We start from the raw sequence: 72,089 nt of genomic DNA on the forward strand, positions 1-72,089 counted from the left end.
TTTGGGCATGAATTTTGAGAAATGAAACAATAGATAGCTCAGTTGATAGAAATAGTTAAAGGTGGTGGTGAGGTTACGTTTGTTGTTCCTCAAGGGTCATTATAATTTTTGATTCAATCATATCATGATCAACTAGTTCTTGTTAGGTTAGCACTTTTCTCGAGCATATTAATATTAGGTGATTCGAATAGTGATCAAAGTTTAGGCAAGTTCAAGAAAGGAATGGATGAATTGGCTATAGAAATGACTGAACTTAAAAGTTTGATTTCCAAGATAAAGGCATCAAGTTTTAAACAACCCTCCCCAAATCCCAAATCCATACCTACACTCAAAATCCTTTCATGACTGCTTTTAACCTCATTTTCAAGCATCCAAGATTAGACACCCCGAATTCTATAAAACCTATGAGAATTCCACACCTGAACTCATAGACTCCACCTTACATTCCCCAACCACTTGTTCAAACTGTAACTCCCTAACCACTTATTCAACTAATGTTTGTTCCCCAAGCACTTGCTTATATATCCAACCTAATTATTAAATCCACTAAAAACCAGTTACTTAGCTTGGCCAAAAGATAAATGATTCAAAAAGACTAAGAAATAAGCAAGCGAGAGGTCATATTAAATTGATTCCCATGACTTAGAGTAAACTGCTACCCTAACTAATCTAAAGAAACTTTTTAAAACCTATTAAACTAGAACCTCCGAAGCATCTTCATCTAAGATGGTATGATATCTATGCACGTTGCAATTATCATAGTGGCAATCAAGGACATTTAACAAAAGGATAACCTTAAACTAAAACACAAAGTTAGAGATTTAATCAAAGCTAGATTATTAGACTTTGGGGTGAAGAAAGAGTTAGATGAAGAATCTATATGACTTGATGAGGTCCAATAGGGTTTAAGACTCATTCTATCTGGGAATTTGAAGAAATGATTGGCTTTTAGGTTAAAAAATGGGTGACATGTAGTTTGGGAGTAATTTGTAGCCTTAGTTTGAAAATGTGAACTCTAGTTTGGTTTGAATATTTTAAATGGATAAACTTTGGTGAGCCACATTACTTTTATAGATTTGTAAGCCACATTACCATTCTCAAATGGTGGTGGGAGGCATGTAAAGAAAACAAAAGAGAGGCAAAAAATAAAAGAAAAAAAGGAAAAATTTTGGTTATGACATCATGTACCTATGACATTCAAATGAATCCAAAAAAATATATATATCTCAACAAATTTATGAAAAAACCAATGAAATAAAACTAGAGAGTTTAAAAAAGAGAAACAAAAAAAAGCCTTTCTACAAACCCTTTTTTTAAAACGAATTGCTATTCGAATTTAAGTAACCTATGCTTGAGATGATAAATGGTCATCTTTCATCATCCCTTCATAAATGTAAGAAATTTATCCCTTGCTACCTCCTTTGAATCTAATAAAATTCTTTCAAAATGAACCTTAACCAAAGATCACCTTTCACACTGAGCAGTAAAAAAGAATGCATTTAAAGTTTAGGAATGGTAAAGCCTAAAAAATGGACCATGTATGCTAAAGGCAAAAGTCCTACAAAATGTTCCTAAAAGTTTTGAATCCAATCAAAAAAATGAAAAAAAGGAAAAAAAAAAAAGAGAAAGTAAGAAAAAAGAAAGAAATGAAAGAATGAGAAAAAAAATGAAAGAAAGAAGAAAGAGAAAAGAAGAAGCAAAAGAAAAAAAATGAATGATTAAGTGAAAGGCATAGAAAAATGAAAAGACAAATAACCCAAAGTGAATCCTTCAAATGAAAAAAAAGATCCTTGGTTTAATCACCCTCAAACACTTATTTTAGGCCTATCTATCCCTTTCTTTGAAAACCCTCAAACCTTTGCCAATGTTACATCCTAATAAAAGTCCATAGATGTTTAAAATTAAAAAAGCTTTTCTTTAATGAATGACCATAAAGCCAATAAACCTTTTTTGTCTCCCTTTATTACCTAACTACCCATTTAGGTCATTAGCACATTTTGGATAAGTTTGAATTCTTAAGTGTATGAAGTGATAATCAACAAAAAAAAAAAGAAAAAAGAATGAAAGAATGAAAGATAAATGTGGCTTTAAAGTAAAAATCATGTAAAATGATAGTTTAGAGCAAACTTGGAAAACCTTAAAGCTATACCTGATGTTAAGCAATATAGATGTTAACCAAAGGCAACCCAAACTCCTAATAGATTTGAAGAAGTTAATATCTTTAAAGGTTTGAAATACAAAAAAAAGGATCATTTAAAAAAAAAGGAAAAAATTTGAAGCCTTCTTTCTTTATCCCTAAATGATTGCCTAAAACTTTGAGCCCACTACAACTCACCTTGACATCTATCAAAATGTCACATTTGAATACTAAAGAAATTGTCAGACATATTTGATTTTCAAGGGATTCATGCTTTGTAAAACAATTATGTCTTATTTGCGAGCTTGCATTAAAAAGTATACACCTTTTTTTTGTCTTCTTGAGGTGGTGAAACCTTTTTTGATTGAACTAAAACCTCTACATACTAAACCATCCAACCCATTTGAAAAGATAAAATCATCACCTTTTTCATTTCTAATAAGGAATGCCAACTTTCAAGAAACTCCCAAAGCCACATTTATTCAAATATTTCATTATTCATAACTGAGAAATTTAATTAGGTGGGGTAAATTTTATTGAATATTTTGAATTTTTTAACAACTAATCACACATTTTATGGAAAATAAGGAAATCATGTTGGTAAAAGAAAATCATTGGATAAAAAACTTGTAGACCAGTTTTGTATTCAAGAAAGAAAAAGGTTTTTTTTTTGGAATAATTAATGTTGTTAAAAAAAAAAAAAAGAAAGAAAAAATGTTTTTAAGAATGATGGTGTGTCTTGTTAAGTCCAAAACACATACTGCATATTGAGTTTTGTATGTTGCATGATTGTATGAAAACTTGTTTAAAATGAAAGAAAAATCAAGAAAAACATGATGGAAAAATAAAAAAGGCAACATGAAACCACAAGGAATATGGGTGAAGGAACAAATAAAAAGACATCAAAAAATGGGAAAAAAAAGTTGAAATGCTAAAAGGAAATCAGTAGAAATGAAATTTGAAAAAAAAATGAAAAATCTTGGCACTTACATCTTTGTGTAGATATCTATATCATGTAAAAAGAGTGTACATTTCTATCATGATAAGGATTTTTGCATCTACATCATGAAAAAAGTCTTTACACACACATTATCGCAATACGTCTGCATTACTAAGACATAAATTTGCATTTGTATGGATCACTTGCATCAGGAAAAGACATTTGCATGTTCGCAAAAGACATTTATTTGCACCTTTGCATGAAGTAGAAAATTTGCAATTGCATGACCATTTCAATAGCATTTTGCATCATGGTTACATTTGCCAAATTTAAGTGTTAAAACAAGAAAGAAGAAATTTGTTCTTTGAACTCTTAAAACACTTAAGAAATGGCTTAAAGCACTTTTGGAAAAAAAAGAAGAAGCTTGTAACAAAGATGAAATATTGAGCATTTTCAAATCTAAAAAGATAAAATCTTTTGAAACAAAAGTAAAAAAACTTTTGAAAGAAAAGTGAAAATTTCAAACTCTAAAGAATATTATGATTGAAAGAATAAGTACAAAACTTTTAAGATCTCCAAGCAAAATCTTCAATTTTTACTGATTTGCAAAACTTTTGGGCAAATCATTTTCAAGGTCTCAACCCCAGCTTTTTCAAATTAAGATTTTTAAAGTTTGCTGCCTATCTTTGTAGGAGCCCTTTCAAAAAAAAAAAAAAAAAACCCTCTTCCAACATGAAAACAAACAAACAGTATAAACAAAATCCCAATAGCCCTTACTTCTGGACAAAATTTATGTTTTTGGTCTTTATATTATTTTGTTCTCTAAAATATATTAAAAGAGGCAGTTGTAGATACTTAATTTTGTTTGGACAAAAATTCTGGCTATTTGTGAAATGCTTAATCTCAACCTAATTCAAATATAACATTTTTTTAATTTTAACAAGGTTCTAAGATCAAAATTGAGATCAATTTAACCTAGATACCTTAGAGTCAACTTTAGTGAAATCTAGTCAAACTTGATCAACAAAGTCAAAGTTAGTCAAATAAAGTCAAATTTCATCCAACTTGGTAAAAACGGATAAAATCCTGGTCAACATTCAAATTTTAACCCAAATACCCTACAGTCAACTCTAGTCAAATCTGGTCAAACTTGATCAACAAAGTCAAAATTAGTCAAATAAAGTCAAAATTCATCCAACTTGGTAAAAACGAATAAAACCTTGGTCAACATTCAAATTTTATAATCAAATTGGAGTCAATATGGTTTAAAATCGAAATTTGTGATTTTTAAAACACTAAAAGTTTGATTACACTTCGAGAAGTGTAAAATTATCAAAATACCTTTAAGACTTTTTTTGTAATTTGGCTTTCTTAAAGTCAAATTTTAATGAAAATTTTTAAAGAATAATTGAATATATTTTAATGATTTTTTATGCATTGAAAACCAAGATCACACCTTGAAAGATGTAAAATTACCAAAATACCCCTTAAAGGTTTTTTTCGTAATTTGACCTTTCCAATGTTGAAATTTCACAAAATGTCCCAAATCATGGTTTGATATTATTTGATGATTTTCAGATCATGGTTTGATATTATTTGATGATTTTTAGAATTTTGAAAACCTTGATTATACCTAAGAATGTGTGAAATTATCAAAATAAGCCTTTAGAGTAATTTGTAATTTGTAATTTGATCTTCCTGATGTTGGTTTTTCACGTAACTTTTCAGATCATGATTTTATAATATTTGATGATTTTTTGTGCATTCAAAATCATAGTGCTACCTTGGGAGGTGAAAAATTATCAAAATATCCTTTAGGAGTAATTTCATAATTTAACATTTCTGAGGTCAAATTTTCATAAAAATTTTTAAATCTTAACTTCAAAATATTTCATGATTTGTGATGCTTTAAAATCATAAAAATAAGCATAAAAACATTGATTTTCAAGAAAATGGCTTAAAGATCGAAAATTTTATACTAAGAGCAAAATGTACTAAAAGCAAAATTTTATACTAAGAGTAAAAATCCAACATTTGCAATAAATAATGTGTACCATTGGATCTCATGAGGAATCATGATCCAATGGCTAAAGTTTGCTTATTGAATTAAAAACAAAAGGGAAATTTTGGCCATTTGATGAGTTTTAATCCTAAGGCCATGGTTAATCTCTCAAAGATATTTTAGGGCTTCTTCTTGGATAAGGGGGGACATTTTGCTACATGAAAAATAGAGGAAGAAAATATGAAATAGAGAAGAGAAAACCAAAGGAAAAGACAAAAAAAAAGAAGGAAAAAAATTCTTTATTGTTTGCTTGCTTGAAGATAGCCTTTCTCAACCTCTATCATTGTATTTTTTGCATTGTCATCACATTTTTCATTGTATTTTCATTTTGTTTCATCCATTTCTTTATTGATTTTCTTGAGGGTTTCTAGTTTATTTTCTTGCTTAAAGTTTGAATCAAATTTCAGCTAATTAATCAATAATTTGATTAAAGTTAGAAAATAAACAAAAAAACGCAAATCCACCATTGAAAAACTAAGTTGGCAGTTCGGCCAACATTCCCTCACATGGCCAAACCTCATCTTAGCTTTCCACCTAAATATGTTTGTTGTTTCTTTTGCTACCCATGTGTGTTTGGCTAATGGTGCACTTGTTATTTGTTAGTTTATGAGCTAGTTTTGTGGTGTATGATGATGTTTGACTTGTATTTTTGCTCATATAATTTTCTTGTTATTTTAGCAGTTTGATAGAGCTCCCTTTGAAATTATAGGTCTTTAAGTCTTGATTTTTAGGATGTTGAATGCATGCTTAACTAAAAAGAAGTGAAAATGTCATCAAAGGAATAGCATGAAGGTTCGGCCATAAAGGTGCATGTTTTGGTTGAACCAAGTTCTTCATTTTATGATGATAGTTGCTTAAATTCATGTGTTTAGTTGTGTTTTTGAATGGTTTATTAAGTTTTCTATGTTTCAATTTAATTTCCAATAAAGAAAATGTTGATTTAACGGTTGAGTGATTTTTTAAGTTGTTTGGTTAGGTTTGAAAAAAAATGAATGGTGGAACATGTTTTTTAAAGTTGGAAAAGTTTTGTGTTTGATTCATTTTGATCTTGCTTTTTCATGACTAATTCATTTGCAATTAAGTTTTTTAATTGCATAGGTTTGTTATTATTTTTCAAGATCATACTTTTGGCACATACATTCATTTATGTCATTTTTGTAATTTGCTTTTATTTCATATCCATTTCCATAAAACCTTAAATATTGAAACCCCAAACTTGAAGCCCCAAAATTAGAAACCCTAAATTCCCATGAAACCTTAAACCCTAAATTCCATGAAACCCTAAAACCCTAAACTCTAAACCAAACATAAAACCTAAACCTTAAGCCCCAAACTCCAAACCGTAAACCCTAAGCTCAAAACCCTAAATCGAAACCTTAAATTAAACCTTAAAACCTAAACACTAAACACACAACCTTAAATCCCAAACCATAAACCCTAAATCAAACCCTAACACTTACACCCTAAATCTTAAACCTTACACCTTAAATCTAGACCCCAAACTAACCTAAACCCTAAAGTTAATCATGCATTTGTATTTTATATTATCATATCATCACATGCATTTATACATTGTCATTCAAGGTATATTGTCATATATTCATCATATTTTATTATGTTCATGCATCTTATGCATCGATTTTCAAAAATATGTTTTCAAAGAAAATTGTTTTAGAATAAGATAATTTCTCAAATAAATATAATTATTGAGATTTGCCCTAACAATAAAAGGACTCTTGATGATTATTATTTCTAAGAGGTATTATCTCAGTTTTAGTGGGATAATTTAAAAACATTTAAATCAAAAATATTTTCAAAACTCTACCTAATTATAAGAGAGTAGAAAAAGTATTTTGATACTTAAAGTGTTTTCATATTGATCCAATTTTTTAAAAAAAATTGATTTTTTTATTTCCTAAAAAAAGAAAAAAAAGAAATCAATCTTAAACATTAAAAAAAAAAGGATTGTTTTAACCAAAATTAAAGGATAACATGCAACTAATTGGTATCATCTTCAAAAGCGTTGTGGGGGTGTTAGTCTTTCCTCACGTATAACTAGCTTTTGAACCTAAACTCTAATTTCGCATACTACAATTTTGTTCTTTTATAAAACTTTTAAAATGTTTTATTAAAAAGATAAAATTTTTGGCTAGCCAATCACCCCCTAAGAAAAGATTGATAGTGACTCCTTGTTTTGTTTTTATCGAAAATATTTTTAACCCTTGTTTTTTCAAATTTTCTCTATTCATTTGATTTTTGAGTCACCTGCCCTCGGGCCCCAACACATCACGATAGCTATACTGGTTGATACAATCTCGTAGAAATATAAATCATCTTTAAAAAAGCAAAATATCCATGTCTCAAGCCAGTTATTTGTACTATCAGTAAAATCAATATAATTTTCTTTCTTTCATTCATTTTATTTCATTACTAACATTTTTTCCATTAATTTTAATTTTCAATAAGAACATACATATTTAAACAACTATATACTCATTAATACTGAAAACCTTAACCCATTTTTCCTTTTTTAGTAAAGCTATCCTTATACATTTTTATGATTAACAAAATTATTGGATAAAGAAAAAGAAATACTAACTAAGTACATTACAAATAAATTTTAAAATGTAAATAAATAAATGAAATTTTAAGTTAATTAATTAATATATAAATTATAAGTTCTTAATAATTATTTAATAACAACAAAAAATAAATATTTATATAATAAAAATAAATTTGGCATGTTATAAAACTATTGTTTTATTATTTGCAAATTGAAGCACTTTTTACAAATTATTATATTAAAATTTGTTACGAACAATACACTCACTCCAAGTCATCATATTTGTTCCTTATTGAATTTTTAAGTCAAACAAACTCAATTGTTATCATTATTTTAATAAAATCATAAAGTTTTAAAAACAAGATTTTAAAATTTTAAAATTTAAATTTTTTCAAAACATATCTTTCTAAAAATTTTTAATTTAATATAATACTTAAAAAATAATGATCCAAATTGATTTTTTTTGTAAAAAAAAAAAAAAGTATTAAGAATCATGTTAATGTAAAATAGCATTTTAATATTTTTTATTTAAAATTTTTTTCAACATTATTAATGTTAAATAAAATATATTGAAATAATTTATATATTGTCAACTTAATGCCTTTTAGTCTCTTTATCTTTTCATTTTTTTTTCTTTTTGTCTTTCACCACACATTTTAATATCACCATTACAACTTTCAATCTCACTAATATATAACCAATTTCATCATCACCATTACTATTTTAAATCCCTTCATCACTATTCTAAACAAGCATTGGTGCTCAAAAACTTCAATATAATCAATTTCACATTTTTTGTCCTATTGTTTTAAGGTCTTGTGATTGGATGCTCCACTTTTAACAATTTATTTATATACTATCAATACATCATTTTTGAATTTTTTTTATTGAACATTTGTGGATTTCTTTTCTCTTTCATTGTACTTATATAAATTTTATAAATCAAATTCAATTTGAATTCAGTTTCAAAGTTATAAAACTAAGAATTTATTTTGATTATGAAAATGATAATAAACGAAATAGATTGTGAAATTCAAGACTATGATCCAAAATAAAAAATATATTTGATATTAGATATTGGGTTGTAGTAAATATCTAACACCTAACAATATATTATTTTTATTTACATACTTTTGATTGATTAACACATGTTCTATATGAGTTGTTTTTTGTTTGAGTAAAGTTTTTTTTTTTCTTACCCATCAATTTGTTTTTTAAAATAATTAAAATTTTGGTTCAAAATTTAATGAAAAATAGTTTCAACGAGAAAAAGACTAGAGGGCAAGATCATTAGCTTGGCTAAAGAAATCCCATCCTTTTGCATTCCTTATCTGTTAAATTCTATCATGGCTTTTGGCATTCTTTTAACAAATAAGGATGATCGGCATTTATTCTCAAAATAAATAAAGGTTAGTGTCAAAACTCTCTTCCAATTCCCAAAAAATCATCATCTTCTTTCTTTCCCCAAACTCAATTTGTTATTTAAAGTGTTTGCCAAAGAAAAAAACCAAAATGATCTTCTCCCCTCTTTGAACTCACCCAAAACATGTCACTTCTTCTTCACTCCCTCCAATTGAAACTATTGTCCATACATTTATAAGCAAAAAAAATTCCCTACCCTGATTGAAGCCAAAGGAGAAAAATTACCGTATTTGGAAGAAGCCATTTGAAAAACTAAAAAACCCTACACTGCCAATCAAATCAAGAAGAGGCAATTTTCTAAAAGAATTTACGTTACCTGGTTAAGTCGAATTGTTTAATACGTGTAAGTCAATTACTTTCCATTTGTTAAAAGTTTAAATTTGTTGTTTAGTTATTATTAGAAATTGATTCTTCAACTAATCTTTATTTTTTTTAAATTGAAGTAATATTCATGAGTCAAGAGATTCCAATAACATTTGATGGTGATAGGTCTATGTTACTTGAGGAATTTTTGTACCCAATTTTGCTTAATAATTGTTTCTTTTCATTATTTTAAAGATCAGATTTTTCATGTGATTTTTTTATTCTCCCACACACATGTAGCAAAGGAAATAAAAGCAAGAGAATTATAAAAACCTTTTTTCTCAATAATGATTTATGTAAAAAAATGATTTTTTAATCATATTTGGGTATCTCATTCCTTAAACATTATATGTACATTGCACCTTACTTAGGTTTTTGTATATAAGGTGTGATGACATATTTCTAACAATTCCATGAATGATTCTATTTTTACTTTCTTAATAGTCTTTTTTATTTTCTGAAATGTATATGACTGCAAAAAAATGATCACTCCATTATTTTTTATTATTGTTGGGATTTAATTATTTATGTGAAGGAAAAAAAAAGCAAAAATTTGCTCATGAGATTAATAATTTATAACCAATTGATCGATTAATATGTGCATGACCACCCATACCTCCATAGCAAATAGTTCCAAAACTATTAATCACGATAAACTTGTCATAACGTATAAGTTTATAGACCTATAGCTAGACTTGACTTTAGGAGTCGCCACCAATCTTTTTTGGTTTATGTGTGATTGGCCACCTAATTAAATCTATCTCATTTTTTAAGAACAATCCCAAGCTTAACTTAAGTATCTTTAAAAGGTAAATTCATATCTATGAAATTAGATCTAAGTTCGAGAGTATAGTTACATTTAAGAAAGGTTATAATACCCTTACAACACCCACTGAAGAATGGTACCAATTTGATTTTGTGTTATCTAAGCCTTTGAACATGTTTATGTTTTTACCAAGTAAATTTAATATTAGAAATTCATCTTAAAGTTACTGTAATCATTAAATAGTAATTTAAGATAATTTCTTCACCTCAAGAGTATTCATAGAGACTTGTATTCCATTTTGAAGAGATTCCGTCATTAGATTCATTAACATATTTTCTAAGATTTTTTTTGAAATCAATCAATAAAATCCTCCAATCTTTTAGTAAGATTTTATATCAATGCATATCCGCCAATCATTTGGTGGGATTTTTTTGTTTGAAAACCTTCTTTAAAAATAAATGTCATTAAATCCTATAATAGTTTGATAAGATTTAACAGAAATTTGAATCTTTCAATTGTTTGGTAGGATTAAAAATTTATTTTTTCAAAAATTTATTAAATGCTCCAATCGTTTGGTAGAACTTAATTTAAAATTTTTAAACCCATGAAAATCTTTTAATAGCTTGATAGAAATCATGAATTTATTATAAAAATTTATTTTTAATATGTATAAAAGAAGAAAGAGAAACAACTAAGTAACATAAATAGATATACAAATAAAAAAGGAAAAAAAATAGAAATTACCTTGTATTCTTTCTTGTTTCTGTATAAAATAACATATGGCTTTGCAAGCCTGCCTCACCTATGATGATTACCTTTTTTTCTGGTTTAAACAAAAATCAAATAGAAACCTAGAACATATATACCTAATAACCCCAAAAATTTTGCTCTAAGACTTTTTGTTGAATGCCTCTCTTTTATGCTTCTTCTCAATTCATTTCCCCAACATAGAATTCCCAAAAGAAAATCCTAATTATCTAAATCCAAAACACTAGAAAGACTATAATTAATCTTAATAGGGTTTTTTTATGGTTTTTTTTTATTTTTTACTCTTTCTCTCTTGATTTTTTTTATTGATTCTTGATTATATCTAATTGATCCTAATGATGTCATTTTATAGACCTCTAATCCAAATCATAGTAGAAGAAGGTTTTTTTGGTTTCAACTTCCTAATCAAAATTAATTTTATATTTTTAATCCAAGTCCACCTCTCAAGTCAATATTCCCTTTTTCAATTAAAACACTAGATTTCAAACCGAATCAAACTTTTCCTTTTTTCTTTTTTTTAAACCATAAATCAATTTATTAACAAAATAAATAATCCTAAACTAAAAAAAATCTTAAAATCTTAAAATTAAATTAAAAAAAACCCTAGAATAAATAAGGTGTTTATAGCTACAATTTTTTTGTGCATTTTCTGTGAGACAGGAATTGTGCAAAGATAAAAACATCCATTTTGTTTGGGCCTAGAAAAATCAGAAAATAAGATTACGAAAGTTCTTCCTCAACAGAGGCTTAACAACTTTGAAATATAAAATGGTCCTCTCATCGAGGCTCAACAACTTTGAAAAAAATAAAAATTTAAACATTCTATTCGAAGGACTTAGGATTATGCTCTCAATACCAAAACAGATTCAGTTTAAAAGACTTACGAATTTTTTCTTGAAGAACTTAGAGACTATTCTTAGAGGTCTTACAAATCTTGACATTTAAATGCTTCTCTAAATAGAGATTCCACAACTTTAAAAATATAAAACAGATTCTTATTTTAAGGAGATCAGGGGTTTATTCAAATATTTAAATCGAAGATTAAAGATTCTCACTAAAAGATTCTTGAGATTTGCAAAAATCTTCAAGATTTCCATTAAAGATTCAAAGATTCACATTTGAAAATCTTAGAGATTTGCATCAAGATTCAAAGATTCTCATTTAAAGAGTTCAAATATAAAATTTAATGTCTCAAGGATTCACAAATGAGATTCTCATCTTGTGGTAAGAAAAACTCCTCTAAACAAAGGCTATGAAACTTTAAAACAAAAAGAGTTCTTTAACCAAGATTTACCAATTCTTCTTGATGTCATTCTCTTCATTCAAAAGTTTTAAACTTCATCTTCATTATATTTTACTCATACGAGGATCAAAATCTTATCAAAAAGTCTTATTTTTTCAAATTTTAGTTTTTCTAAGATTATGCCCGAAGGTCTTAAAAATTATGTCTGAAAGTCTTACAACTTATGCCCGAGGGTCTTGAGAATTGTGCCCAAAGGCTTTACAAATTATGCTTAGAGGTCTTACAAATTATGCTTAGAGGTTTTGAAAATTATGCTTGGAGACTTTACAAATTGTGCCCGAAGGCCTTAAAAATTATGCTTAGAGGTCTTGCAAATTATGTCTAGAGGTCTTGAAAATTATGCCCAGAAGCCTTACAAATTATGCTCGAAGATCTTACAAATCATTTCTTATCTTCAAAAATACTTTGCTTTAACAAAGATTTTGAAACTTAAAAAAAAATAATTTTTTTTAAAAATAAAACATCTTATCTTGGAAAAGGTTTCACCCCTTAATCAAGGCTAAACACTTTTACAAATCTCATTTTGAAAATTTTCTTAGCCCAAAACTTATCATTTTTGTCATGAAAATTTTTCCTCGATATTGAAATCTCATACTCAAAAAATTCTCCTTAATCAAAGCTCAGAATCTCATATTTCCAAATTCGCAACCTTTCAAAATAAAAATCTAAAGTCAACTGAATATATAATGAATAAGATGAATGTCATGTATGTAATGCAAAAATCAATGTCATGAATCTTTAATTATGGTAAATAGGTCCTCAAGCCTTTTTTCATTTTTTGTCACAAAGCTTTATAACTAACTAATAAGCTACTTTTCAACAATAATCTTCCATCATTTTCTTTTAACTCAAAGCATTCCTTTTTTCAAACCATTTATCTTATCCGTGGATCTTTTTCAAACCTTTTACCTTGACCATTCTCTTTGTTCCAAAAATTTATTCTTACCATAATGATCTAAAATCAATTATCTCTTATCCACATCAATTTATGTCAATTCAAATATAATGTCTTCACAATAAATGCCTCAATGTTCATGACAACCAAAGAAATTACCCATATAACTATTCCACGATCCAAAAAAATGCATATTCTTTTGAAGACATGTGAAAAAATTTCTTAAAAATTGGTGATTATTACATAGAATGATGAAAGTGAATCTCAACTTTGTCTATTTAAGGGAATGAAATGGTTCAACACACCAAGGTCTTAAAGAAAATTTTGCCATTAGATAGGAAAAAACAAATCGGTATGTCTTCATTTAGGCTCACCATTGAAAAATTATTTTTTAAATCACAATCCACTTTTTTACTTTCTTAATTTCTTGATAGGGTAATTTAACAAATGTTAAGACTAGCTATGATAAGCTCAAAATTTTAGGAAAGAAAGACATATTCAATTTCATAACAAATCTTCAAATTGGGATTCATCTTTTTAAATTTCTCAAAGATTTTCATTTGACTCCTTCTTCTAATGACATTGCTTGAGTTGCTTTCAATATTACTCTAGACTACCCTTTTGGGTTTTCACGCTAGAGCTCTATTCAATCTTTTTTTTTTCCTCTTTTTTTTTTTTTGACTATTCCATCATGCATTTGAAAACTTAAAATTCATCCAAAATAAAAAAGTAATGGTGATTTTCTAAAGAAAAGCTTTTTAATTTAAATATTCACACTTGATCAAATAGGCTTTTCAAAAGATGTAATGTAGGCCAGGGTTTAGGGTTCTGAAAGAAATGATAAATAGGCCCAAAAATGTGTTTAAGAGTAATCAAACTAAGAAGCATTTCTTTTCTCGATGAAATTTTCCTTTTGCCTTCTTAAAACATGCATTTTCATCTTTTTTTTTTCATTTTTGTATCTTTTTTTTCATTTTTCCACATTAAGACAAATTAAACCTAAAATTTTAAAAACTTGCCTTTTGATTGTAGGCATTTTTTCCTTGCCATTAACTTTGTATCTATTGCTTTATCAAATAGATCCTCTTTTAAACTTGCTTTTAGTGTGGAGAGTGATTCTTGGTTAGGGTTCTTCCAAAAAAATTCAATAAGCTCAAAATGAGTAGCAAATGGATATTTTCTTTTCGTGAAAGAAATATGAAAGATGACAATTTATCATATCAAATATGGATACCTTCACTGAAAAGTAATTCTCTTGAGAAGATTTTTCTTTAATTTTGGAATCATTTGAATATCTCATATAGACGATGTTACAATCAATAACTTTTTTTATCTTTCTTTTTTTTGTTTTGTTTTATTTTTTTTTCAACTCAAGCTTAAGTTATTGTATTAAATAAAGTCCCAATATAACAATCTTGAATTTCACAACTCACATAAAAAGATAAAATCAATGCCATTGCGAAGAAAGGATATTAGAAAAATAGGATAATTTGACTCTTTGGTAAACTGGCCCCAAAATGTGGGGAAAAGAAAATTTTAAGATAATGAAATAAAGGGGATATAACAAATATCAAGATTTGGAACAAGGATATTAAGGGATATGGACTTTTTAGTGATTATATCGTAAGAAAGAAATTAGAGAGGTTAGGCTGCGTTTAGGCTAGCCTTGATACTTATCAAATTACTTAAAATCCATACTCTTAAAGAGAGTACCTTATGTATTGGCTTACAAAGATTTTGCAAATTTCATTATTCATAGCCTTAATGAAAATTATCATCATTGAAATCCCTTTCGATCAAGTGAAAATCAAATTTGTGATACTTGAAAAACCAGGCTTTAAAATGCTGTAATTCTCAATTGAACTAGAGTACGAATTGGTTATAATTGGTATGTTCATTTTTAACAATAATTACCAATTCCTTCAAGATTATTTTCACATGTAATGCAAGAATTTATATGCAGATAAAATTGAAAGCAAAACTTAAGCAAAAACTCATGCATATGTCAAAGCAAAACTTAGACAATAAATCTCAAATTTTTTAAATTCTCATACAAATTGTTTGATACTTCACATATCTAAAAGAAAAACTATTGTAAAACAGGTTTCCATTGCTCCGTAAGCTCTACAATCAAAGTACTATTATTGATAAGTTTTTCAATTTTCTTTTTCAATTGCCTGCATCTTTTAGTTGAGTACCTAATTACTCCCACATGATAATCATATCTACCATTTGGATCATAATTTCTTATTGATAGATTGTGGTTATTTTTAAAGGCACAAGGATGAGGAATAAGTGCTTTATTAGTAAAGGCAATATGTCAAAAATTAAGATTGAAATTCTCTATTAATTATTCTTTGACCATTTTCACTTATTTCCAAATTGGGTAACAGTTGTTTGAGGATAAGGATTTGCATGAAAGCCTAACTGCTGCATAGGTTGACAAAAATAAGAATCTTAAGAGAGGTTGTTTATAAAAGGGTAATAAGGTAGTTATATCGGATAAAGCTGACATGAGGTGAAGCCTCTAGCCTATTGCCCCTCATAAATCATAACTTGAGCATGTACTTCTTTCTTATTTGGTGTAGCATCTCTTTTTGCATCCTTTGTACCACTTCTTTTAAATTTGCCATTCTTGATTTTATTTTCTATTATCTCCCCAGAAATCACCATATTAGTAGAATTTTTAGTAGCATTTCAATCATTCTTTCATAATATGGGGCTTTGAGAGTATTGATGAATAGAACCGTGCTCTTTTGTTAGTGAGTGGTGGTTGAACTTGGGCAGCAATGTCCTTTCACCTTTGGGCATATTTCTTAAGCTTTCAATATCTTTCTTTTTCATGCTTTGTAAAAATAAATGATATGGAGCTAAATCTATTATGTGTTTGTATTGTATGATAAATGCCTTAGCTAGTTCTTTCCAACCACAGATGCATGACCTATCCAATTGAACATGCCACCTTAAAGTAGATCCAATAATGCTATCTTGAAAAATATGGATGAGCAACTTTTTATCACGTACATGTGCAGTTATTTTGTGACAGTACGTATTGACATACATTAAGGGGCATTTGGTTCCATCATACTTTTCAAATTTAGGGACTTTAAAGTTGGGTGGAATGACCACATCAAGAACCAAGCATAGTTTAATAGCATCCATTGAACCATAAAAATCCATCCCGTTAATAATTCAAAGCTTTATTTAATAAAATCCATTTTCTGTTGAGATTTAAAGCCTTTTTTTGCTTCTACTATGTTTGTCTTTAGCTTCTTTCATTTTTTTAGATCATTCAAATTAGGAACTTGAGTTGGATCAAGAATAAGAGCTAAGTGAATAAAAGCAGTAGTTGCAAGCATATCAATATGCATGTAGGGGTAGCTTACTATAAATGCATTTGATTTTAAGCCCTTTAAAATGTCTGTCTAAAATATATGCCAAAGCCAAGTAGGTATATTGGATCATCAATCTATTTATCCATTATTTTCTATTAGTTTAAATTCTTCAGCAATTCAGCCATATCTTTTAATTGTCCATTCATCTCTTCTTATGCTTTTTCCATTTTCTGGAAGTGAAAAGCTTATTCTTTTGCCATAATTTTGGCTTGTTACAAAGATTGAGTTATCATCAAACTTTATTACCACAATTAGGATGGTATGTTATTAGACGTCAAGAATTATCCTAACTTGTAAAAAAGTATTCTTCTATATGCGTGAATGGATAAATGAATGCACATATTGAATGTGACACATAACAATTCAATGATGCATGAATGGATAAATAAATGCATTCACATAACAATTTAATGATGCATAGATTGACAAATGATTGCATAAATGGATGTATAAGTTAATGTTTGCCTCATAATGATACATAAATAAACAAATGACTGCATGAATGGATGCATGAGTTAATGTTTGCCTTATAATAATGCATGAATGATGAATGCATGCATTAGATGCAAGATACATAAAAATTCAATGATGCATGGATGAATAAATATATGAATGCTGCATAACACATAAAAGAGTGAATAAAACTAAAGCTTTTTCAAGTTTATCACAAAACTCATACAAATGACATTACCAAAGTTCCTTCATGTGTTCTAACTTAAGTTACATTCTAACAATGGGTGGACATGGCTCTAATGTAGGATTGGCTTCTTAAAGTTAACTACATGTAGTTTAAGTTAAATCTAAAGATTCTTAAATTGTTTCTTACATTAGTATCCATCATAGACTAGTAAGGCAACAAAATTCTCATCCATCACAAGCTATAAATGGAAAAGGTTCAATTTCAAGTAAAAGTGTTTTGCTAGCTTGGACAAAGACATAAAATTTCATAAGATCGTATGTACTTAAGTCTTTTCTAATGGACGAAGCTCGGATGTAGAGTTCATATTATGTAGATGCAAGCGACTGACAAAATATGGTACAATTATAAATAAACAAAACATTCAAAGAAAATTCTTAATTTTAACTTAGACTTTGAATAACATAAGTTTACTAGCCTGACTCTTGACTATCTTCAATGGAGTTGTTAAACTGTTATAATGTATAAGTCCATAAACCTATAGCTAGACTTGACTTTAGAAGTTGCCATTATTTTTTTTTTTTTTTGGTTCAATTGTGATTGACCACCTAATTGAATCTATCTCACTTTAAAGAATAATCCCAAGCTTGACTTAGGTATCTTTAAAAGGTAAATTCATGTCTACAAAACCAAATTTAGGTTTGGGAGGATAGTTATATGTGAAGAAGGTTAAAGTACCCTCACAACTCCCATCAAAGAATGGTACCAATTTGATTTCGTGTTATCCAAGCCTTTGAACCTGTTTATATTTTTACCAAGCAAATTTAATATTAAAAATTAGTCTTAAAGTTACTCCAATTGTTTGGTAGTGATTTAAAATAATTTCTTCACCTCAAAAGTATTTATGGAGACTAATATTCTATTTTGAAGGGGCTTCATCATCGGATTCATTAACATATTTTCTAAGAAATTATTTTTTTGAAATCAATAAACAAAATTCTCTAATTATTTGGTAAGATTTATATCAATGCATATCCCTCAATTGTTTGGTGAGATTTTTTTTTGTTTGAAAACTTTTTTTCAAAATAAAGGTCATTAAATCCTCCAATAGTTTGGTAAGATTTAAAATTTTATTTTTTAAAAAATTTATTAAGTGTTCCAATCGTATGGTAGAACTTAATTTAAAATTTTTAAACTCATGAAAATCTTCCAATAGTTTGTTAAGAATCATGAATTTATTATAAAATTTTATTTTAAATATGCATAAAAGAAGAAAGAGCAACAACTAAATAACATAAATAGATATACAAATAAAGAAAAAAATAGAAATTAATTTGTATTCTTTCTTGTTTCTTTATAAAATAACCTATGGCTTCACTAATGTCACTTGCCTATGGGGATTACCTTTTTTTCTGTTTAAACAAAAATCAAACAGAAGCCTAAGACATATATACTTGAAACCTTCGAAAATTTTGTTATAAAACTTTTTGTTGAATGCCTCACTTTTGTGTTTCTTCTCAACTCTTTTTCCCAATATAGAACTTCTAAAAGAAAACAAAACACCAGAAAAGACTATAAAAAAACTCTTAATTTTTTTGTTTTTTGGTTTACTCTATCTCTTTTGATTTTTTTTTTTATTGATTCTTCATTATATCTAATTGATTCTAATATGGTGTTTTTATAGGCCTTTAATTCAAATCACAATAATAAAATGTTTCCTTGCTTTCAATCTCTTAATCAAAGTTAATTTTATAACTTTAATCCAAGTTTACCTCTCAAATCAACACATTCCCTTTTTTAATTAAAATATTAGACTTCAAACTGAATCAAACTTTTCTCTTTTTCTTCTTTTAAACCATAAATTAATTAATTAACAAAATAAATAATTCTAAACAAAATAAGATATTAAAATCTTAAAATTAAATTTAAAAAATCCCATACTAAATGGGTTGTCCACAAAACTAAAATGCTAAAAAAGTTCTACGACTTATTTAAATATAAATAAGAGATTAAGGGTTTTTGAGCATTTTATATAATATAATTAATTTTTTATATAATTAATATAAAAACAATTTAACTAAAAAAACTCTAGATTTTTATATTAATTATATAAAAGATGATAAAAAGATTAATTATATTAATGACTTATTTAAGTATAAATCAAAGATTTAAGGGTTTATTGAAATATAAATTAAATATTAAAAATTTATCAAATTAAATATTAATAACTTATTTAAATGTAATAAAATATACAAATTTATCTAATAATATTTTAAAGTTCCAAGGTTTTTATGTTATTTTAGCCTCACTTTTATCTTATACACTCCTTAAACAACGTCGTTTTTAAACTGGAAAGAAAACTGTACGTCTCTCGATTTTAAGCCCTGAAATGCCTGCCTCTGGCGTCGCTCCAAGTTCTACACAGACCCAATTGTAAGTTGTGGACGACTAGAAGCCTTCTCTGTTGGGATCTCTTAGAGATTGGGTAGGTTTGGATTGGAGCAGAAGATGAGAGTATTTTCCATATTCATTCTCCTTGTGTTATGCGTAGCTTCATTTGTTAGATCAGCTTCTTGTGCTCCCAAAAACCCTTTTCTTGGAATTTCTCCTCAAGGTATTTTCATCTTTCTTTAATAAACTTTTTGTTTTACTTATGCTGACAATAGCTGATATGAATGCTACCCAGATGAGAATTACTACAAGTCCTCATCAGATAGCATCAAGTGCAAAGATGGATCCAAGAAATTCTCCAAATCCCAGCTCAATGATGACTTCTGCGATTGCCCTGACGGCACCGATGAGCCTGGTCTACGCTTCCCTTGGATTTTCTTTTTGTTTTAATGGCTACACATGATATGGGGCATCTTCTTATTAACTCTCATTTCCCCTCATAGGTACATCGGCCTGCCCATCTGCAAAGTTCTACTGCCAAAATGCTGGACACGTTCCGCAATTCTTATTTTCTTCCAGGGTCAATGATGGTATCTGTGGTAAGTCCACTGCATTCATGGAAATGGCTGATATTTTTGCAACAATAAAGTCTTATCGATCCTCTCATGCTCTCTGTTTATATGCTTCCTTTCACTGCTTTCGTGTCGCCAGATTGTTGTGATGGGAGTGACGAGTACGATGATAAAGTGAAGTGCCCCAATACGTGCTGGGAGGCTGGCAAAGTGGCTAGAGATAGGCTGATAAAAAAAATCACTACTTATAAGGAGGGGACTACTCTGCGAAAGCTGGAAGTTGAACAGGCTAAAATAGATATAGCCAAAGATGAAGCAGAACTAACAAAGCTTAAAAATGAGGAGAAAATATTGAAGGGCCTTGTTCAAGAGCTTAAAGGTAACCCTTTCTTCTGAATATTCCTTGATATTCGGCCTATTATCAGTGTGATTGTGTCAATATTCTACTTAATCTAGTTTGGATTGCATGTGTATGTTTAAGTGCTTTATTTATTTTCTCGTCATGACTGGTGATTGAAAAGTTTTACATGCAGAAGGTAAATGCTTTCACATGTGGCATCACATCTGCTTACCTGAAACAAGATTTTGTTCCCAAAACTATAATTGGTGGCGTCATTGTTTTTATCATCTGTCTAGTAAGCTAAAAATCTCAAGGATGCATATATAGCATATGCCATCACAATCCTAAATCCCCACTCTTATATGGCCTTAATATGAGTGGATATGGTTTTATAATATTTGAGATCTTGGGTTTCTATTTAGTCATCAATCATGGGTTCGTAAACAGGTGGAAAAAAGGCTACCCATTTTATTTTCTAAGCCAAACAATGAATTAAAGAAAATAGCAAAGTACTTGTCCACCTTATTCTCCTTGCAGTTCCATTTTTTTACCAACTCCTTCATCACATGACTAGGTGTTCAAAATACACAAGTCCATTGTTTATATATGATTTTTTTTTTCTTCCTTCTTATTTATCTTTCAAAATGAGGTGCTATTTATAATGCATTGAAAAATAAAATTTCGAAGGTTTACCTGCTTCATTGTGATTGATTATTCATTAAGGGTGCTACATGATTGAATATTTTAAGTTAAAAGGTATTAAAAATGTTAAGTAGCAAGAAGCGGTCAAACTTTTTTATTGTCTGACAACATTATATTTATTGTACTAACTAAAATTTCTTCTATTCTTTCTTCTTCGAACCATTGCAATTACAATCTATTGTCTATCTCTTATGCATCAAACCCAATCAGAAATTTTACTGAACTTAATTGTATGCTTTATGTCAAACAATATTACAATACAAATTCTGCATTAAAGTTTTCAGTTTTTCAAATAGCACCTAAACTTTTTGTCTATCAACAGTTCAAATAATCAAATTTTCATCCATGTGCTGTTCAAATTTGACTTAAGGGTCCACAAATTGTGCCTACATTTTTCTTGATCTTATACCTGTTAATATTGAGCTGATTGAAACATAATTTGTTTGTTTGCCTCGTGTAGAACGTAAAGAACAGATTGAGAAGGCAGAGGAGAAAGAAAGGTTGCAGAAAGAGAAGGAAGAGAACGAAAAAAGAAAAGCAGAGGAAGCTTTAAGAGAAAATGGGAAAGCTGGGGAGGAAGGGAAGGTGGAAAATGAAGAAGTTGAGGAAGAAGCTAGCAATGAAGATAAACCCACAGAAAGTACACATGATACAACAATTGGTAACATGGAGGATTCTTCTTTAAATGAGGTTGGACTGGCTGTTTTCTAATATTCTCTTGATGTGTCTTTAGATGAGTGAACATCTTAATTCTTCTGTTACTTTTTTCTTTGTCTTTGTCTTTGTCTTTGTCATCCTTTTTGCAGGAAATCAAGGTAGATGACATTGTTGATGATCCAGCAACAGAAGTTGAAAATAGTGATACTTCCATAACCAAAGGAGTTCCTCTTAATAGGGTAGAAGAGGTATGTGAAGACATTATAATGGTCCATTTATTTCACATAGAACTTCCAAATGCTTGTCTACTGTAGTTCAATCTTTAGATAATGACACATTCTTACTTGTTATGTAGCATGTGTTGGAAAATAAGCATGTGTCTGCTTCACAACACCATGATGATTCTTCTGTTTCAACTGAAATAGATCATGGTGCCAGAAGCAAATTATCACCTGATGAAGACAAGAAAGCGGTAATTTTCTCTACTCCCCAGTTTTCCTTGTTCATCACAAGCTTTTATGATATTATGCTATAATTCAATAAAGAAATTGCTATCAAATTGGACTTGGGGAATAAGCCCCCTTAAGTTGCTTTTTGGAAATAAGAAATTGAAGCATGTTGTTGGAAAGTTTGATTGAATAGTTTATCTAGCCCAAGGATCATGGTTACATTGATTAAAATAAATCAACAAAAACTGTATTAGGAACAAGAGATTAAGGGTTTCGAAAATGGCTTAAAAAGGAGAAACAAAGATGAAATCATTAAAAAAGGTTTCGAAAAAGGTGTACCTAAACACGTTAAGCTGGTGTTTTCAGTTTTAATTATCAAGATTTTATCTTGCATTGGGATAAAAACTTGGTTCTTTTAATTGTCCCTATGATAGGCTTGAAGTGGAGACAGGTTAATTTCAGATACATTGTATCAGCTAATATGTTTGCTTGTGTTCTAGATATTCCTTTTTGTCTACTTTAGTAATTTTCTGTTCTGGGGTATAAAAAAGGGTCTGAGAGTGAAATGAAGGAAGGAATCCTGGGTAGGATTCTATTTTTGGTTTTCAATGTGTGTGGAACTACAGGTTCTTTTTTAGGGTTTTTACTTGTGTACAGTTTACTCCAGCAGGGTATATTTTTCAGAATAAGAAACAGCACAAGTTTCTGTCAAAAAATTGAGAGTATACAGAAAAACTTGTCTATCGAATTATACAAACACCATGGGTTTAAATGCAGCTAACTAGAGGGTAAATTAGGAAACTAAATATTCCTAAATCTAATCCCTATAATTAAGGGATTGTCTATTCTGATATTTTGTCCTTAATTCTAGAGATACAAATTCTCAATTTTAGGAATACAAACATATACAGATTACAATCAATAGGTTACAATCAGCTACACAGATTACAACCAATTGTAACTAAACGTTTTCCCACACTCTCCCTTAAGTTGGTGAATAGGTGTTTTCCGTTCCCAGCTTGGAAATAATTTCTTGAAATGTTGCACTGCTAAGACCTTTAGTCAACACATCTACAAGTTGACCCTTGGTTGATACATATGGTGTGCAAATCAACCCACTGTCTAGTTTCTCCTTTATGAAGTGTTGGTCTACTTCAATGTGTTTTGTTCTGTCATGTTGCACAGGATTGTGTGCAATGCTTATTGTAGACTTGTTATCGTAGTAAAGTCTCATTAGTCCATCCCATTTAATCTTCAAGTCTTCTAGGATAATCTTTAACCATAGTAGTTCACAAATTCTGAGCCATTTTGCTAAACTCTACTTCAGCACTTGATCTTGCCACCACATTCTATTTTTTACTCCTAGAAAAGTGTCGTACCTTGAGGTAGATTTTCTATTAATTACCGAACCTGCATAATCAACATCTGTGTATGCCTCTAGTACCAACTCTGAATTTCTTTTGAACAAGATACCTCTCTTAGGATTAGCCTTCAAAATAGTGTAGTACTAGACAGCCTGTAGGTGCACTTGTTTAGGACTATGCATAAATTGACTTATCACACTCACAAAATATGCTATGTAGGTCTAGTATGTGAGAGATAAATAAGTCTTCCAACTAATTTCTGGTACATTTCCCTATCTACAATAGCATCTTCATTAGCTTCTCCAAGTTTATGTTAGGATCTATAGGGGTACTTTTTGGTTTACATGTAAGCTTCCTAGTTTCCTTCAAAAGATCCATCATACATTTCTGTTGTGAGATAAAAATATCATGTCGTGAGTGAGCTACTTCAATTCCTAAAAAGTACTTCAATCTCTCTAGCTCTTTTATCTCAAATTCTTTGGCCAAACACTGTTTTAGAGATTTTCTCTTTTTCATCATCTTCGGATACAATTATATCATCAACAATATTAACAAAACTGTGACTTTTCCTGAATCTAAGTGTTTGATAAATAGTGTGTGATCCCCTTGACTCTAGTTGTATCCCATTGCTAACATCACCCTGGCAAATCTCCTGAACTAGGCCTTAAGAGACTGTTTAAGGCCATATAAAGCCTTTTTCAGCTTGCATACTTTGTTTGCTTCTAGATGACCTCCAAATCCCAGTGGAACTTTCATATATATTTCTTCTTCCAAATCACCATGTAAAAAGGCATTCTTTACATCAAAATTTTGAAGCTACCAACTGTAATTTGCAGCCAAGGATAACAAAATCCTAACTATATTCATCTTGGCAACTAGAGCAAAAGTTTCCTGATAATCCACTCCATAAGTTTGAGTGTAGCCCTTAGCCACTAGCTTGGCCTTATACCTTTCAACAATACCATCTGCCTTGTATTTTATAGTGAAAACCCAATTACACTCAACTAGATTTTTCCCTGTAAGAAACTCTACCAGTTCTCATGTCTTATTTTTCTCTAAAGCCTCCATTTTTATTTTCATGGCTTACTTGCATTTCTCATTGGATAATGCCTCAGATAATGTAGTTGGAATAGAAATAGTGTTTAGGCTCACAAGAAAATTTTTGTGGGTTAGTGATAGTTTTTCAAATGACACAAAATTAGAGATTGGCTATAGTGGATGTTTAGTACATTCTCTAGTTCCTTTCCTAATGGCAATAAGCAGATTATAATCACTAATTTTAGGATATTCATGCTCATTTTGAGAAATAGAGTAAGAGATTGTAATTACCTCATTTCCAAAGTTAGGATTAGGTTCTTGGATTTGCACTAGTTCAGAAGCTGGAACTTTCTTTCTTGAGTACATTTGTAATTCCTTCATAGAATCAAGAATAGTATAATCCTTAGTCACAGCTTCTATGTTTGGATAGGGTTCAGACTTAGAATTAGTGTTTGACTTGGACACTGAAGAAACGGGTTTAGACTTAGAAGAATTAATGGGTGAAACTGTTTTGGAGGAGGAAGAGGACAAGTCAAGCAAAAAGAAGTCTTTATCCTTATCTTCCATAAATGATGTCTCCCCCCAAAGATAAGGTTGAGTAAAAAATATTTTACTTTCTTTAAAAGTGACATCTGCAGACACATAGAATTTTTTGGTATGAGGATGGTAGCACTTATACCCCTTCTGAGTTGATGAATACCCCACAAAGATACACTTAATTGCTCTTGGATCCAAGTTTCCCTTATTATGATTGTGAACATGAGCAAATGATGTACAATCAAATATCCTAGGTGTGAGGTTGCTTGTGGTATTAAAGTTGGGATAGAATTGTGAGAGTAGTTCCATAGGAGTTTTAAATCCCAAAACCCTTGAAGGTAACCTATTTATAATGTGTGTGGCAGTGAGAATAGCTTCCCCCCAATGGGATTTGGGTACATTTGCTTGAAAAAGGAAGGCTTGGGTTGTGGTTAGTAAATGGTTGTTTTTCCTTTCTGTCACTCCATTTTGTTGTGGAGTATTAACACAATATGACTCATGGATAATCCCCTCTTTTTGGAAATAGGTAGATAGACTTTAGTTGAAATAGTCTTTTGCATTATCAGACCTAAATCTCTTGGTTCCCACTCCAAATTGATTTTGGATCATGTTTTCGAAGCTTAAAAACACACTATTCACATCTGATTTGGATTTAAGCAAAAAAACCAAAGAGACCTTGTTGCAATCATCTATGAATGAAACAAACCATCTTGCACCAGAAATATTAGGAACTGTAGAGGGATCCCAAATGTCACTATAAATCAAGTAAAAGGGAGTAGAACTTCTTTTATTACTATTTGGAAAAGACACACATCTATGCTTTGCAAGTTTACAAACATCACAATGAAAATTTTTGATGTTTAATCCTTTGAACAAAGAAGAAAACATGTTTCTCAAAGTTCCAAAAGAAGGATGTCCAAGACGAAAATGATAAAGCTGGATTTTATCTTTATTGGAAGATTTTTTAGAAAGAAATGACAAAGGTAAACTATTCTTAGTATTACTTGTGCTGTTGGATGTCTTAAGATAGTGTCGTCCATCCTTCTCCTTAGCAATTCCAATCCTCTTCCCCGAATCTTGGTCTTGAAATTCACAATAAGAGGGATAAAAAGTCACATTGCAGTTCATGTCTCTAGTAAGTCTTTGTATAGATATCAGATTAGTAGACAATCTAGGAACATGAAGAACATTTTTAAGAACAAATGAGGGATTAATTTGAAAATCTCCTAATCCTGCCACTGTAGTAAGTGAGCCATTTGCAACAATAATTTTCTTATTACCAAGACATAGGGTATATGTACAAAACTTCTAGAAGAATGTGTTATGTGGCCTGTGGCTTTTGAGTCAATGACTTAAGAACTCTTAATAGACTTATCCAAGACATTTAATTCATGAGAATCAGAAACTTTACTTGCTCTAGAGACCTTACCTGAGTGTGCCAAGGAACATACACCAAAAGTCTTTTCAAGAGTTCGCAATCGGCTTCTCAGTTTCTCAATCTCCTTTTTGTCCAACTCTCCTTGTTCCTGAGACTTCTTTTGGTTTAACTCCATTGCAGTCATGTGAGCTTGTCCTTGATTTCTTGGCTGTCTTCGTTTATAACCCCGTTCTTTGCTTGAAATTGAAGGTTTTCTATTTAGTTTCCAACAACAATCTTTGGTGTGCCTTGGCTTCTTGCAATAGGTGCACCAAAGATTGTCATGATTTGAGGTTTTAGCCAAATCACCTTTCCCTTTCTCTTTGACTTGTAATTGTTCTACGTTTTGGTTCTTCCCACCATTAGAGATCATAGCAGATCCTTCTACATGCAGAATGTCAAGCATCACTCCTCTTTTGCTCTCTTCTGCTCTAACCATGGAGATCACCTCATTTAAAGAAGGCAAATCCTATTTTCCCAAAATTTGGACTTTGACTTGATCAAACTCAACATTAAGTCCAGCAAGAAAATCATAGACTCGATCTTTTTCAACAAATTTCTTCAAAGTTGCTGCATCTTCACTGCACTTCATTTCTATGCACCGGTAGTGGTCCATCTCTTGCCAAAGAATTTTTAGAAGAATAGCATACTCTGACTAACTTATTCCCTTGTTTGAGAGCTGTAGTCTTGTTGATCTTTATCTCATAGACTTGAGCAGCATCCTTAACCTTGGAGTAGGTTTGCTGAATTGATTCCCAAATGTCTTTGGCTGTGGACAAAAACATACAAGTGTCACTAATATCTGGTGCCATAGAATTCCACAGCCATGACATAACCATGGAATCCTCTTCATTCCATGCCTAAAATTTTGGATCTCCTCTCTCAGGACCAGTGCCAAGAAGATGGCTCAATTTTCCTTTCCCTTTTAGAAAGGTTTGAACTAACTGAGACCATTTCAAGTAGTTCTTTCCATTCGATCTGTATGCAGCTTAGATATTTTGTAGTTCTCCTGTGGTTTGACCAGTTGTCACTTCCTCAAATCGAGTAGTAGCGATCGATTCTGCTAGTTCTGACATGGTTATCTTTCTTAGGACTAAAATGAGTCTAGGCAATGAAGGCCAAAAAAAGAAAAATAAAAGTATGAAAGACTTAACAGAATTTGGCTATGAAGCCCTCAAATAGAATTCAGCAATGCAGGCTAAAAATTTTCTTCCCAAGAAGAGCCTAAAGCTCTTATCCTATGTGGAAAAATTGAGAGTATATGGAAAAAATTGTCTATCGAATTATACAAACACCATAGGTTTAAATACAACTAACTAAAGGGTAAACTAGAAAACTAAATATTCCTAAATCTGATCCCTATAATTAAGGGATTGTCTATCCTGATATTATGACCTTAATTTTAGGGATACAAATTCTCAATTTTAGGGATACAAATACATACAGATTACAATCAGCAGATTACAATCAGTTACACTGATTACAACCAGTTGTAACTAAATGGTTTCCCATAGTTTCTCATAAATTTTGGCCTACATAAACTTGACTAGTTTCTGAGTTGCTCCATCTTTGTTTGTCTACATAATTGCTCTTTGGTGTCTGCAGGAGAGTGATGCATCTGAAATCGCGGAGGGGTTGTCAAGGGAAGAATTAGGTCGCCTTGTTGCTTCCCGTTGGACCGGGGAAAGCACTGAGAAAGAAGGTGGAATAAAACATAATGCTGATGACAGCCATGAAGAGATACCTAAGGACACACATGATGAGCAATTTGATGGCTATGTGTCTGATACCGATGAGGAAACTGGAAAATATGATGACAACGGAAAATATGATGATGATATGGATAGTGAACCAGATGAAGGTTATGAAGAGGAGAATCATGATGATACAACTTTTTACAAATCTGACTTAGATGATGAACCTGAATTGTCAGGTGTGCAATTCTTTTCTGGTCAAGATTTCATTTTAAGCTGGGCTAATGCAATCACTAAGCTTATTGTTGAATATGTTGTTAGATACAACTTACTCAAATAACCCATCTTGGTTGGAGAAGATACAACGAACAGTTAGGAATATCCTTGATGCTGTTAATTTATTCAAAACTCCAGTAAATATATCAGGTGTTTACTGAAATCCTACTGTTGTTTACTACTTAAAATTTAAGCGACTGTATGGAAATGGGTAACCCATTGTGTTTGACTTGTTCAGAGGCTGCTTATGTACGCAAGGAATATGATGAATCCAGTGCCAAGTTATCTAAAATACAATCAAGGATATCAAGTTTGACACAAAAGCTAAAACATGATTTTGGTATGTACTGAAGTGTTTCAGTGTCTAAATGGTGAAAACAAATTGTATTGCTTTGGCTTCTATAAACTGAACTTGGGTTTAATGTTACAGGACCAGAGAAGGAGTTCTATGCATTCTATGATCATTGTTTTGAGAGCAAGCAGAACAAGTTAAGAACTTCTTGTTGTAGTAGTTTGTTTAGTTATCACATACTATTATATAGATTTTTAAACAAAATTGTTGCTATAATAATTTCCATTATTTCACGTTTATGACCAAGACTTTTGGCTTCAGGTATGTTTACAAAGTCTGCCCATACAAACAAGCTACTCAAGAGGAGGGCCATTCAACAACTCGTTTGGGGTAGGTGTATTGCATTTATTTTGTTCTTTCATTGATAGAAGGAAAATTATCTCATACATTGGCGGTGGAGTTATTAGACTCCGCCAATAGGGTTAAAGGTTTGACGAGGGTCCTAATAAGGTATATTTGTGAATATTAAAAATTAATTAATTAATAAATAAACAAATGTCAATTCTTTAATCTTGCTTGTGAAGTTTAACATTTTCACTGGCATGTATGGAAAATGAACTCTCGATAGAATCCTTGCGCTTTCTATAGTGGAAAATTGAGGTGTCATTTGGGTGATGAATATGCTAGGTGAAATCTATTTGCTCTTTCTCAACCATGAGGTCAACAAATTTTTATTCTTGCCAATGGGAAATCAATGCTAGAGTTGAATCTCTTAGCTCTTTAATCAATCATTATTTGGAGAACTTTTGGTTTATTTATTCATATGCTGCATTGAATTCCTAGGATAAATTAAGGCCTCCTTTTGGATTTGTAGTTTTCCATATTGTAGCCAAAATGGCGGTATCTTATTCATGCATGTTATTTGTATGTGCCTAGCAGTTCCCTTGCCCAACACATATCTGAAAACATGGGTATTGAGGTCTAACCCTCCAAATATATGAAAAAACTTTAGAAAAAAAATTTAAATCACCACCTGTATCAGACACATACTCTTATTCATCGCTCATCCCTAGTATGAGTAGCATAGGACTAGATGCAATCATGTAATTGTGCTTGTCCCTTTGTGCATGGGTGAATGCATGTAGGTTTTTTAGCCTTTTAGCTTGTTAGTTTTCTTCAAACTGAATATTTATAGTTTTCCTATTTTCTTATTTACATGTGTTTTTTCTTGGGGGCGGGGGGTTGTGCTAGGCGTTGGGACAAATTTGAGGACTTATACAGGATGATGGTATTTTCAAATGGAGATAGGTGCTGGAATGGCCCAGATCGAAGTATGAAGGTACTGTCACATTATGCAGTTTTCATGTTCTGGTTTGTTGTTACTAGAGGGGCTCATGTCCACAAATTTTTCTTTCAAATGAATGGGCTGTTTAATTTTGAAATGGTTTTATCTTTCCAATTTTATTATGGACTATTGCATGAGTGAGAAGTGTGTAAAACAAGAATGAATTGTAAAGTTGATTATCAAGTTGATTTAGTTGTTCTAGAACTCTAAACGTGTTCTTCCTTTCAGGTGAAATTAAGATGTGGTTTGAAAAACGAGATAACTGATGTCGATGAACCAAGCCGTTGCGAGTAAGAGTCTCTCTCTCTCTCTCTCTCCCTTTCTCTTTGTGTGTTTTATGTGAGTGCATACATACACATGTCTTGCTCCTAACAGTTATTTATGTATTTATTTATTTGCCACAAGCTCCTAACATTTAGTTTGTCATGGCAGATATGTAGCTTTACTGTCCACCCCAGCTCTTTGCCTGGAGGATAAGCTGAAGGTAATTGGCAATTACTTAATAAATTCAGTGATGTAATACTCTTCTCTGCTGGTTTGAATTATCTAACTGTGATAAATCTAAACTGTGATAGGAGCTGCAACATAAATTAGATTTGATGAATAAAGAACAACCTCGGGAACATGATGAACTTTGAGGAACCTGGATAGAAATTTCATGGACACGGTAGAGGATGTTTGACTCCTTAACTAATCTATCGTAACAAAACGTATCAGTTCCATCCTCGTAATGAAGAGATGTAGAATGTGGCCTTTTTGAGCTGGCTGGTAGAATGAAGGATTTCAAGCAATGTCTGAGGTGGCCTCCTGAAAATTTTTTTGTATGGGAGTGTGCTTCATATTGCAATTACATGGATGGATTGAGGTGCAATTATATTTGTCTGGCAGAGTTTGAACTGATTTTGGTAACATTAATTGGTTGTCATGCTTATTTGGATTTCTGCATAGAATAATTATAAAGAATACTAATAGCATTAGTTTCAGTGACCTATGGTTTCTCTTGATAATTTGCTTACTGTCGAAATTTTCTTATTGGTATATGATTCAATTTTTTTGCCAACATGGGGGTTTCGAAGCACCATTAACAATAGATGTATTTGTAGCATTAGAATTCTTGAGTAGACCGGAGAATCCTGCTTACTAGTACTTTTGGCTGGCGGGAATATTGATCTGGAAAATTCTAATAAAAACGCTTGAATTCTTGAAAAATGTGTTATTTCAATCTTCTCATTGTTAGCTCTTTTTTTTTTCTTTTTATGTTTTTTTCCAGAGGAAACAAAATAGACGCATGACCTATGAGATCTCAGTCAACATGGCAAATGGCAAGTAGTTGAATTATTTTGTCCATATGGAGATTTAAGTTTGGGCTTTTCGATAGGAATCCAATCGAGCTTTTTTCCGAAGATGTCGAATACCGAATTACCGATGGCATTGGGTCTGATGGCTTTTGCCATTGAGCATCTATGGGCGAAGGTGTTCTTTTTTTCTTTGATTCTAGACCATTGTATTTGCTGTCAATTGGTTTGACTTTCTCGTTTTCTAAGAGCACGCACGAAGTCTGAGAGAGAAGGGTGGGGAGTGAGTGGTTCAAAAGTAACAGTTGCATGCTCGTGAAAAATTAAGCGTCGCTACTATCTACGGGGCTCACATTCGCATATGACAAGGCAAAGTCTAGCCACGATTGGATTGCTGAGTTGGTCGCCAAAATGTGAGTTAAAAGGGCTGAGAAAATGAAAATGGCAAACCATGTCCCTCCTAATCACACTACGTTGTAAGAGGTGAAGGGTGGCAGGCAGGCAGCAGGACAGGGCAGGCCAGCAACTGCAAACGACCAATGGCATGCAGTTAAATAGAAGTATTTCTACGGAGAACTCTGCTGAACATGAATGAACCAATTCCAGATCCACCCTTACGTGCTTTTTTTTTTTTTTTCTTTATTTCGGCTTGATATATGCAAGATATTACTGTTGGCAATTGAAATATGAAATAGTAGACAGTAGCAGTATCTATGGAAGTTTATGAGTGTGAATTCCACCAAACAAAGAATTAGACGTGAATTTCAATTTTTTGTTGTTTCATGGGTTAATAACTTTCAAATTCCGTAAAAATGGTATACACATATATTTTTATTATACCAAGTCAAAGTAAAACGTTCTAGCCAATGAATATAACAAATATGGAGTGAAAGACCAAAGTTTTAATTCATAATAAGAACTAGATTATAAAAAAAGAATAGCATTATTATTGCATTGAAAATTGTCAAATTGACAAATTGGAAAAAAAAATAAAATTTAAGAGAACCTCCCCTTTGCTTTTAAAGAAACCAAGCCCATCATGTTCTTTAGAGATTCTCAGCTTGTTACTCAAGCAACACGGAAACCAAAAAGCACTTGTTTATTTATTTTTTATTATTACTATATATTTTTTTATTGTATAAATAAATAACGTCGCCAAACAGGCTTCGCTGATTTAAAATCTTCGTCCTTTTCTTTTCCTCCTCTGAATAAAAATATTTTGACAAATCTCGTCTTCCTCTCAACACCAGGGATTGGGAGTGGGTGTCTCCTTTTCTTTTCCATTCATCTTAGAAATACTTGCTAAAAAAAAAAACGGAAATGAATAATAATCGTGAACTTGAAGGAGCAGCGAAATTGGAGAAGCAGCCGAAGACGAAGATCGTATGCACCCTGGGGCCTGCGTCGCGGTCAGTAGCTATGGTCGAGAAGCTGTTGAAGGCCGGCATGAACGTTGCTCGTTTCAACTTCTCTCATGGATCTCACGCCTACCATCAGGAAACCCTTGACAATCTCAGAGCCGCCATGCTCAACACCGGTATTCTCTGTGCTGTCATGCTCGATACCAAGGTAATTCCACAATATCTTTTCATTTTTAACTAATCTTTTTCTTTAAACGATGAATACTATTAATCTCTCGTCTCCTTGTTTGTTTTTATCCGGTTGCTTGTTTCTTATGTTTCCAACATCAATAGAATCTGATCGAAATCACAGTATTTTACGGTTATTAATGATTGCGAACAATCAAAGGTTTTTTAAGAATATGTTCCAACTCTTCATTTTCACCTGATAAGCTTCTATTTGCTGCTTTGTTTCCCACATCCAAGCCTACTTTTTTACTAGGCTAATTAGCCAATCAGGGGCTAAAGCATATGATATCTCCGTTTAAGACAAAAGTTTGATTCCTACAATCATAGCTTGTTTTTAACTGCACTAAGTAGCCAATTATGAGGAGGATGGCTGTTAATGATGATGATTATGTGTATTAGAACCAGCGATAGCTGTTGTGAAAATTTCTTTTTAAGTTGTAAGATAGGACTTGGTTTGATGCTATTTATTTTGTGAGTCACAGTTGCTATTCTTCATAAAACATCTCATAAATTGCTTGCTTTTCTTCATTAAACATTTATAGAGTGTCCGAACAGCTCTGTGTGATCACACAACCAATGTCCAGAATCTTTTCTAAAGCATTAAAATTTTTATTTATTTTAGTCTTAACTGCAACATGGTAAAGCTGATGAATCCTAACTGTTTATTCATACATAAGCTTTCAGGGTCCTGAGATTCGAACTGGTTTTCTCAAGGATGGAAAAATTCAGCTGAAACAGGGTCAAGAAATCACCATAACAACTGACTATAGCATAAAAGGTGATGAGAAACTGATAAGTATGAGTTACAAAAAGTTGGCTGAGGATGTTAAACCAGGGATGGTCATACTTTGTGCAGATGGGACAATCTCGTTTACAGTTTTATCTTGTGACAAAGAAAAGGGTTTAGTTCAATGTCGCTGTGAGAACTCTGCAGTTCTTGGTGAGAGGAAGAATGTTAATCTTCCAGGGGTCATTGTTGACCTCCCAACCTTGACTGACAAAGACAAGGAAGATATCTTGGAATGGGGAATACCCAACCAAATTGACATGATTGCTCTTTCTTTTGTCCGAAAAGGCTTGGATTTGGTGGGGGTTCGTAAGCTTCTGGGAAAGCATGCTAAGAATATTCTTATCATGTCAAAGGTATGTTTGAAGAATTTCAGATATGATTTATACACTGTTTTCCTTGCACTAAGGAACGAGAATCGATAATTTCATTTGCTTATGCCTCACATTGTTAGAAATTTATAGGCGGAAACATTTTGCTACTAACAAGAAGTTTTGAAGTAGAAAACTCATATAATAATGAAATTCAATGATGGCAATTTGTTAGGGACTAATAATACATGTTAGATAGGGAGAAAGAATTATGTCCAATTCTTATATCCATGAAGACAGGTTAATATTTTATTATGCCACTGTGATTTCCTCTGATTGTTGTTTTTTCTCAAAAAATATGTGGTAGGTTGAAAATCAAGAAGGGGTGGCAAATTTTGATGACATCCTTGCAAATTCAGATGCATTTATGGTGGCACGAGGTGACCTTGGAATGGAGATTCCAATTGAAAAGATATTTTTAGCACAGAAAGTGATGGTTTACAAGTGTAACATCCAAGGAAAACCTGTTGTCACTGCAACGCAGATGTTGGAATCCATGATAAAGTCTCCCCGACCAACAAGGGCTGAAGCCACTGATGTTGCCAATGCAGTTCTTGATGGCACAGACTGTGTGATGTTAAGTGGTGAAACTGCTGCTGGAGCTTACCCAGCACTTGCAGTCCGGACCATGGCCAAAATATGTGTTGAAGCAGAAAGCACACTTGATTACGGAGATGTCTTCAAAAGGACTATTGAACACTCACCTGTGCCAATGAGTCCATTAGAAAGCCTGGCTTCTTCAGCTGTTAAAACTGCAAATTCAGCAAAAGCAGCTCTTATATTGGTCTTAACCAGGGGAGGAAGTACTGCAAAGCTGGTGGCCAAGTACAGGCCTGGCATGCCCATTTTGTCTGTGGTTGTCCCTGAGATCAAGACTGATTATTTCGATTGGTCATGCAGTGATGAAACTCCAGCAAGGCACAGTTTAATCTTTCGTGGTTTGGTCCCGGTTTTATATGCTGGATCTGCCAGAGCTTCTCATGAAGAGACAACAGAGGAAGCATTGGAGTTTGCCATTCAGCATGCCAAGGAAAAGGGGCTCTGCCAGAATGGGGATTCTGTTGTTGCTTTGCATCGAATTGGAACTGCATCCGTGATCAAGATCTTGACTGTGAAGTGAGTTCCTCTTGATGATTTTTGCTTCACTTTTTGAATTTGTAATATATGGGAGGTTCTCTGGTAAAAGGAGTAAAACACTGCCTCTTATGTCAGCTATCAGCTGCTTTTTAGCGTTTTATTTTTGGATGCAACAAATGTGAATAAGATCACTGAATATTAAAACCTTTTGTTTTAAGTAACTATGATTTTGTTGACAAGTGATTTTGTTGACAGGTGATTTCATTTTGATTCCCTGACTGATTTATTATATGCACACTGCCTTTGGTAAGCTTGAACGTGTCTAGAGTGTTAGTAGCGTCTAGCATCTCCATTTTGTTTCATATGAAATCAATTGTATTTAATGTACCTCTGTTCGCACATCATGTTTGATGCATGCAATTACTATTTTGATGGGAGTGGGCTGCTTTTCTGGGGTTTAGCTTTTGAACTTTTTGGTTGGTGTTGCAAAGGCTCGTAGCATTAAAAAAGAGATAGGAATAAGAAATGGTAAGAGTTGAACGTTAGTAGATTATTGGTTGATCAGATCAGCATAGCCTAGCATTCACTCCATGACCCCATGAATGATAAACGTCAAGGAGAAATTGTCTAAGATCCATCAAGAAAATGCATGGCAGTTTTCTGGAAAGTTGTAGAAATATATGTCAAGCGGTATAACGTCATGTTTCATCATCCAAATATTAATTAAAATTATCAAACTTACATGCAGAGGTAAGAGCAGTTCTATGGGGCCTACAGATTGCATATGCACTGGGGATGGTTAGGGTAATTGTGGAGAGTGATTCTTTGATAATAGCTATAAAGGAGATTCATCACGCGTCGGAATCATATTGGGCAGGGAAAATATGCTTCAGGATAGTGGGCAGGGGAAATATGTTTTCAGTTTTGTTTCTTTAGGCAACAGAGGGGGTAATAGTTTAGTACATGAGGTTCAGGTTGGGGAACAGAGTTTGTGGATGGACTCTCGTCCTTCCATCCTTTTCTACTCTAGACTTTGTTACAATATGTGGGTCTGGGAAAGGACGTACGAAAATAATTAGAAAGTATTTAAAAAAAAATCAAAACCAAAGAGTTTTCACTAATTCTTGTGAGGATGAGATTAGTCACTTTAAAATTTTATTTTTTTAATAAAATATTTAAAATAATTTTAAAATTTATTAAAAGAATATTTTTGGTCTGTGAAAAATAAGATTGAGTTTGAAAGTCTATTATGGGTGAAAAAGGATTATCACCTCTACACGCTTGTTAAAAATAATACTTGTTGATTGCATGTCATCCTTGGATTTTTCTAGAAAATGAGCCTACTTTCAATGTTTACAAACCAATTCCTTTATTCATTCCAAAAATCATCTTTTTTCAAAATTTATGTCTTGAAAATACATCATTTTATTTAAAAGTAAATTTTTTTTAGATCAAGATGAAAAATCCTAAGTGTTGAAATACTTTCTTAATTTCTCTATATTTAGGTGGAGCTTCAAAAATGATTTTACCTTTAGGAGTTTTCAAAATGTTTCACAAAATTAAGATAATACTTTGCATAAATGATAACTATTGAGACTCTCCATATATTTAGGTCATATCTCAAAAGTTATTTTTATTTGAAATATTATCTTATTTTTATTATTATTTTGAAACATTTTATCTAAAAGATTTTATTTACAAAGTATGTGGATGGTAGGTATGATTACAATAATAAATGTATGTGAACAACAATTAAAAACATGAATGATAAAATGTAAATGCATTAATGAAATGACAATGCAAGGATGCATGTGACAATATATCGATCGAATACAAATGCAAGAGTATGCATCAAGGGTTGGCTTTTTGAGTTTGTGGTTAGTTTAGAATTTGGGACCTAGAATAAGATTTGGGGTTTGGTTAAGGTCTAGGGATTAGGTATGGTTTAAGGTTAGTTTGTGGGTTTAGGTTGGTTTTAGGGTTGGTGGTGATTCGATTTGGGTCATTTTTTGTCTAGCTTAGGTTGGTTTGAACTTGGTCCGATTTAGTTCAAGCATTTGAGGAGGGGCTGATTCGATTTGGATTGGTTTAGATTTTGGAGGGGTTGGTTCAGTTTGGTTTGGGTTTGGTTAGGGGAGTTAAGTTCAATTTGGACTTGGTTGGGGGTTAGGTTCGGCTTGGGTTGGTTGTGGTTCAATTTGGGTCTTAGGATTGGTCCGATTGGGTTTAGGATTTAGGGGTTTGATATGGGTTAGGTTGTTTTGAGGGGTTGGTTTGGTTTGGCTTGGGTTGGTTTAGGATTTAGTGTATGGTTTAGAGTTTAGGATTTGGTTTAAGGTTTAAGGTTTAGGGTTTTGGTTGGGATTTAGGGTTTGTGTTTGGGGTTTAGGTTTTGTTATTGCATGAGCAATCCATGTAACAAGATAACCAAGATGTCAATGTAAAAATTGTAACCTTTAATGCATGAAATAAGAATAAACATGGAAACCAAAGCTATGGTTAGAAGCTTGACCGAACGTCTGAAGCCTTTTAAACTCCCATTGTGTTAGCCAAATGTAGGAAGCAATGTATCCACCACTTCATTTCCATATTCACACATAAAAACATGTTTGAACATACTAAAGAAAGTCATTCATTCAACATTTTTATTCTTTAAAAATTTAAATCAAACACATGGAAAACATAAAGTTATAGCGAAAAACATAAACAAGTAGGCATGAAAGATAAACTTTTGGCCATGAAAGACAAGCTTGGAAGTTTCGACCAAGCAATGTGAAGTGCTAGGCCAAAAGCTTCCCATGGCTTATCCTAAAACATTCCATTATTTATTTAGCTAAGACATAAATCAAATACATAGAAAACTAACTTATGAAAACATTTTATTTTCAAAGGATTTTCTACAAACTTTTAATAAATTACTAAAAAGGAAAGCATTAGAAACATACTATCCAAACACCAAGCATAAGTCAAAAAAAGGTTAAAGTATCATGCAATTAGCAATTAACACAACTATTAACCCAACATAATACATTCATACTAGCAAGATAAACACATAAACCAAGCAAAGGGAAGTTCGGCCATAGTATGGGTGGCTTGGCCAAACCTCTTATGGTGGACAAATATTGATTTTCCTTCATTCTTCTTACTTCAATCTATATTATTGGCTTAGTTAATTGACTTTAATGGATCAAGCTTGTATTTATGGATGAAAACAACTATAAAGAGGGTTGTTCCTCTTTGAAAAATCACAAAAAAAAAAGTGAGAAACCATAAAATCTATTACGAAAATACGTGAAAAGTATGATAGAATTATACCTTTTCAAGCTTTTCTCAAAATTTTTCTTCATTTTTTTCTCCCTTCTCATGCCACCATTGTTTCCTTTTTTTTTTCTTTTCAAGCCTTAAATGATGAATATAAAGGCCATGCAAATGCATGTTAGCCCTTGATCATTTTTCCATCCAAAGGTTAATACCTTCTTATGTTTATTCACCAAACAATCACCTTTCACCCTTGGATCTAACCTATTAAAATATTGATGGTTCATAATGAATACAACATAAAAATTAGCTTTTATTGTAGTTATAACAGTGAAAAAAGACCATTTTGCCCATATTAAAAGTTTGACCTTTATGTGTGATTTTTTTTGAAACCTGTGATTTTTTTTTTTTTTGTGATTTTAATGCACTGAAAATCATAAAATAATGCTTAATCACAATTAGAAACTTTTCAGAAAAAATTAACCTAAAAAAGCTCAAATTATAAAAATATTCTTAAAAAGTTTTTTGGTAATTTCACACCTTCAAACGTATGATTGAGGTTTTTAATGCATTGAATGTCATGAAATAATATCAAAACATGATCTAAACCTTTTTGCAAAAAATCAACCTCGAAAATATCAAATTATGAAAATACCCTAAAGGGTATTTTGGTAATTTTACATCTTTCGAGATACGATCAAGATTTTTAATGCACTAAAAATCATGAAATAATATAAAAATATGATATAGAGCTTTTTGCAAACAACCAACTTTGAAAAAGTTAAATTATAAAAATACCTCTAAAGGATATTTTAGTAATTTCACATTTTTAATGTGTAATCAAAGTTTTTAATATATCAAAAATCATAATTGATGTTTAAAAATGATCTGAGAGTCTTCATGAAAATCTAATTTATGAAGATCAAATTATGAAAATATCTTTAAAGGGTTTTTTGATAATTTTACCTATACCAAAAGGCAATAAGAGTTTTTAGTGTATGAAAATCATAAATTTCAATCCCAAGCCTCATTAATCCCATTCAATTATGAAATTTAAAGATTGACCTAAGCTAGATCTAATTTGACTAATTTTGATCAAGTTTGACTTTATTTGATCAAGTTTGACTATGGGGTATTTGGGTTAAATTGATTTGAAATTTAGTTTCAAAAATTTGTCTATGTTAAAGAAATATTGGATTTGAATTGGGTTAGACTTTAAAAGTCTTACAACTAGCTAAAATTTGCCTAGATAAAATTAGGTGTCTACAGTTGTCTTTTTTAATATATTTTTTAAATAAGAAATAATGTAAAGACAAAAACATCAATTTTATTTGGGAACAAGGATTGAAAGAAATTTCTTTTTCCTTAAGAGATTTTGCAAAAATAAATTAAAAAAAATCTCATCTTTAGAAAGCTTCTCTAAATAGAGGCTATGAAACTTTAAAATCTTTTCTCTAAAAAAGCTCCTTTAAATAGAGGTTTAGCAACTTTAAAAATCTCATATTTGAAAATGCTCCTCTAAATAGAGGTTTGACAACTTTAAAAATTTTATCTCCTCTAAATAGAGACATGATAACTTTAAAATTTTCATTTTTTAAAAGCTACCTAAATAAAAGCTTGGAAACTTTAAAAATTTCATCTTTGAGAAAACTATTAGTTGTACATAAAGTCTTTACAAAAGATTATCTTTTCCCAAAAATTGTTTTCTCCCTTTTGATTTTTCTTAATAAGTATTCATTTTTCAAATGACAAATTTGATTAAAAAATTATGTTTATTTTGCATGCAATGAATGTAATGAATGCAAAAAACATTGTAGACATAGAATTTTGTCTAAAATATTTAACATTCTTAACTCGAGCTCATTTTTTAACATGGGTCAAAAACATTAATTCAGGCCCATTTTAAAAGGTCAATTATGCAATCTATTTTTAGAAGCCCATAATGACCCATAAAATGACTCATTTTCAAGCCCAATTAAGAACAAATCTAAAATGATCCAAAAGATTGAACCCAAATAATGATCCAAATAATAGAAACCTAAGCAAAACAAAGGTCTGGATTTAAAACCCGACTTGGTCCAAAAGAAAAAAATGGTGAAAACTCAAATCATAAAGACAAAAGAGCAAGACAGAATGAAACAAAACAAGGGGGAGAGGGCTATTCAATTTTTAAAAAGATTTTGTATAATTTTTATTTTCATAAGTTTTTCATTGGATAAGAGAAAAAGGGGGAGGTTCAAGTGATAAGGGAAAAGTAATAAAAAATAATAAAACAAGGCTTTAATAGCAAAGGCAAAAGAAACAAGAAAAGAGAGGCATTAGAATACAATTTTAAGAGCCTTTCATGCAAGAGGCAAAAGACTCTTAGCATGGGACAAGTTAAGGACCTGAGCACCAGTAACCTGTAAGAAACAACAAAGTTAGTGGGCAACAAAACAAATTGTAAGGGTAGGAGGATGAAAACAAACAAAGAGGAGACTTAAGGGGGAAGGCTGAGGCATATAAAAAGGGAGTTGAAATCACTTATCAAAAGAAATGGTTGGGGAAAAGAAAAAAATTTTCAAAAAAAAAAAAGAGAGCTTGGGGAGAAAACTAAAAAGAAAAGCTAAAAGAAAAAAAAAAAGAATGAAACTAGAAGAAAAAGTGTGCGCTTTGCCAAGCCAAACAAAACAAAAAAAGGCTAAAGCTAAAAAAAAGGTAGTTTTTATTTTCCTCATTTCTACTTGCATTTTCATGCAAAGTTGAAGCCTTGAATGTTTCTTGTTAAAAAAAAAAGGAAAGCATAAAAACAATGGCTGCCTTAGATTATACCATGATGGGATGTACTAGGGGCTTCATGCTCCCTCTTAGGTTTTAATGGATAACCTTAAAAAATGGATCCTATATCTGCATGAAAGTTTAAAGTTTTTTTTCTGCTGTTGCGATTGCCTCGTGCATAAGCTATTGCTTAGTGTGCTTAATTGCTTAAAGCATTAAGTCTATTCCATGTTTCTCATGGTAAACGCGGACAATATCCTGGAGAAAAAAAAAAAGAAACCATTACTAATCAATGACAGTGACGGTTTATTGTTATTAGGGACTTCATCCAGCCTTATTCTTTTTTATTAACGATAATACCCTAGTTCCAATTTGGTTATCTTTCTTTTTTCAAAAAAGTAATGGTCCTTTTGGTTTTTAAAAGAAAAAATAAGAATGGATCCCGAGCATGTTCAAACTTTAGCCAGGTCGTGGGTTCTAAGTTTTTCGTTTTATGGCTGATTTCCTATTTTAACAAAAGGGAGAAGTAGGTTGTGTTTTGAGCATTTAATAAAAAATATGCAGATCGGTTCTTCTTTTCACTTTCTTTCTTTTAGCTTTCCATGGATTTTAAAAAAGAGAAAGCTTTCTGTTCTAGAGAATAAGCAAGAGTGAAAGGGCATTTTTTTTTATGTGTTTTTCATTCTTGCATGCCGTACGACTCCAAGTTGATTCTATTGTTTTTGGGTTGCTGCAATGTTTTGGTTTATATAACTCACTTCCCGATACTTTAGTCTTGACCAAATTTATCTCTATTTTTTTTAACTACCACATCTTTTTTTGAATTGACATCCTGGAATTTGCTACTAGTATAGTCCCCTATTTGTCACTTGGATGCTTTATTGTATTGGTTGATTTCTAAAATGTTCAAATAGCATACTAATCTTTGTTGCATAATGGTTTCTTGTAAGAGCTTGGGTCTTCTCATTTTTGGTTTGTTGTTGATAATGCAGTCCCACTTAGTTCAAAATCTATTTCTTATTTTGCTCTTTTAGGATTATTTATGATGTTGCAAAGGCTTGAAAAGATGTTGAAAATTTGTTTAATTACAACAAGGCTTATTTTCATGCATGCTTTATATCAACATTCATATTACTTGCAAGTTATTACAATTTTAATTAAAGTTAAAATTCCATGTATTTTTTTTATTAATGGGTTGGTTAAATCTCTATGATTACCTTAATTTTTATGCAATTCAATTTTCATACTTTAGTTGATTTTAAATGCAAATTAGTTTTATGTACTTTTTATTCGTACAAAGTAAAATAATAATATGAATGAAATTATCTGAGGATGAGATTTTAAGAAAGTTTGAGTAGTGATTCCTTAAAATCTTTAAGTGAGGATATTTTTCTAAAAACTATTACCAAAATAATAGAGTGTTTAAAAAAATATTCAATACACAAAATTTTCATTCTTTTATGTTCCTAAAAATATATTTTTTTAGTTAAATGATTTATAGAAATAAATGGAGATGGAAGGAGTAATGAAAAGGAAAATTACTTTTTTTAACATTAAAATTAATATAACAATACATGAATGTTATTAGTTATTTTTACTTTTCAAAAAAATATTAATCATTAACAACAGAAATTAAAAAAAATTTTGGTTAAAAAATAAATAAATAAATAAGTAAGAAAGAAAGTAAATTAAATTTTCGAGGATGGGATTCTAAAGAAAATCGAATAGAGATTTCTAATAAATCTTTAGATGAGAAAATTCTTTTAAAAATACCACCAAAGTATCGAGATATCTAAAAAAATTTTCAATAAAAAGATTTTCTTTACTTTGTTCCTTTTTAAAAATTTTTAATAATAATTGTGAAGTAATTAAAGAAGATTAAAACAAAATTAAAACGAGTAACGAAAAATATAACATAAAGAAAATAAGTAAAATATATTTTTCGGTGTGCATCTTCTACTTTATTATTTTGCATTATATAATTTTAAGTGTAAATGAAATTTTTGATAATGGGACTCTGGGAAGTCCGAGTAATGTTCTAAGTGAAAAAAATCTTTTAAGAATTACTAAAATATTACAATATTTAGAAGTTTCTTTTCAATACGAAAATTTTTCATTTTATCATTATTTTCTTTAATTTGAGTAGTTTTTTTAGTAATATAAAATATGCATTTTTTTAAAAATAAATTTATATATAATTATATTATTACATGACTTTTAAATATTAATAATTATTATAAAAGCAAATGAAAAATCTTAGAGGATAAGATCCAAAAGAAATTCGAATAACGATTCTTTAAGCATCTCTAGGCAAGAAAGTTTATTTAAAATGCCGCCAATGTATTTGAGTATTTAGATTAATTCTTGATAAAGATTTCTCATTTTTTTATAAATGGCATAGAAATGAATTTTTAGAAAATATTATTTGATTTTAAATTATAAATATTACACTTTACCTTTTTTGAATATATATATTGAAAATAAATATGAGCCATTAAAGATACTATTTTTAAGAATTTCGAGTAAAGATTCTTAAAGATTCCTTAAGTGAGATTGTTTCTCTTAGTATTGCTAGAGTATTAGAATAATTTTAGGGATTTTTAAATATGTAATGTTCTTATTTATTTTTCAAGCACAAAAAAATAATAACATAATAAAAATATATTTTTTAAGAAAATTAAGGAAATTAAAATTTAAATACCAAAATTAAGATCTTTTTGTCAAAAATTTAAAAATAACGCATAATTAATTGGTATCGTTTTTCTACGAGTATTATGGGGATGCTAATCCTTCCTTACATGTAATCGACTCTCGAACTCAAATTATTTTCATAGACCCAAAAATTATCTTTTTAAGAAATTTTAATTAATTTTAAAATTTTATTAAAATGATAAGTTTTTATACGTGGTCAATCACACCTAGCCAAAAATAATTGGTGACACCTTCTTTTTTTGTTTTCAAACTCATTTAGAGGCACGAAAAACTATTACGATAGCTTGACGACTCCACTAAGGATGTCATTTTTTTTAGAGAGTCGGGCCAAAAATTAATAATGTGTTATCTTTAATTATGTTTAAATGGTATTAATTGGTATCTAACCTTAATTTTCTTAATTTTAATTTTTTTTACTACTACTACTAATAATAATAATAATAACAACAATAACAACAACAACAACAACAACAACAACAACAAAAATAATAATAAAAGGAAAATGAAAAATTGCCTTTCATTTTACCCAAGTTATTTATTCATTATTTGCTCTTTTATTTTATGTTTCGTATGTATTGTTATTGTTATTATAATGTGGTTAGAATAAGAATTGTAATACTTTGTTACCTTATTCACACATGACACATTCATATAATGTATGAGCTCCATACCTGAGTTTCAACCCTCTTAGGAGGGAGTAAAGTACCTATGCTCTCTTGAGATGATAACCTCCGCAATCGCAAGCAAAATACTCCACTCAAATTGAACCATTTCTGTTTGTAACCTATAATGGGTAAGGATCGAGGTGGCTTACTAGTCTAGATTGGACATAATGAGGAACAATTTAGGGACCTTTTAGATGTAAATCAATCCGAACCAAGCATATAATAAACCATAAGAGTTGACCTAAGGTAGAGCCATACCTACCATTTTGTAGACCGTCTCCAAAAATTAGGGCAAGTAAAGGAACATTTGTCTTGTAATACTTTTCTAAGGAGAAATATAAATGTAACAGCCATATTTGTTTTGATTTTTCAAAAAAAAATGGTAAACTCTTTGTCTTATTTCTCTTTCTTTTTGTAAAAATAATATAAAAAGAAAACTTTTCCTTTTGTTTCTTTCATTTTTTAAAAAGCTTTTATTACTATTTTCTTTTTTTTCCATATACTAACTTATTATTTTTTTCCTCTTTTTGTATTTCTTTTGCATAAATTACATTAGCATATTATAACAAAATAGTGAGGTATTTGCTTTAAGGCTTCTTTTAGCAAAGTTTCTTTTCATGGATCCTATAGTATTATAGATCTATTATTCTTCTCTAAATGCTCAATGTGAATCATATAATGAAGTGTATGAATGGGCTAAGAAAACTTAGCGAAAAGAAAGGGATTGCTTACTTGTTGGCTTTTAGTCAGGGTTGTTGAAAAAAGTGCATTTGAATCTTACACATAATAATTTAAAGGATTTGGCTACCATGTGGAATCAGATGAGCTAAAGCAAGAAAAAAGAGGTATTGTGAAAAGTATAGGCAAATTGCATCTCTTATCTTAGTAGTGATTGAGGAGCATTGATTAGAGCAACTGTCTAGTTTTGGGACTCGTCATATAGATGTTTTAAATTTAATAGGGATAATTTGACATGACCATTAGTGAATAATCAATTTTGGTGGGATTGAAATTGTAGTACCCCGATAAGATATATGTTAAAAAACCAAAATCAAGGTATCGTAAGAAGATTGCTAAATTGATGGAATAAAGATAGAGGTCATGGATACTCTAACAAAGGACAAAGGCAAATGTGCCTGCTTACCTTGTTATTTCTTTCATGATTTCATTTTGGGACACTTGAAAGATGATCAAGGCATGGCAGTGTTTGCCTTAGCAATTTATAACATGGTGATCTTTCTAAAACCTTTGAGGTACACTGAATTGGCGATAGTTGATCTATTCAAACAAATTGAAAGTTAAGTGATTAATCCCATTCTAGCCATCCTAGTCGAGATGATTAGGTCATTGAATTTTTGTCACTAAAATATGAGGCATTTCATATGAAGTGCACAACTACTATTTGTTTGAATAAACATCTATTTTAGATGCAAAAAAAAGTGCTTTTTTGAGTCTTATCTTCAAAATAAAAGCCTCGATCAAAAAGTTTTGCTAATATTAGTGGCCAACCTTGAAATCCAAAAAAGAGCGGGTAATGTTCTTTCGAAGGCTTACTAGTGATCAAGTCAAATAGATGGCACCATAGATGCCTTGTGTGCCTATGTTATATCGAAGAAGAGATGATCTATGGATATTGCTCTTGGGATTGTGGGGAGTGATAAGTTATGCTCCACAACTGGTGTTAAGGTAACTTAGTGCGAAGTAATTTGTCCCTATAACACATGGACTCGCCCAAGTAGAATTTGCTTATGGAGAAGTGGGCTCATCAAGAACAATGAAATAGTCAATTCAGGTATGGAAGAAGATTCGAAGGATAAGATTATGACCTATTCTTAACAAAGTCACTCTTGATTACTTAATTTGGAAAGTAAAGCATTTTAGAGATATTGTGCTACCTTTAGACGATTTCTCATTTCAATGAGTAAACCCGTAGGTAAAAGAACTATTGTCAAAAGTTGAGCTTGTTAGGTAAGAACTTGAAGCAAAAAAAAAAAAAAAATTGAGGACAAAGACTTGAGACTTTGAAAAAAAATGGGACAATTGAAATATGAAGCAAAAGCTCGAAAAAGTAGACTAAAAAAGGCAATACAAGATCGAGATGTGGCCAACAATGATCTGAAGGATTTACATCAAGAAAATAAAAAGATGAAAACCCAATTGAATGAAGGAAAATGTGTTAAACTTAGTGGTAGGTAGCATAGGAAGATGATTGAACTTTAAGAAGAAATGCAGCTTTTGAAGGATGAGACCAAGGAAAGTGAAGAAAAAATCATCTGGATCTCTCGAGAGCAACAAAATTGGGAGGGTTTATATTTAACATCTTCAGCAAGGTTGCTAGAATGCCAAAAGGAAAATGCTAAATTAAAAGCCCAAATAAAAGATAGAAAAAGAAAGCGCTATGAAATGCAAAAGGAAAAGGAATCACTCTGACAAGTAATTCAAGAGATGGAACAGCAATTATGAGACCATAAGGACCATATTTCCACAATCATCAAAGAATGCCAAAATAAGGAAGAAGATTGGAAATACACTTATAATCTCGAAGTGGATTCTCACATGAAGTCGAAGACAGAGATCTTGGGAAGGCAACAATACATAAAGCATCTGGCTAGTAAATTTACAAGGCAGTAAGGAAAGCAAGGGAGATGGTTGATAGAGTAGAAGCTTTGATACAAGAAATCAACCCCACTGAAAGTTATGGCCAATGTCTATTGGATTTTTTGGTTGAAGCCAAAGATCATTATGAGCAAATTAAATTTTTCTATGGTTATAATTCTAAGATGATAGACTTTCTGTAATAAAAAGATATTTAGAATCAATGAAAAGTTCTAATGTTTGAAATATCCCTTGGAGTAAAAACCTCTCAATGCATTCATGCAAATATTGTGCATGTTCATTCTCTCTTAATATTTACCTCATTAAAAAGATGTTTTTAAAATTAAAATAAAGATTCTTTTGCTTTTAAAAAAAATAATATGGCATCCTAATTTTCAATTTGTGATAATAAGGGTTTAAATATAGCTCAACCATCGAAAGTGTAGAACTAATCTACTTGCCACCTGTACAATACATGGTCATAGATCAGAATTATGGAAAAATAACAAGTCGCCAAGATAGAAAGAATGGAAAAAGCTTAGGAAGATATGCGAGAACAATGACTAAAATGTAAAAGGAGATGCGAACTCAAATGACGGAGTTAAGAGAGTTAATGGGGGGTATGGCCAAAGGGAAAGGGGTTGTTGAAGCTTTTATTGCAAGAGAAAAAAATCGACTCCAAGAAAACAATAGTGTTAGAAAATAGCCACTTTACCCACTCGGGTACATGTCACCCTATGGTCAAGCTCCTCAATGATGTATCCATCACCTATTGGTGGGTAACTTTACCCATTTGTGAATGTGAATTTATCGGCTAATCAACAACAAAATCAAGGGTAATTTGAGTAAAACCCATGATGTAATCTGGTTGATCCAATTTTTGTCTCCAATTTAAATGATCTTGAAAAGTAAGAAAAATTAATAGGCATTCAGATTCAGGAGAGAAAAAAAAATTCAACACAAGTATGACTTGCTAGAAGAGTGACTAAAAACTATGGAAAAAAAGGATATCTTTAGAAGTATTGATGCAAATGAACTTAGTTTAGTCCCTGATCCAGTAATTTTGCTAAAGTTTAAAATCCTTAATTTCGAGAAGTGATGTATCCACCCTATGCTTGACTCCTCAAGTGATGTATCCACTACCTTTGGGTGGGCAACCTTACCCATTTGTGAATGTTGAATTTACCAGCTAATCAACAACAAAATCAAGGGCAATTTGAGCAAAACCTAAGATGTAATTGTGTTGATCTAATTTTTATCAAAACAAAAAGTTAACACAAGTATGGCTTACTAGAAGATAGACTAAAAATCATCAAAAGAAAGGATATATTTGGAAGTATTGATGCAAACAAACTCAATTTAATCCCTGATCTCGTAATTTTGGTAAAGTTTAAAACTCCTGATTTCGAGAAGTATGACAAAACTAAATGCCCATCGACTCACTCACAATGTTCTGTCATAAGCTGGCAGGTCACATAATAATGATAAACTTTTGATCCATTGGGTTTATGGCTAGATGGTATGTCCAATTAGATAAGAGTCACATACAGTCTTGAAAGGATTTTGTTAGATCTTTTCTTGGTCAATACAAGTGTGTATCAGACATGGCTCCTAATAGGTTATCATTGCAAAACATGGAAAAATAGGGCCAATGAAACTTTCAAAGTGTATGCCCATAGATGGATGGATCTTGCTATTTAAGTATAGTCTCCTTTGACTAAAAGAGAAATAATAGTGCTTTTTATCAGTATTCTTAAGGCACCATACTATGACATGCTTGTAGGCAATGCAACGAAAAATTTTACTGATATGGTGATTTCTAGTGAAATGATAAAAAGTGCCATCAAGAGTAGCAAGATTGAAACAAGTGATACCTCTAAAAAGGCAATGCCATCTAAGAAGAAAGATAGAAAGGTACATGTTGTGGCCTATAAGAATCAACCACCCAAAAATTTAATCCTATATCACCTATATCCAACCAACCAAGTATTCCTAATTGGAGAAAATGTGTTGCATATTGACATGGATAGCCCATAAGTTTAGGCAGTATTGTTATACCATACTACTTGATTGATAGCAAGATTGGGCTATCTCAAGTATATCTTTGAAAAACCATCATTGTTGAGAAGGTTAGCAAAATGGCAAGTCATGTTTTTTAAATATGATATTATATATGTTACTTAAAAGGCAACAAAAGGAATTGTGATAGCTGAATTCCTTATAGAACATGGAAATGATATGTATAAGCCTATAAAGTTTGACTTTTTTATGAAGATTTTATGACCATATTCGAAGTTGAGAAAAGTGAACCAATAGAAGAGCCATGGAAAATGTTCTTTAATGGGGCTTTGAATGCTTTAGGGCATAAGATTGGAGCAGTTTGGATATGTCTTGATGGAAATCACACTCCACACACTATGACATTGGATTTTAATTGCACCAACAACGTGACAGAATATAAGGCATGTATAATCGGCTTGCAAATGGCAATTGAAAAGAAGATTGGAATGTTAAAAGCATACAGAGACTCAGCTTTGGTAATCAATCAACTATGAGGTAAATGGGAAGCAAGAGATTTAAAGTTGGTACGATACCAAAAGTATGAGGTAGATTTGATCAAACGATTTGAAAGGGTCCAATTCCAACATGTACCTCAAGAAGATAATCAAATGGCTAATGCCTTGGCTACATTGGCTGCAATGTTTAAAGCGAATGATAAAATTGAAATCCAACCTATCTAGTTGAATGTGGAAGGATCACCAATATATTGTTCAAGCATTGAAGAGGAGATTGATGGCCTACCTTGTTACTACGACATCATGCAGTATGTTAAGCACTAACAATATCCAAAACACACATCAAAATATGACAAAAGAATTATTAAAGACTAGCTATGGGATTTTTCCTCAATGAAAAAAATCTTATATAAGAGAAGTTGACATCAAATTTTATTGAGATATGTGAATGTTGTTAAACTAAGAAGATACTGGAAGAAATGCAATAAGGAAATTATGGAGCACATACAAATAGTCACATGATGGCTAGATAAATCATTAGAATAGGTTATTATTTGTTAATAATAGAGAGTGACTGCATTAATCATGCTAGGAAATGTCATAAATTCTAGATTTATATAGATAAAATTCATGCTTTTTTTATCCATCTACATGTTCTCGCACCTCCATAGCCATTCTCCATGTGAGCGATGGATATGATTGGACCCATCACCCCAAAAGCTACAAATAGGCATTGATTCATATTTATAGTAATTGATACTTCACAAAATAGGTTGAAGCATCTTCTTATGCTAATGTGACAAGGGTGATGGTGTGCAAGTTTATAAAAAAATAGATATTAGTTTTATTAACTTATTGTTAATTTTTTTAAGTTTATGAATTTTTTTAAAAATTATTATTTATATATTTAATTATTTTGATTATATTGTCAAAGTAAAAGAATAAGAAAAAAAAAACCATTAATCTTTGAATGTAATTAACAAAAAATCATAGTAAAGAAAAGATATTGGAAAGATAATTTAAAATTATTAAATTTAAAAAATAATTTATATTATATTTATTATTTTTAATTACATTAATATTTTAAAAAGTAAAATTACACTCAATTTAATTTTGAATAATTTTAGATAAGTATTTCAGATCATTTAGGTTAGGTTGACTTCGATTCAATATGAATTCAAATCAATTTTAGTTTGGGTTGAGCATGTTCAAGTTATTGACTTTTCTTATCAAATCAAATTGCTGAGTTGGGTTCATATTGATTGGACAATATTTTGAGTTTGAATCAAATTTACCAATTCTAATATTTTTAAGATTAATATTTTAATATGAAGAGTTTTATTAATGACACCTTAAAAAGCTCATTAAGATTAATTAAAATATTTATAATAATATTTTTATGTTAAATATAATAGTTAATAGTTAACATTAGCACAATCGATTTTAATACATCAAGAAAAAGATGCTACTTACTATGATAATGGTAACTATTAGTAATTAACTTAACTAGAAAGATAATACAAAATTTCAAATGGTAAAAGTGATTAATTTAATTGTAAAGATAATACAAAATTTCAAATAGCAAAAGCTGATTAAATGAGCCAATTGCATTGAAACTATTGGAAGAGACACAATTAGCTCCTCTTCAATCCACTTAGTCTTGATCCATGATTCAAATCATTGACATTTTAGGATATGTAGCAATGATGTTTTTAAACTAAAACACTATGTTTTGAGAACATTGTAAATTAATTTGCAAACACTACAAAAACAAAATCTTTTTACAGAAACCTCAACTATTTAAATCAAATTATCATACCCAAAATTCAAGTTCAAAGATATTTTCCCAAAATGCCATTAAAAATTTAAAAACCATAACTTTGCTTCCTTCTTTAACCGCTCTCTTTTTATTTCATTGACCATATTTGTTGCAACAGAAGCCAACTAGCCCAGCCTTTACCGTCAATTAAAAACTTGCCTTGACTTTCAAATCAATCCACCTTCACCATGAACCTTGAGGATACAGTGATTGTGATATTTTTGCTAAAGTATAGATCATTAAAATACTGATAGTGATCAAAATCAAAGTATTGTTCCCACTAGGTTTAGTCAAGAAATCCTATTTAAGCACCTATTATTGGCATACTCTATCTAAAGTTAATTCCATTGAATACAATAAGCATCACTAATCTAGGCAAGTGTAAAGAAAGCATAACATGTGATCCTAAGCAAAACAATAGCTAAAATGCATTAATTGAAAACAAACACTAATTGAATGTATTTATAAACTAATTAACATGCAATATAAAGCTTAAATTAAAACAAAACAGCAAGTTAAAAGCTTGAATATGAATTCCAACTATAAATTGAAACTGCCTAACAATTGAGCTTCAAATGAAAATGCATTTCAACTCTAAATGAATTCATCCGAAAATAAAATCTCAAATGTAAAAACAGTAATGAAACAAGAATTAGAATGCAATTGAATTAAAAGTTGCTCAAAAGAAAATATAAAGAAAGATAAAGAATATTTGAAAACCAAAACTAATCCTAATGCTAGAAATGTAAAATTTTTGGAATTAAATTCTAGATCTATAATCCTAGAGTGCAAATGAACTTGAATTGAGTTAAAGCAACCTAGATCTATAAGTTAACTATAAAATCAAGCAAAGAAATAAATCAAAACAATGTAGTAACAAGCTCAATCAACTTGAACAAAAAGTAAATGCTAGAAATGTAAAAAATGAGCAATTGAAAAAAAATAGCCAAACAACCTTGTAAATCAACAAATTCAACACAAGGAAATGAAATAAAGCCAATAAGCAAGTAAATTAACAAAGAGTGGACTAAATGCCAACCAATGAGAGAACACTCCACAAGTGCTATAACCACTTGTTGCCACCTCTATTGCTAGATCTCCAACCAAAAATTACAAGACCTTTAGGAAAATTTGTAGAATGGATTTAAAAATGAAACTTTCTAGATTTGAAGTACTATGAGTTGAGAGTTTGTGGAAAAAAAATTTTGGATCAAAACTTCCCAAAACTCCTAAAGATCTGAAATGCAAATTGAAAATAATGCACTGCTAAAAATAGCCAAGAGCATTGACAAAATAATGGAAAAGCTTAAAATTGTGCAAGAAAACTTAAAGAAAAGTAAATTGCATTACTTGAATCTTAAAGTGAATGAAAAGTAAATGCAGAAAATGTAAATTTTTCTAGGAAATTAAAAGAATTTTCTCCCAAATAGCCCTCTAAAGGAACACAGAGGAAATTGCTTGAGAGAAAATGAATAGGAAAAGTAAATGCAAGGAATGTAAATCCTAAAATCTATTCTCCTTTCCTTGACTGGCTACTTGACCAATTTATAGGCAAAGGATGATGTGTTCTAGTCAATCAAATTACAAAAAAATGCCAACTAGGATGACACATAAGCTAGATATTTCCATGCCATCCATTATTGCTTCATAAGCTTTATAGTTTGCTTCTTTTCAAGTTCTTTTCCTTTGATCTTGTGAGATTTAAAAATTCATAATTATGACCAATTAGGAGCCTCCAAATTGCCAGCTAAATAACTACCCATTGGCCTTCCTATTTGAATCCAAGACTTGGCATTAATCTCACTTGATCGTAAAGTGCATCCAATGGTTGGGACTTGTCCCTTGTCTTCAATTTTAGGCACCTATCATCCTTCATTTAATCTTCAATTCAAGCCAATTAGAAGCCATTTAGTTGCCAAATTAGCCTTGTAAAAATCTAGAAAGTTCTAACTCCAATGCAAGCTCTAAAACCAGACCTTTCTCCTTACATCCATTTTAGCTCATGTAAATTTTTTACAAAAGTGACAAAACACTAACAAGCTAAAAAGAATATTTAAACAAGAAAAATATGAAAATCAAAAGTTGAACTAAAATTCATTTAAGGCTTAAATAAGCAAAGGAAGAAATGAAGCAAAGGTAGGAAAACTCTCCTAAGTATGGCATTTAAGCAATGTTAACACTAGGTTTGGCCAATTATGGCTTTTTACACCAAAATGCATTCAAAATGACTCCAAAAAATTTCATATTTTTACCTACACATTGAATGTTTAAGCAATTAGGAGTATTTTTGCTATATTTTCTCAAGGATCAAACAATTATTCACCATAAAATGTCCTAAAAAGGTATGATAAATTGCTAAAATTTTAGTGCAATCATTCGATACAAACTTTAAATTCTTTGGCTAAGAGGGAAAAACACAATGAGACACATGAAAGATATTTTTCTTCAAATAATACTCTTCTTCTCAATACATAGTGCAATTGGTTGGCCTAAAATTAAGGACAAATTGGTTAGCTTGAGATGATGTTGTTGTTGTACGTGATGATGGCAAACTAAAGCAAAAAATAAGAAGAAACAAAGATTCTTTAGGCCAAGTACTTTTAAAAGGATATCTTAAGCATAATAATTTCTTTATTATGGTGCACATGAACTTTGGAATAATTATCTTTAACATATAATGTTCAAATTGAAGAAAATCATGGGTGTAATTCAAGTTTTTCTTACACTCATTTGAACTAAAACCAAAAAATAAGATTAAAGAAGAGCAATATGAGTTTAAGAGATTGAATGTAAAGTGATATAAAGTTTTATGGAAATAAATGTTAATGGAAGTATTTCTAAGCCTCAATTGGTGTTTGAAACACCTTTCCTTGAATGAGCACATCTTAAATGAGAAATCATCATTTTTTAACAAAACATCATGTTCAATAGATAGATTTTTTATTTTTTAAAAAAAACATTCAAATGCAAAATAATGGCATTTGTCTACTTTAGGCTGTTTTTCAAACAAAATGATCCTATCAAGCATTCAACTACCATCCTCTAAGCCTTCATTGCCTTAGGTAACTTTTCACATATAATGTAATTTCCATCAAGGAAGTTGACTACCCTTACCCTTCTTAAGCATTCTACTTCAGTTGATAAATTTTCAAACAAAATGTATGAATGACGAGGGCAATCAATTGCCACCGAAAGAGTAGTTAATTGCCTCAAAAAGCAATTGGTTACTCATTGTTATTTTTTAACAAAAAATCATTCAAAAGTTAATAACCTAATTTGTTCATGAGCAGTTGGTAGGGTAGTTGATTGCTTTTGCATATATGGTAGTCCATTACTCGTGTCTATTTCATTCAAAAGTTCATTTTATACATCCAAACATTTTTTAAACACAAATGCATACTTAACTTTGTTTTTCATTTAAACATTTAAGAAAACAATTCATTTGATAATATACACAATAATCCATCACTTCTTACTAAAAAATGCAAATGCAAACAACCTAAGAAAACACAATTCAATTTTTATGCTAGGTGTATGTTAAAGGTGGCAAGGCTTGAATTGAATATGAGACACAAGGAAACATATTTACACCTTACATTGATTCATGAATTCTTCCAAAAAGGTAGCACAATTTAATGCTAGGCCTTTGCTTTATCTTGTGTTAACAAGTACTCTAAGATTAACAAAAAATCCATAAGAAATAGCCTCTCACTTCTCAACTTACATAAGAAAACTTATCAAGAGTGTTCCACAACTTCTTTTTTTTTTTTTTACTTAACACTTTACTTAAAAGCTATAAGTATATTAAGAACTTATGTATAACCATGTTGTTATAAATAAGAATGCATTTAGATATGAAACTTTATAAGGAATAAATTTTCACGCACTTGAAATTTCATATATTTCATATATAAATTCCTTGGATAATTCATGATTGATATCCTTTGAATTTTCATACTCAATGATTTTCAAAAAAGGAGATTATCCTTTATATTTAAAGGATCAATTTCCTAAATGACATTAATGAGATAGCATTTTTATCAAACAAGATCATTTCTAATAGCTAGTAATAGTCTCAAAGCTCTCATGGTGTTAGCAATGTTATTTCCCAATAAGGGTTTGGTTAGAGTATTTGCTAACACTTGATTTGAACAAAGGTACTAAAGATTAACATTACCTTCCTTTACAACAATTCTCACTAGATTGTATATCATAGCAATGTGTTTGCTATTGTTAGACAATATTTTCGTTCCTTGTGTTGTATATTACAACTTGGTTATCACAATATAAAGTGATTAGTGCAGACACCTGATTTTATCTGAGATGATTCAAGTTTGTTCAATTTTTATGCTTGCTTTCAACATTTCAATTTAGGCATATTTGAGATAGGGAAGCTTTATTCTGTCTAGTCTCAACCAAGCCCTTCCTTGAGTCCACAACAATCTCCCTCACCACCAAAACTAGCTACTTGAAACCTTAACCATCACCAAAGACTTGAAACCCTCACACCATTAACAACTACTAAAGCCATTTGAGCTCTATCTTTCTTTCATTGCTATTACCACCACTAATTGAAATCACTAGTAACTCAATTCAAAGAACTACAATCACCAACAAACAACTTTTACCAAAAACCTAACCATTGCCACAAAACTTAAGCTACCATTTTTAGAAAAAAAATTTTTCTTTCCTTCTCTAAAAATAAAAAAGAAAACATAAACACACAGAAAACCACAAATAGTCCTCACTAAGGTAAAGAACCCCATCAAAAAGAGAAAAAGCAATAGTAATTTAAGGCATAGAAAAACAAAAAACCAAAAGACAAAAAGTAACTAATAGAGGAAAGCTCTCAGTTAACGAGGGGTTTTAGGCATGGGGCAGTTTAGTTTCTAAGGTGTTTTGAAAATGGGTGTTCAGGCTTACGAGGATGGAATAAAGAAAGGTTATTTTTTGTGTCTAAACAATAACACTATCAAAAATAGCAAAGGTGGTGGCTCACAATGGCATGGCTTTGGGTGATTCAAAATGATGAAAAGAAAGAGGAAGAAAATGGTGGAAAGAAAGAGGAAAAACAAGACAACATACTAAAATTGTAGAAGGATCGGATGGTGGGATAGAGTTTTCTAGCAGTTTGAAGTTTCAAACTTTTGTCTCAAATATATGGTTTTAAGGTAAGTTTTGGGCAATCCAAGCTTAGATTCATGCAAAGGAATTAAGAAGGGTGTTTGGTGAAAATTTGGGCTACAAAAGAGATTGGTCGACATTAGTGGTAGTGGAGGCACAGCCATAGACCCATTAAAGCTTGGGTTTGGGGAATGGTTTGGCTTTTTTAAAAGTAGATGGGATTTTTTTTAAAGGGGAGGTGGACTGAATTAAAAGAAATGATTGGGTTTTTGTATTAAAAAAAAAAAGAGAATTGGGTCAAACCTAACTCAATTATTGTTGAACCTGACTTGGTTTTTAAGCCATCCTACCTAACATGACCCTGTTGAATTCAAGCCTAACCTAGGCCTATAGATTTGGACCATCTTGCCTTGGTGAATTTAGGTGCAAGCCAAAAACTTTGTTGGGTATATTTTCTCATCTTTATTTTAATAGGTTATTACTTGTATTTATTTGTCTTAATATTTATTTATGTTTTAATATTTTTGAAAATAAACTTATTGTGGTTTCTTGTGTAAAAGATAAAGAATGGTAAATAAATTTGGAAGAAAAATTGACCACTTTAAAAGAAGTTTGGCATAAAAATTTTAGGAGATTTAAAAATGAAAAATAATATTGGAAGAAATTTAAATGTTTGTTCTCACCAAGAAATTTTATTTTTATTTTTAAAAATTTTTATAAAAATTTTTAAACAAATTATCAAATTTTCTAAATTCTAACTAAATATATGGGAATTAAAGAATAATTTCATCACTAAAGATTTTTATTTCTAAATATTTCATTAAGCAGATAATGAAAAAAGATGTAAAAATGAAAAATTTGAAAAGAATGAAATAAAATTGATTATTTGCATTGTGTGATTTTTATTTGTACAATTTATTTCATACGGCATTGCATGCATTACACTTATTGGTAATAAATGTGAAGTGGTAAAATAAAAAATTTATTTTTAGAAATAAAAAGGTAATATTTTTAAGTAAAAATAAAATTTGAAACTATGCCTAGATATTGGAGGATTTCTCAATAGTTATCATTTATATAGAAATATTATGCCAGATTTTAAGGGTTATTATGAAAATTGCCTATGCAGAAATATTTTTTGAAATTTTTTCTAGATATTATGAAATTCAAAAAAAAATTTCATATATGAAGATTATTATTTTATTCCTAAATAAAATGTTTTAAAAGGATTTTGCAAAAATAAATGGAATCAAGGGAATTATTTTGAGTATCAAAATTAAGATAATTTTTTTATCAATACTAAAGCATAGCATATGATTAATTAATATCATTTTCAAAATGACATATTAGGGGTGCTAATTCTTCCCCATGCATAATCATACTCTCAAACCCAACTTTGTTTTTAGTAAACCCAAATTTGTCTTTTTAATAAGTTTTAATTAACTTTAAAATTTTATTAAAAAGATAAATTTTTTTAAGTGACCAATCACACCTAGCCAAAAATATTGGTGATGACTCCACTGATTTAATTTTAAAATTTTTCATCTTGTTGTTGAGTTCTTAGACTTACACATTGTGATAATTTGGTGACTCCATTAGAGACTTTTTTTCTAAAGTTGAACCGAAAAAGAATTATGTGTTATCCTAAGTTTTGATTTGTGGTTATAATTGATATTTAATAATAATTTCCTTATTTCTTTTTTCAAAAAACAAAAAATTTCAAAATAGGAAAATTTTGCAAAAACAAAAATAAATAAATAAGTGAATAATGTTGTTTGCATTTATGATACTTATGTCATTCCCTGCTTACATTAATTTTGTCATTTTCACTATTGTTTAATAAATGATAAGGCGTTTAGGATAGAGGCATTTTTGTAAAAAGTGTGAAAGTTTAGTTTGTTATGTTACACACATATTACATATGCATTTGCATTCATGAACTCTATATCTAGGCTCTAACCTTTTTAGGATGAAATAAATTACATATGCTCTAGTGAGATGAATACCTTCTCAATGACAATAAAAAAACTCCCACTCAAATTGAACCCTTTCTAGTTCTAACCTTTATTAGGTGGGGATCGAGGTGCCTTACTATTCTATAATAGATGATGATGTGAGGAACGATTTGAGAACCTTCAGATATCTAAATTCCAACCCAGCAGATAGTGAGTCTTAGGAGACAAACGTTAGGTAGAACCATGCTGACATTTCTTGTAAAAATTACCTAAATTAAGGAAACAAAAAGAGAAAATTTTGACTTTAAATGTTATTTTATTTCTTGTATTTTATTTGATCCTTTTTGTGTTCATTTTTTTCATGTTTCATACTAGAGGATAATAATGTTGTACATATACTTCATTTCATGCACAAATATTTGAATGCTAGTGTCAATTTCATAGGATTTCACAACTTGAATTTTAAGCATTACGGACAAAATTTTACTGATGAAATTTAAAAAAAAAACACTTTCACCACTAGATTATGATGAAATTTATCGACGAAATTAAATCTATCAATAATTCATTACTAAAAGTGTGGAGTGAATTGGTACCAATTTTACTAAAGGATTTTCCATCTGTAAATCCATTACTAAAAGTTACTGACAGATTTATTGATGAAAAATTTTGTTAGTAAAAAAATTTGAAAAAAAAATTTGACATGACTGAAGGAATTTTTAATATTATTGACAAAATTTTTGTTTATAAATTTGTTGGTAAAAGCCATAAAATTTCAAATCTCCCTCATCGTGCAACTAATTTTTTCCCCTAATTTCTTTCCTAAATCCCTAATTCCCTTTTCCCTTGCCCTTTCCCACTATCACCTTCTTCCTTTTTTCCTGTCATCTTATTGTCCTTCACCATCGTTCAAGTGCACCGCTTGACATCGATGTGTCCTATCCCTCTAATAAGGTTTTTTTAATTAATTTATTTTATGTCATATTTTATGTAGTATATTTGTTGAGTTTAGGGTTTAATTTTTTGTTATAAATTTATTGAAATTTGTTTGGGTTTTGGTTACCAATATGTTGAGTTTTTGTTTGTTATTTATTTGTTGAAATTATTTAGGTTTTGATTACCAATTTGTTGAGTTTTTGTTACTTTTATATTTTTTGAAATTTGTTTGGGTTTTGGTTATATATTTGTTGAAATTTGTTGGTTATATATTTTTGTTGGATTTTTTGTTGAGTATTAATATTGAGTATTTTAAATCTTTTTTGGATTTATTTTTAGTATTGTTAAGGAATTTTTTATTTATTGAGTTATTTATTTTTTATCTGTTAATTTTTTGTTAAGTTTTGGGTTTTGTTATAGATTTATTAGCTTTTAGATGTGCAAGATTTATATTAGTTAATTTGAGTTTGATGCGTATTAAGATTTATATATATTTTGATGAATGTTTTATATTTAATATTTTCTAGATTTTAATAATAATTATAGAAATTAAATTATTTATGTTGATTTGAGGTTATAATTTATATATTACTAAAAGCTATCTCATTTTGAAGTAATTTATATATTATTAAGATTTATATTTTTTTTGAAATAATTTATATATTCTAATTATTGAAATATTGTGGTTTTATTGTATTGATCAAACTTAATATAACTAAAGTAAATTGTTCTATTTTATTCTTCTTTTTCACAATCTATTCATGAATGTGTGTTATGATAATGGGCTTAGGTGGATGTATATTCTATAATGAATATGACGTTTTATTTATTTTCATCATACTATCTTACATTATTTTCCATTCAAATTGCTTTAAAAGTAGAACAAGTTTCATGCACAAAAGTGCCTCTATCAGAGAAATTCTCTATAAAACCGACAGAATTACACTAAAAAGGTCAAGATCAAAGGTAAAATTATGTCACTAAAACTAATAATTTTTTGTTGTGAATGTGTTGACTTGTAATATATATGATTACTTGTAATATATATTCATTGAGCTTTAGTTGTTTGCAATGATCTCAAACCTAGTTTGTTTCATTCAATTTTAACTTTATCAAAACCCTCAGGGAAGGAATTTTCACTTTGTTTGGTAAAATAGCCTCTATCTCGTACATTAGTGAAAACAAAGCAACCTTTGTGGAGGTTCGAATTGATGTTCTATAAGCAAGTAAGGCAAAGGGTAACTTTTTGTACCAGTCTTATATGTATTGGTCATCTTCCTTAATATTCTTTTGATGTTCTTATTCATAGCCTCTACTGCACTATTCATTTTTAGGCAGTATGGTGCTGAATGATGATGCTTTATCTTAAACTATGCACATAACTCTTTCATCATCTTACTATTCAAGTTGCTAGCATTATTAGAAATGATCTGTTCTAGGGGCCCATATTGGTATATTATCTCTCTCTTTATGAATTTGTACACCACTTATCACAAAATGCTAGCATATGAAGCTACATCCACCCACTTGGTGAAGTAATCAATTATTACAAAGATAAAATGATGCCCGCTCAAAGCTTTTAGGGTTACAGGTCTAATCATATCCATTCTCCACATAGAGAAAAGCCATGGTGGTGCCAAGACATGTAGTGGGACTGGAGGAGAATGAAATTTATCCATGTAAATTTGGCATTTATGGAACTTTTGGGCATAACTGATGCAATCATTTTCTAATGTAGACCAGTAGTAACTCACTCTCATACTTTATTTGGCCATCATATGCCATTAGCATGTATTCCACAAATTCTCTCGTGTATTTTTTCAAGTATCTTTCTTACGTTAATAGCATCTACACATTTTAGCAATATCTGGTCTCAATTCTTCTAATGCAAGATTTTTCCATCCAGCACAAATCTTATTGCTAATCTTTAAATAATCTTTTTGTCATTCTCTGAAGCTTTCTTGGGGAAATTTTGGCATTTGATATACCGGACAATGTCATAATACCATGGTCATTGATCCACCTCCCTTCCACATTGGAACAATGGACCCGTGAATCTTTCATTTGTACCCTGATGGCTGGATTCTCGTATTATCATTTAACTTGAACATTGTTGCCAAAGTAGCTAAGGCATTAGCGATCCAATTTTCCTCACTAGGAATATGTTGAAATTGGATCTCTTTAAGTTGTTTTGTCAAGTTATTATGTGCTTTTGGTATAACAGCAATTTCGGGTACCTAATCTCCCATTTACCCTTTAGTTAGTAAATTACCAAGGCTGAATCCCTATATACTTCTAGTACTTCAATCTTTTTTTCAATGGCCATTTGTAAACCCATAACACATACTTCATACTGAGTAATGTTATTTGTGCACTTGAAATCCAATCTTGTAGTGCAAGGGTAGTAATTTCCTTCTAGGGATATTAGCACTGCCCTAATGCCATACCTTATTATATTGGATGCCTTGTTAAAAAATATTTTCCATGATTTTCTTACAAGCTCTTCATTTTCATCCCACAAAATGGCCATAAGTCTTTATTTGGAAATTCAAACTTTATGGGTTCATAATCTTCTATAGTTCAGTCAACAAGAAAATTAACAATCATACTTTTTTTTATGGATTTTTGTGCCACATATACAATATCATATTTCGAAAGCATGACTTGCCATCTCGTTATCCTACCTGACAGATATGGTTTCTCCAAAATGTACTTGAGGGGATCCAACTTTGATATCAGCCAAGTCATATGATAAAGCATGTGCTGTTTGAGTCTACAGGTAGTCCAAGCAAAGGCACAACATATTTTTTCTATTTGGGAGTACTTAGTCTTATAGTCCCTAAACTTTTTACTTAAATAGTAGATAGCATGCTTTTTTTTACCAATTTCATCCTTCTACCCTAGTACGCATCCCATAGATTTCTCCTACATCATTAGGTACAAGATCAATGGCCTTCCTACAAGTAGTGGTACCAACACTAGTGGGCTTGACAAATACTCCTTAATCTTTTCAAAGGCATTTTGGCATTTTTTGTCCCATTTACCTAAATTATTTTTACAAAGCATCTTAAAGATCATATCGCATTTCAAGGTAAGCTCATATATGAAAACAAGAAATGCAATTCAATCGGTCCAAAATGACTCTCACTTTCTTTTGTGTACATGGTGTTGATAATTCTAGAATGACTCAAATCTTATCAAGGTCTACTTCTATGCCTCTTTCACTAACTATAAACCTTAGTAATTTTTTAGATTTAACACCAAATGTGCATTTGGCCATATTTAACTTGAGCTAGTATTTCTGCAACCTTTCAAAGAGTTTTATGAGATTAGCTACATGATCTTCCCCTTCTTAAGACTTGGCTATCATATGATTAACATACACCTCTTTCTCCTTGTGCAATATACTATGAAATATGGAGACCATCAATCTTTGATATGTGGTGCTAGCATTCTTTAGCTTAAAAGGCATGACTTTATAGCAAAATGTACCTTACATTGTCATAAACATGGTTTTTTCCATATCTTCTCATCTCATTTGATCTTGTTATAGCCAAAAAACCATCCATGAATAAAAAGGTAGAGTTCCTAGCATTGTTATCCATAAGGGTTTCGATATGAGGCAACGAAAAATTATCCTTTAGGCTAGCCCTTTCCAAATCACAATAATCTATACACATCCTAACTTTTCCATCTTTTTCAAGAATTGGGACTATATTGGCTATCCATTCAGGGTACTTGGCTACTTCTAAACAACTTGTGTCAAATTGCTTTTTCACTTCCTATTTTATCTTTAGCAACATTTTCAGGCTTCATGTGTCTCAATTTTTGCTATATTGGTCGGCCTTTTGGTTTTAAAGGTAGTTTATGCTCGACAATATCTATGCTAAACCTAGGCATATCCTGATTGGACTATACAAATACATCATATATTCTTACAACAAATCCACCAATTTCTATTTCTCAATCGGTGATAATGAAGTATCAATCCTAACTTCTTTCTTATTATAACCATCCCCTAAATTCAACATGTTAATGGATTCCTGATGGGGTTCTATAATTTTTGTCTCTTGCTCCAACCATTTTAACATATCATAAGGTAAATCATAGTCTTTTGAATCAACATCATTATCAAACTTGTTAATGTGATTCAAATTTTTGAATCAAATCTGACGTTATTATCTTGATCGTCCATAACATTAATTATTTAAAGACTTGAAAATAAGTATAATCTTAAAGAAATATAGATTAATTTTAGCAAAGGCAAGAAAAATCTGAATAACAACAAAAATGAAAAAGTAAAAAATTAAGAAGATGGTATATGTGAAATGCATCGCATTCATCATTTTATTAGGATAATGAAAGTAAGCCAATACATTTGACCAATATATGCTCTTAGGCAGAAGCAACTAGAATTTTTAATTTTGAATGGCTCAAGGATAACGAAATCAGTACATCATTCTTGGATTTCCTAACCTAAGAAGGAAAAAAAAACATCTTTTCATCTTGCACAACTTCCTCATCTGTGCCAACCTAAATGTGAGAGAAAGCTTCCTCTAATCCCATCACTAGTTTTTCCTTTCAACTTTTGATGATTCAGGTGGACATATTTACTAGAGCAAAATGTTTCGTACAAATAAGGGAGCACCATTTTTCCATCAATCGACTTTCACCTTTTAAGGCATGCCATTCTCTTTTCTTTCTTATCTAGCAACATATTCTTTTTATCAACAACAATATACTTGTAGCCTAAGCCCTATTTTTCTTTATTTTTAATCATGCTCGATGCTTTCTTGATTCCTTGTAAAGCCCTTCCTAAATCTTGCCCGGCTTGACAACCTTTATCAGTAGTCTGCTTGATGACCATATCTATAATCTTTGGCAATCGAAGGATCGGTAACTTTGACCTTTTTTTGACATAAATAGCATTTGCTACTTTAAAAACTCTAATTGATTGTTTAGTCACCTCTTCTACAGCCTCAACATAAGAAGTGGTCTAGGTTTTTGTCACTAATAAATCTCTTTCACCATCTTGACAAACTTATTTCCCTTTAATAATGAACTTTAACTTCTAGTGTAAAGACAAAGGTACAACTCTAATTATATGAATCCAAGGTCTTCTGAGAAAGTAACTATATGTAGATGTTATATCCATCACCTTAAATGGGATAATGAAGGTACATGAGCTAATCTATAATGGAATCTCTATATCATCGATCACTTTTCTTCATGTTTTGTCAAAAGCCTTTACTCTCATGTAGCTGTCTCTTATGTGTGAAGGGTCCACTAAAAGCTTTGACAATATAGTCATGGGCATGATGTTAATAGATGACCCATTATCAATCAATACTTTTGCCATAGTGTGTTTTGCACTTGATAGTAATGTGCAAGGCCTTGACACTACCTCATCCTTCTAGGGGTATTTCATCATCATTGAAAGTAATAAAGTTAGGGGCAATAATATTTCTCACCATGTGATCTACCTTCTCAACAAAAAATTATATTCGACATAAGCTTGATTAAGTACTTTCAATAAAGCATTCTTATGTGGCTCTAAGCTTAACAATAGTGACAATAAAGAAATGCAAGCTAAGAACTTGTTCAGCTGGTCACCCACATTATACTTGTTATGCTTAATGATTTTTAGAAACTCATAAGTTTTTTTCTTTAATAGTAACTTTTTTACTTGTATTTTCAAGCTTACCACCGACTGAGTACCTTGACTTTCCCTTATGTCTTTTTTTCCCACTTTACTTTTCCCTTTTCTAGCCCTTTTTGACATTTCAAAAGTGTAACATCGACCATTTCAAGTCATTCCTTTGATGCTTGTTATGTTTGCAATATTCCCTATACCTGGATCATTTAAGGTCATGTTGAGTCCTCATCTCACAGCATCATAGTCATACTTCCATGAGGCTGTTTTATCAGTTTGGTCAGAAAATGGCCTAAAGACATAAATAGTCATTAGCATCCTAGAAAAATAGATAGCTTTTTCAACTGTAGGCTCCAATTTTTGATCATAGAATACCATTAAAGGTTTGGGGATAAAAGACTTACCAAGGTATTCATCATCCATCATATTCACACTCCTTCTATCATACTCATCATAAAAGTCTATTATTGCCATGTCCATCAAACTTTGCAATATTCGTCGAAAGATTTCACATCCTTGAATCGAATTTCAAACCTTTTCTCTATGGTACTTGCAAACTTGGTTATGGTCTTCATGGCTTCTATTGTCATCCAAAGATATCAAATGAATCATACTTATCTCAATCAAATAGTCATACACTCATTTAAAAGGGGTCTTCACTCCATCCACTCATCTTTTGATCTTTACATCTTTTCCATTGCCCACAACCTTGATCTTCACTTTGGTGTGGTTTGGCAAAAGATTTCCACTAACATTTGGCTTGAATTTAGTATCAAAATTTAATAAACCTTCATTTATTAAACCTTGTACCTTACATTTAAGTCCTATGTAGTCTTCAATGGAGCATCCTACATACCATAATAGTAATCACACATGACGTTAGGGTTATACCAACTTGGGTAAGGTGGCTTTAATTGTACTAAATGAGCAAGGGCAATAAGATGGTTTCTCAATAAATAAGGGTACAAATCAATGTAAGACATGGGAATTGGGTCAAACTGAGGCTTCTCTCAATTTTTATTATTTTGTAGGTTTCTTTGGTTATTGGTTCAATGGTTGGTTGGGCAAATGGTTGAGTTGGAGGTACGATGGTGTAATTGGGTGGTTAAGGACTAAAGCTTGGCCTATGTCGTTGTTGTTAGGGCACTTGATAATAATAGGGATGCTAGGAGATTTGGTTGGTAGTGGGATAATAAGAAGGGTATGGTGGGTTTGAGTTGTATGGAACAAATGAACAACAAAAGGATTTTTCGTAAACGACACGTGTGCTTCATACTCCTTCTTTTTTGGAATTTGCTATCTTCTTTTTTAGCCCTTCAATTTTGCCTCTCTTGATGGCATTCTCTATCATTTCTCCTGAAATCACCATATCAGAGAAATTCTTTGTTGCATTTCTAGCCAACTTGTCATAGTATGGTGCTTTTAGTGTGTTGACCAATAGCACAGTGATCTCCTTTTTAGTTAGTGATGGCTGGACCTGGGTTGCCACATCTCTTCATCAATGTGCATATTTCTTAAAAGTTTTTGTTAACCTTTTCTCCATATTTTGTAATGATAGCCTGTCAGGGTTGAATCAAGGACATGCTTATATTAGATGATAAAGGTTTTAGCCAAGTCATTACATGAATGGATTCGACTTTGATCAACTGTACATACCATCTTGTTACCGATCCAGTTAAATTATCTTGAAAATAGTGTATCATGAGCTTGTCATTTTAGGTATGACCCGTTATCTTCCAACAAAACATGGTAATGTGAGCAGAAAGACATTTTGTTTCATTGTTTTTCTCAAAATCTAAGGTTTTGAATTTCATTAGGATAACTAAGCCAGACACCACAATGAGCTCATTAACATCAATAACCCTATAAATTTCACTACCCTCTACTGCTCTGAGCCTTTTTTCAAGTTGGACATATTTTTTTTGTATTTTTGAATTCACAACCAACTCTGACATTTCATTTAATTTCTCTTATTCAACCAAGTCATTTAGATTCTAACTTATCTTATTCAACTAAGTCATCTAGATTCGATACCAAAATGTGGTCAACAGGGATAGATTGCCAGTAAGCATTCAAGTAAATCTATGGTTGACAAGCAGAAAGATTGATATAAGCATAAGGTTGTATATTTCATGGCTGCACATGTATACCACAAGGAGCTTGAGCTTAGGGAGGGGTGGACCATGGAAGGTATAACAATTCTTTTGTATTAATCTCTTTCCATAGTCTTAACGTACAAGCAACTATTTCACTTTTAATGAACTAGATAACAACGGCCTTAGTTCAGCCATGTGTGCCTCAATACTTTATTGAATTTCCATTACTCTTTCCTTTATTTCTTCTTACGCCTTGTTGACTCTCTCAAACCTAGCTACATTTTCTCCTTCCATGATTTGAGCTTAAGAACATGTATTATATTTATGTAAGATTGATTGACTTGGGTTATTTGGCTTCGTTATCCTTGAACCTTAGTTTATTAACCATAAATTAGAGTGTATGATACAATATCATTATTATTATTGCTTTTCTTAAATTGCATGCATGGAATGAATGTAATGCAAATTAGGCAATTGTTTTTAATCAATTTGAACAAAAGAAACTTTTATTTAACCATAGGAATTCTTATACATCATCCGATCGTCCTTATATTAAAACCATAAAAAAATATAACTTGAGCATATTGCTTCCTAGCCTTACATAGAAAGTCTAACAACCACTAGCTATAACCTTAGGTTGGTATAATCTCCTATTCAAGTGCTTCCACTTCTTTGACCATTTTACCCATCTTCTGGATAGCCTTGTAAATTTGAAAGGTCAAGTGTTCTATGTATTGCTACATTTCTAAGCCTTTTGCTCTCCACATCTCTCGAGCTTCTACTTCATATTGCAGATATGGGACTATTCATCTTCTTTTTCTTGCCACTTCATCAAATCTTATTCATGTGGTTTTGGTTCTCGACCAATTAGTGTTCTAGCCTTGTTAACTTTTGCTCTAATGTCTTTTGCACAGTGAAATTCTTACTTCTTCCATTAATCTGACCTTTGATTGCTTATTTTCTTTGACAACTCTAAAAAACTTGTCTTTCCATGTTTGTTGGTCCTAAATGAGAATGGTAATAGCTTTTTTGTTATCTCTGGCTCTAGCTTTCCAGTACTCCATCATTTCCCTCTTGGATCCTCTCAAAGGCCCAATATCCATTCTTAGTTTTTATGTTTTCTTGATGGAGATCTTTCAAATCACCTTTCAACAGCTTTTGTTCCTTGGCCAGCTTGTGCAATGCATCATCTTTTATCATTAAATCATATCTCAATTGATTAACCTGTTTGCACATCACCATCTTTTCTTTCCCCATTTTCTTCCTTTCTGCTTCAAATTCTTGCTAGGCAATTTTGAATGCTATCAATACTAGCTTTGATATAGGGGTAGGCAGCTTTTCTAAAACATCTTTCAATAATAGCCTAAATTCATTAATTCTTTTTGCTCTCCATGATAAATAGCCTTCTGCCATATGTATACCCAGCAGGATTCATGCAATTAATTTGTTTCCAAGCTTTGATGATTTCTTAGATTTTTTTTTCATATAATTAGGTGCACTACAATCAAATTCGAGTACGTTAAGTCCATGAGTCATAAGAATAAATTATCAAGAATCATATTGTCTTTGAACTATAAGAGGTGCATAGCTAACTACCCTTATATCCTTAGCAATAGAACTTATGATTTGTCTCCACAACTCTATAATATGACGAAAGGAAGCATCAATGGTGCTTTCCATATTATAGCCTTGCTTGTGAGACTAAAAAAAAATAACATACAATGTTTTTTATCGAATCTCTCTACCATTCTTTAGTAATAAACTCTTTGATCGAGACAAACTTAGTAGAGAAAAGTCAAAAAGACATTTTTTCTTTTCCTTAAGAGTGACTCTGAATCTGAATGTAGAGTAGCTGAGCACATCTTATGAATCGACCTTTACTTTTCCTTTAATAATAATTTAATGATCTGATGGTTTCAACTATGATGGTTAGAGATGGATTTATGCCTTTGCCTAATTGCTCAAAGAAATCAACCACCAACACTTCTACATGCCTCAATACCTTAGGAAATATTACTTACCCATAAATTGCCAGAGCAAACATGTCTTGTTCGTAATCATCATTCACATGTTTCTTTATGTGCTCTAATAGAAAAGTTGAAGGAATTGACTTGATTCCACTATTTTTTTTCTTATTTTTATCAATTTCCTCGATCCGAACTTCTATAATCCTAACCAACTTATTCCTAAGCTCGATCATCTTTTGTTCTTTCTAAAAGATCATGTCTTAACTGACAAATTCTATTCGAAGCAAGGATGCATACTCCTCGATCGTAGGGTCAAATCTTCTTGGTTAAACACAAAACACTGATAAGATAGGTCCCAAAGCTACACCGCAGTTTTAATGAGCTGTTCATCAATTTTTACCAACATAAGCAATGCCACATCATTGTATTTCTTATAAAATGATTCCTCTCTCTCTATTCCCCATTGTTTCCAAGTACCTTTAATTCTAACATGTCACTTTGATTGAGATCCACATACACTGACTGCAAAAGTGTCGAGATATAGCCATATCTTAAATAGTCCCTTTCTTTTTTCTAGGTTCTTTCTAACTAGTTCTTAACTTTAAATAGTTCTTATACACGGATGATACTGTTGTAGGCTTCATGAGAGCTTCTCTTGTTAAAGATTGGCCTAAAACAATGCTTTCATAAGAAATATGATGCGTATATGATGCATGCAGCAAAAATGAAGACAACTAAAAAATTAAATAAGTTAGTAATTTTAATAAAATAAATAAATAATCAAGCTTAGCATATAATAGAGCAAAGTATACATAGTGTCTTAACTTTAGGTAATTTTCTTGAGAATGATGACAAGGCTCCATCCTAGGCTAGATCTTTAGGGCTCATGATATGCTAGTTAGGATTTGCATGTCTAAAGGTTCCCAGACTATTCTTTGCATCATCATCAATTATAGACTAATAAGGCTCTTCTATCCTCACCTATTACAAGCTACTAATAGTAAGGGTACAATCTGAGTGAAAGTATTTCGCTAGTAAATGAAAAAGTTATCACCTTACAAGAGCGTAGTTACTTTACTTATTCCTTAAAAGGATGAAGCTCGAGCTCTTGCATGTAAGTGAATATCCCAAGGTGTGCAAAGTGATATATTAATCAAAATAACATAAATAAACCATAAACATAAAATCAAAACAAAGTAAAAACTAACATATAATTTATTTTATTTATTAACTTATGTAATTCTTTAGAAAGAAAAGGGAATTAAATTAAATATCAATTAAAACTAATTGAATCCAAAACTTTTAATAGTGTATAATTAAAATTTTTGGTTTAACTCTCAAAATGTCCTCAATGGAGTTGCTAAGCTATCAAACATATCAATCTGGAGACTCAATCGCTAGACATAAAATTTAAAAATCATGAAAATCAAAATGACTCGCCAGCAAACTTTTTTAAAGTGTGATTGGCCACCCATAAATTTTATCTTTTAGTAAAATGGTAGAACAGGTCTAAAGTTTTATTAAAAAGATAATTTTTGTATACAAAAATAGATTGGGTTTGGGAGTTAATTACATGTGTAGAAGGATTACCACCCCCCATAACACCCATAAAATTGTTACCAATTAATTATGTGATTTTTGTAATTCTAGATAAAAATGATTTTTTATATGAAATTTAATTATAATTCCTTTTGTTTTAAGAAATAAATTAGTTTTAAAAAAATCTTTGTTTAGGAATATTATGAAAATTTTCAAATTAAAGAAATAACTTCAAAGTTTTTGACATAAATATAGAATTCAAAGATAGTCTTTTTATTTAAGATATATCATAACATTCCTTTTAAAATAATAAAATAACACTCTATAAATGATAATCATTGATGACTCTCCAACATCTAGGTAGAGTATCAACAATTATATTTCACAAAATGCTATTTTAATTTTATTTATTCAAAACTAAAAATTTTTAAGAAAAAACTTTTTATGCAGTAAAAAAAATGAATAATATAATTAATATTGAACATCAACAAACATATATATGAATTATGAATGTACACATTATTCTAAAAAATGAGTTATATATAAATGATGGTAAAATATGAATTTAAGAATCGAGTTTTCAAATATAAAGAGACCATTTAAACTTTCCAACATCTAGGCAAAGTTTGGGTGTGACTTTTTATATTTAAAATCCTGTCCTATTATTTTTATTATTTTTTTTATATTTATTATTTTAACAAAATGAATTTCCTAAATAAAATTCTTAATAAATGTATGAAAATTATTAATAAAATAAAGTTTCTTAAATACCCCAACATTTAGGCAGCATTTGGGAACAGATTACTAAAAGGTTTTTATACAAGTCCTATAAAATTCAAACAAGTTTTGGGTTTTGGGCAGGTTTGGGAAAATTTTAAGAATTTATGAGCCTCTCTAAAAGTCTCCAACATGTAGGCAAACTTTGGGAGTAAGCTCATTTCTATAATTCTTCTAAATAAAAAATTTTTATGTTCTTATATATTTTATATATTATTTCTTCTTTCTTTAAAAACATTATTATTATTTTTTATATTATTATTATTATTATGCATA

The 72,089-nt window shown here is 30.7% G+C and overlaps 2 protein-coding genes across 6 annotated transcripts; both read left to right on the forward strand.

The window, feature by feature from the left end:
* The first annotated feature begins 19,655 nt into the window (after window positions 1-19,655).
* LOC111301795 (glucosidase 2 subunit beta-like) lies at window positions 19,656-32,397 on the forward strand. Of its 2 annotated transcripts, XR_002691578.2 has the most exons (17): window positions 19,656-19,865; window positions 19,938-20,057; window positions 20,146-20,241; window positions 20,354-20,593; window positions 21,717-21,946; window positions 22,063-22,161; window positions 22,269-22,385; window positions 28,324-28,651; window positions 28,734-28,838; window positions 28,927-29,028; window positions 29,119-29,176; window positions 29,302-29,370; window positions 30,232-30,319; window positions 30,554-30,615; window positions 30,758-30,809; window positions 30,901-31,190; window positions 31,596-32,397. XR_002691578.2 is itself a non-coding variant. In XM_022897766.2 (16 exons), exons 1-16 carry the CDS (start codon window positions 19,760-19,762, stop codon window positions 30,961-30,963), a joined length of 1,935 nt encoding a protein of 644 aa, XP_022753501.1. In that variant the 5' UTR covers window positions 19,656-19,759; the 3' UTR covers window positions 30,964-31,314. The 2 variants fall into 2 exon arrangements, 1 of the variants encoding a protein (XP_022753501.1); XM_022897766.2 differs by lacking the exon at window positions 31,596-32,397 and having other exon boundaries at window positions 30,901-31,314.
* Window positions 32,398-32,791: 394 nt separating this feature from the next.
* LOC111301797 (pyruvate kinase, cytosolic isozyme) lies at window positions 32,792-35,683 on the forward strand. Of its 4 annotated transcripts, none has more exons than XM_022897769.2 (4): window positions 32,792-33,189; window positions 33,894-33,987; window positions 34,066-34,352; window positions 34,675-35,683. In XM_022897769.2, the coding sequence occupies exons 1-4, from the start codon at window positions 32,941-32,943 to the stop codon at window positions 35,485-35,487; spliced, it is 1,443 nt and encodes a 480-aa protein (XP_022753504.2). In that variant the 5' UTR covers window positions 32,792-32,940; the 3' UTR covers window positions 35,488-35,683. The 4 variants fall into 4 exon arrangements, with proteins under 4 accessions (XP_022753504.2, XP_089600725.1, XP_022753502.2 ...); XM_089744600.1 differs by having other exon boundaries at window positions 32,963-33,189; window positions 33,887-33,987; XM_089744599.1 differs by having other exon boundaries at window positions 33,887-34,352.
* The last annotated feature ends 36,406 nt before the right edge of the window (window positions 35,684-72,089 follow it).

The sequence above is a fragment of the Durio zibethinus genome, chromosome 15, assembly GCF_047325235.1.
Source record: "Durio zibethinus cultivar Kanyao isolate XHJ-2024 chromosome 15, ASM4732523v1, whole genome shotgun sequence".
Lineage (NCBI taxonomy): Eukaryota > Viridiplantae > Streptophyta > Magnoliopsida > Malvales > Malvaceae > Durio > Durio zibethinus.

Coding starts and splice junctions, on each gene's coding strand:
- LOC111301797 (XM_022897767.2), top strand. CDS start 32,941: ATGAATAATAATCGTGAACTTGAAGGAGCAGCGAAATTGGAGAAGCAG. Junction 33,190..33,893: donor CTGTCATGCTCGATACCAAG/GTAATTCCACAA, acceptor ATAAGCTTTCAG/GGTCCTGAGATTCGAACTGG. Junction 34,353..34,674: donor ATATTCTTATCATGTCAAAG/GTATGTTTGAAG, acceptor AATATGTGGTAG/GTTGAAAATCAAGAAGGGGT.
- LOC111301795 (XM_022897766.2), top strand. CDS start 19,760: ATGAGAGTATTTTCCATATTCATTCTCCTTGTGTTATGCGTAGCTTCA. Junction 22,162..22,268: donor CTCTTAATAGGGTAGAAGAG/GTATGTGAAGAC, acceptor CTTGTTATGTAG/CATGTGTTGGAAAATAAGCA. Junction 29,029..29,118: donor AAAGCTAAAACATGATTTTG/GTATGTACTGAA, acceptor TTAATGTTACAG/GACCAGAGAAGGAGTTCTAT.